The 52,842-nt window shown below is 43.0% G+C and overlaps 1 protein-coding gene across 1 annotated transcript; it reads left to right on the top strand.

Moving 5' to 3' along the window:
• The first annotated feature begins 21,392 nt into the window (after positions 1-21,392).
• On the top strand, positions 21,393-41,641 carry LOC139309915 (vomeronasal type-2 receptor 26-like). The gene is made up of 7 exons (XM_070934098.1): positions 21,393-21,680; positions 24,324-24,496; positions 26,854-27,145; positions 27,474-28,283; positions 37,190-37,417; positions 38,484-38,610; positions 40,746-41,641. The coding sequence occupies exons 1-7, from the start codon at positions 21,393-21,395 to the stop codon at positions 41,639-41,641; spliced, it is 2,814 nt and encodes a 937-aa protein (XP_070790199.1).
• The last annotated feature ends 11,201 nt before the right edge of the window (positions 41,642-52,842 follow it).

The following is a 52,842-nucleotide window of genomic DNA, read 5'->3' as shown; positions in this document are numbered from 1 at the left end:
AAGGTTGTAGAAAAAATGCTTTTAAAAGTAAAAAAAAAAAAAAGCCTCTGATGAGGTGGGTGGGGTAAGCGAGTGGCGACCGGGCCAGGGACTGGTTCGGGGGCGTGGCCAGCCAATGTTATTACCAGTTCTCCGAACTACTACAAATTTTTACTACCAGTTCTTGCGAACTGGTGTGAACCGAGAGCAACCCACCACTGCTTTGTTTCCTCAGATACTGAAAAATGCACCAAGTGCCCGGATGATCAATATCCAACCAAGAACCAAGTCCAGTGTATCCCCAAAAGAATAACCTTCCTGACATATGATGAACACCTGGGCATCATCCTGGTTTCCTTTGCCCTACTCTTGTTCCTAACCACGGGCTTTGTTTTAATAATATTTCTTCAATACCATGAAACTTCCATTGTCAAAGCCAACAACCGGGACCTCTCCTATATCCTCCTGGTCTCCCTCCTGCTTTGCTTTTTGTCCTCCTTTTTTTTCATTGGACAACCAAGCAAAGTCACCTGCCTTCTCCGACAAACAGTGTTCAGCATTGTCTTCTCAGTAGCCTTGTCTTCTGTGTTGGCCAAATCAGTCATGGTGGTGCTGGCCTTCCTGGTCACAAAACCAGGAAACCGAGTGAAGAGATGGTTGAGGAAGAGCCTGGCCAATTCCATCATCCTTTCTTGTTCTGGTGTCCAAATTTTTATCTGTGTCATGTGGCTGGGAGTTTCTCCCCCATTTCCTGACTCTGACTTCCACTCCCAGCCTGGAGAGATCATCCTTCAATGCAATGAAGGGTCTGTCACCATGTTTTATGTTGTCCTTGGCTACATGAGTTTCCTAGCTACCATCTGCTTGACAGTGGCTTTTCTGGCCAGGAATCTGCCTGGGGCCTTCAACGAAGCCAAACTGATCACCTTTAGCATGCTGGTCTTCTGCAGCGTCTGGGTCTCCTTTGTGCCAGCCTACCTGAGCACCAAAGGGAAGTACACAGTGGCTGTTCAGGTCTTTTCCATCTTTGCCTCCAGTGCTGGGCTTCTGGGCTGCATCTTCTTCCCTAAGTGCTATATTATCATCCTGAGGCCAGATCTAAACACTAAGGAACATCTCATGATAAAAGTAGGGAAGTGAAAGAAAAATTGTTTCTTAGGCGCCTTTCTAAATTATTCTTTGCATTTATTATTGGGTTTCCATTCTTCCTTTTAATCTGTTTGACAATTAGGGTTATTTGTAAGACTAATCAAATCAGAATCCAAAAGAAATTCGAATCCAAAAGAATAATATTATAGAACAGTAAAATAATAGATTTAATTATTAAATCTTTATCTATATATATATATAAATGGCTCTGTGTGTATGTGTGTGTGTGTGTGTGTGTGTGTGTATGTTCCAACATGACTCTGGAACTCCTCGAGCAATTTCAACCAAACTTGGTACACGGATGACTTACTCTCTGGAAAAAAAATACTGTGGGTGTAAGACACTCCTAACCCCCCTCGGGGTGTATATAGTGGCTGCGCTGCCCAGCTGATCAGTCCTGGTGGCATTCCACAGTGGCCACGCTCCACCCGCTGGGCCATTCCAGATGGCGAGGAGGACCATTGCTGCTAGATGGGTGTCGGCCCAGTCGGTTATTTATTTATTTATTTATTTATTTATTTATTTATTTATTTATTGCGATTTATATGCCGCCTTTCTCCCTAGGGACTCAAGGCGGCTTACAAAATGACAACATCAATACAAATCACAATACAATACCAAATTAAAATCAGTAACCCAATTAAAAAACGATTTAAAATTATACCAGTGTACCCCCAAACGGATCAGTTTAATTTGCGGAAGAGCCACGTCTTCAGCTCGCGACGGAAGGAAAGAAGGTCGGGGCTGTCCTGAGCTCAGTGGGCAATCCATTCCAGAGGGTCGGGGCTCCCACAGAGAACGCCCTCCCCCTGGGGGTCGTCAGCCGACATTGTTTGGTTACCATGGCGGCCAGTCATGTGCAACCCCAATGCTGCCGGGCGCCGGATGGTGGTTACCAGTGGGCGTGGGCAGCCTGATGGACAGGGGGTTGGGCCCAAAGACTTACAGTGATTTTATGTATGATTTTACTTTATCATGTGTATATTGTACATATACTTTTAAAAGCCTGAAAGGATTGGGATACATAAATACCTTGGCAACGCCAGGTTATCAGCTCATATTGAATAAAGCAGCTAAAGAGAAGAGACAAGACACACACACCCTCCCAAAGAGAGCGGGAATGAGTCTTGCCTAAGACCCTTTTGCCTCTTTAGGATTTTCTTTTATTCTGCAGCAGGATACTGTGCTAGTGAATGACTTAACCATTGCCATGCTAGTAAGTTAGATGCCAGACACAACACCATGAAGATTATAAGTGGTTGCATTAAAACCACTTCAACTTGCTGGCTTCCTGTTCCGAGCTATATATGCCAGCTTTATGACGGCAAGATGCACTACAGAAAGAATACAGAAAAAATATGAGCAACTCACTCCTACCGGTGCATTCTGAAATTCCTCATTTATCAGGAGGAAGATTTAAATCCAACAAGCCCCTTCCCACTGGCACTTGCCCAACATCTGCCCAATAACTGTAACCTCAATTCCCAATGGAAAACCAAGTGGGTCACTGAATGCCCAGATATAGGAAGACATATAAATGACTCCACAAACAAGGTGCCAGGCTTTGAACTACCACGTCAACAATGGACAATCCTGAATAGGATTTGCACCTCACAAGGCATCTGCTGGGACTCTCTGTGTAAATGGGGTATAATATCCTTCCCTCAGTGCAGGGGTGGGTTCTAAATTTTTTTACTACCGGTTCTGTGGGAATGGCTTATTTTGTGGGTGTGGCTTGGAGGTCATGTGACTAGGTGGGCGTGGCTAGCTGGTCAGAGTCATTTCTGGAAGGTCCTCACACTTACGAGCAGTCCTCGCACTTACGACCCAACTCATTTGTTTGCTTTTAACACTGATCAGCTGTAGGACGGCCCTTTGAAACCCCGCGGCAAGAGTTTAAACAGTTTTTTTCCCTCTAGTCATCAGCTGGGACTCAGGAGGCAGCAATAGATTGGGGGTGGGACCAAATAAAAGGTAAGAATAACGTGGGTCGGGAGGGGAAGAACCGGTTCGGTGACATCATATCGTCACCACTACCGGCTCGGCCGAACCGGACCGAACCGGGAGGAACCCACCACTGCCTCAGTGTGATTACAGGGTCCCACATCAAACTGTAGATCACATCATGACCGGCTGTAAACTGAGGGCAATACCGGTTCAATATCTGATGTTTTTTAACAGAAACAGTCCTGTGCTTCAATGATTAATTGGCTTAGACCAGTGATAGCTAACTTTTTTGTCGTTGCGTGCGCCATAATCCGATGCGCGTGCAAGCCCCACCCCTTGGGCCCTGCCCCCGTGCATTTGCACGTGACCCCCCCATGTGTACCCCACTCCCGTGTGTGCACACGTGACCCCCTGCATGCACCTCCATGCATGTGCATGTGACCCCCGTGCATGCACGCACATCTCCCGTACACACCCCGGCCCCCATACATGCGTGGCAGAGACCCAAAAAACCAGCTGGCTGGCGGGAGGCACACACGCATGAGTGGTGAAGCTGAGCTGGGGCGACGGCACGTGTCTGCAGATAGGGCCCTATGTGCCACCTGCGGCACGCGTGCCATAGGTTCACCATCATGGGCCTAGACACTGATATTTGAACAGAGATATTTTTAACATCTATATATTATTGGGTTCTACTAATCTAGATGAAATGTTCATATGTATTGCTAGTCCATGTATGATATGCCATAGGCTAAATAAATGGAAACCCGTAGAGCTCTACATTGTAACACTAATTTGGAGATGATTTTAAAATTGCCCATTTTCCAGGTTTGCTATTTGAAAGTGGTTCCATTCTATGGTCCTTGGCTTCTACTTTCAGTGCCTGGCAACCAGCTACTTGATTGGTTCCGGGTTCCAACCATTGCTTTTGGACACCCAGTTGATGCATAATAAGGCTGTTCTTGTCCATTATGTCATCTGCTGTCTTGCGCTGAAGCCTTGTTGTGTCCTCCTCTCCCCTGGGCTCCTGTTGTCAACTATGATTTGTTTCAGTCTTTCAGGAGGCTGCACCTAGACCTGGTTTTTTTTTTTTTTTGTTTTTTTTTTGTCTAAGGGTTGCTAGGAAAACATTTCCCTGACCTGTTGCAGTATATTGTGTGACTATGTTCCTTGCAGGAAGAAAAGCATCCCCAGCTTATTTCAGTTATACACTATTGTTCAACTTGTCCCCATTGAATCAAAGAACTTCTCAGTTCCCATAATTCACTAACTCATCAGCCAACAGGTTCAACCTCAGAAAGCAAACCATGATTAAATATTGAAGTGTGAATGCAGTCATTGGTGAAGTGACTGGGTTACATGGGTTATATAGATATCATCTGAGCCAGTTTGGTGTAGTGGTTAAGGCACTGTGTTAGGATATGGTTTGAGCCTAACAAGTTGTCCAGGCAATATATGTGTTCTGTGACTTTAATATGAATATGTATTGTTTTACTGCTGATTCAATGTAATGCTGAGTCATGCTGTAATTAGTTGTGAACGTATTTAAGAAAGGTACTGCAACGTATTCAGTTGATGATAAGCTACCATAGTGTGTGGAGTGCTAGCCATTGTGCTATCATCATTGGATGGATCTGCTACCATCGTGGTTTGTGAACCAGAGTGAGTTTGTTATTCTAACCAACTACTGTTTGTGTGGTAAGAAGAGTTTCTGTATTACTGGACTGATTTAACTGGCAAAGACTTGGATTGATTTAAAGACTATGAGATTGTTTTTTCACTATAAAGTAAACTTTTGATAAACCAGTTTGCACATCTCTTACTCATTGCTCTCAGCAATGTTTCCTTGTGCATTTACTCTGCTGGTTGGTAACACAACAACAATATCCTTAACACACTGGAAAACCATGAGTTCTAATCCTGCATTAGGCACAAAGCCAGCTTGGTGAACCTGGGCCAGTCACTCTTTCAGAGCCCTAGGAAATAAGCAATGGTTATCCACTTTTGAAAAGCCTTAGCAAGATCTCCGGGGCATCTCCATCTGTTGCTTTTCTGACAACCTTCATACAAAGAAGGGTGAGGCTCTGGGCTTTGATGCACCTGGCTTCCTAGGTTTGTGTCAGTTAGATGACATTGAAAGATTCCTATTATTGAGCGACACAGAATTCTGGTGGAAACAAGAAGGCAATCAGAATTTGCTGTAATGTGCTCTCAATCAGAAATTATAACATTTGGCTACTCTGTCACAAATCTTTGATTCTCCTGGATAAAATGTCTGCTCTCTTTACTGTGCCTCTCTGCCTTTGAAATGATGCGTTAAGGAAGGTCTTCTTGGTCCTGTCCACAGAAAACATTAGGTTCTTTTCCTGCAACATTTGAAAAGGTAGCTGTGTATTTCTAAGAAAAGCAGTGGACACTGCTGGATTCTGATCAGAAAGTCTTACTTGGGGAAGTCATGCTGGAGAACTCAAGGAATGTGGCCTATCCATGTAAGGGCCCTCCTTGGGGAAGGAAATTTGTACCAGAAATACCGTATTTTTCAGAGTATAAGATGCACCGGAGTATAAAACGCAGCTTAGTTTTTAGGGAGGAAAATAGGGGGAAAAAATCTGCCTACCAGGTATTCATCTGGCTAGCGTCCTTACTCTGGTCAGCTTCAGCACATTAGTTTGCTGGTTTTTTATCTCCTGCTTGGGGATAAAACAGCTTCTAAGACACAGCTGAGAGGAAGCAGCAATGAGAAAAGCAGGCAAAGCACAGAGGGAGATCGCTTCACTTGGCTGGCGCCTAGTTAGGGATGAAAAAAAATCTTCTAAAGAACAGCTGAGAGTCATAGCAAAGCATGGAGATCCCTTCACTCGCTAGCACCTCGTTAAAGCATAGTGGGGAGTAGAGGGAGCAGGCAAAGCTGGGAAGGTCACTCGCTAGTGCCTCATTAGTGCCTCGTTACGGCTGAAAAAAAGTTTCAAAAAAGCTATAAGACGCACCCAAATTTTCAGCCTCTTTTTTTGGGGGGGAAGGTGCATCTTATACTCCAAAAAATACAGATTAGATGGACTGGTTTCTTCCAGGAAATAGCCGAACTAGAATTCTTGGTGGAAGAAGTAGAAAGTCCCTTTATCTGGACTGGCTGATATCTAATGAGGCATGCCATTTGGCCCTTTTGCAGCTCGGAATTGAGGAAGCTCCTCCATGAAGTTTTCTGCCCAATCTCATCAAGAAGAGATTAACTCTGCAATTTTAGAGGATGACTCCATTGGCCTCTGTCCCTCTGATCGTCCTGGACCACCTGTCCATCTCTGACAGAGTAGTTCCTCTGAGTGGTAGGTTAGACAAGCCCTCCTTTCCACCCTTCTAAGGTTCCTGTGAAAATTTCTTACAATACACCAAAGCTATGTAACTCTGCCTAATATGACTTCTTTTATCAATGTTTTCCACAACTTGGGCATTCTTTAGATGTGGAAGTTTAACTCCCCGAATTCTTAGCAAGCTAGTTTATAGGGGTCTATGAAAATTTGCTGTGGCCCATGCCTCTTCCCATTCATTAAAATTTATGCCGTGTCCAATATTTTTCTCCCATGCACTCATTTGGTTTTTTGTTATATCCTCAGCTCTGTCCTCATTTAATAGATAATTGTATAATTTAGCCAAAATCTTTTTACCTGTTCCCATCAGGACTTTATCCAGCCCATTATATCCTAGTTCTAAGCCTCATTGTTCTTTGTCTTTCTGGTACCTGGATTTTATTTGTAGATAGGTCCACCTATCTACAAATAGATAATGGTGGATAGGTCCACCATTATTCCTTGCTCTCTTAGGGCATCGTTAGATTTGAGATTTCCTCCTTCATCTAAAATGTCTTTATACCTACACATTTTCTCCATTCCCCACCTATTGGTATAGATCAGGGCCTCCATCGTGGAGAGCCATCTTGGAACTTTTTTATAATATCTCTGCCTAATTACAGTCCATGTTTGTATCAATGAATCTCTAATTTTATGTTTATGAAAATATGTTTTCTTATTCTTTTCTGTGTCCCATAGGTATGCATGCCACCCTCTTTGTAAATCGTGGCCTTCCATAGTTAAAATCCTCTTATTTTCCAGAGTGGCCCAGTCCCTTATCTAGACTAGTTTAGCTGCCCTATAATATGTTTCCCAGTCAGGAAGTCCAAATCCTCTATATTTCTTTTTCCCTTTAAAATTTTAAGAGAGAACCTTGGCTTTTTCCCCTCCCATACAAATTCCCTAATGATTTTGTTTAATTCTGAAAAAAAAAAAAATATCTAGATTCACCAGAATATTTTGATATAAAAATAGTACTTTAGGGAGGATGTTCATCTTAATCGCAGCTATCTTTCCCAAAAGTGACAGTTTTATTTTCTTCCATCTATCCAGGTCTTGATTCATTTTCCTAATTAAATGGGTATAATTATCATCTTTTAATGTTTTCCACAACTTGGGCATTCTTTAGATGTGGAAGTTTAACTCCCCGAATTCTTAGCAAGCTAGTTCATAGGGGTCTATGAAAATTTGCTGTGGCCAACTCACTACAGCCAACTTGCTTTGGGGCAACTTGCCACAGCCAACTTGTTGTAGGACAAGAGTTACACTAATATCAAAGAAATTGTGGAATAGAATCATTTAAAAAAGGATACAGAAGGAGGGACAGAATGAAATGTGAATGGCAACAATTAAAATTTATTTATTTATTTATTGGTTTGATTTATATGCTGCCCTTTTCCGGACACTCAGGGCGGCTTACAATGCGTTAAGCAGTAGCCTTCATACTTTTGTATATACCTGCTTAGTAGGGCTTTCCCCCCCCCCCAGCGGAGTTCTTCTTTATACAAAGTCAACTTATTGCCCCCACAAACCGGGTCCTCATTTTACCTACCTCGGAAGGATGGAAGGCAGGTGAGATTTGAATTTGCAATAATTGCAGGCAGCTGATGTTACTTAACAGTGCTTTAGTCTGTTGCGCCACCAAGGCTCTAAAAAAAATAAATTAAAAAAAAAATTGTTATTTATTTTATTGAAAAAGTTTTCAAATACAAATTTCCCCCCCTTTTTTCCCCCTCTCCCTCCCCCTCCCTAACCCCCCCTCCCCACCGCACCCATCCCCCCGTGACTTCTTCATAACAAAAAAAAAAAACCTAATTCATAACAGATTACTTACTCCCTCCTCTAGATATTGACCTTTACTTACTAAAAATATTATTAATATTATAACATCCCCCTTTATCCATACATTTCAGAAAAGAGAAAAGAAAGGAAAAAAAGGAAGAAAAAAAAAAAAAGAAAGACATTATACTATGACATTATAAAATAACTTCTCCACTTTAAAACTATACAATAAGTCCTACTTTAACATTTAATCTTCTATGTATATTACTATAACATTTCAAAGCAGCCTTCCCCATAAAATCTAGCTTAACATTTATTCCACTCTATCCATTTCCTCCACTCCACTAAATATATCACTTAAAAAAATTGTTATTTATTTTAAATAATTAAATTGAATTGTTAAATTGCCCCACAGTGAGTTGGCTCATTTTCAGAGTTTCACCCTACTTGTGACTCTCTTCCCATTGGGCACCTGCCTGTTGACTCACTCAAAGTTTAGAGAGGTGATCCTTGTAACCATTATCCAAATCATAGTGATTTAGTTGTTGTTTTGATGCTAAATCTCTAAAGACATTTTGGATAGCTTTCAGGTGTCACACAAACAGCAATAATATGCTTTCACCTTGACATCACATCAAAGCCTTGTTGGCAAATGTCTTTGCGCTGGAAAATATTGGAGGCCGAAATGGAGAAAGAAAAAAGCTGGACTGGTGTTTTTTTATATAGGCAAAGGTTGTGTTTGCTCCTCTCCCTTTCAGACATGTAGCCTTGGCTGGACTCTGTCTGGATTAGGAATCTTCTGAAGCTTCTGTCTTGGAAGAGGGGTTTGGTTTCTTTAAAGCAGACCCCTGTCTGGAGACTCTATCAGGAACAAAAGTCATGTTGGTACTTCTCCTGTTTCTGCTACCCCAGGCAGTCTTGGGGAGTCTCAAAGCCAAATGCCTTCTGACTTTGAAGAAGGATGAGGTGCACCCACAGAACTATTACAGACCAGGAGAGTTTCTCATTGGGGGCATCGTCTCTGCAACAAAGGCTGATTTTCTATCACTACGCTTTAACAAATCTCCTTTGACTCAATTTGATTGGTAAGTCAAAGTTCCTGCACAGCATGAGAGCAACACCATTCCACCCTGATTTCTAACAAGTTCCAGTCTCATCTCTTCCAATGAAAGATCTGATCTGCAAGTTTTTTTCTCTCTCTCTTCTTACTTCATCCTTGAGGTTTCATTTCCACCCTGCAGCTGTTGAGCCTGATTTGAAATTTTTATTTATTTTTTATTTTATTTTTTTTTGTCAAGCATGTATAAGATAACAGATAAAAGTATAAACATGATTATGAATGCATGAAATGGATACAAATAAATGGGGATAGTAGGACAGAGATGGTAGGCACCCCGGTGCACTTCTGCACGCCTCCTTAATGGACCTCTTAGGAATGGGGTGAGGTCAACAGTAGACAGTCTAAGGTTAAAGTTTTGGGGGGTTGGGGAAGAAACCACAGAGTCAGGTAGTGCATTCCAGGCATTGACCACTCTGTTGCTGAAGTCATATTTTCTGCAATTGAGTTTGGAGAGGTTTATCTTAAGTTTGTATCTATTGTGTGTTTGTGTATTGTTGTGGTTGAAGCTGAAGTAGTCATTGACAGGTAGGACATTGTAGCAGATAATTTTATGTATTACACTTAGGTCAGACTGAAGGTGGGGTAGTTCTAAGTTGTCTAAGCCAAAAATTTCAAGCCTGGTGGCATAAAGTATTCTCTTGTGGGTAGAGGAGTGGAGGACTCTTCTCATGAAATATCTCTGGACTCTTTCAATTGTATTGATGTCCAATATGCAGTGTGGGTTCCAGGCAGATGAGCTGTGTTAAGTCTCCATTGTAGAAATATGGACAATGTAAACTTCTCCAGAAATTTAGTAATAAATAAGACTTCACATGATGTTAACAATCATGGTTGCTCATTTTGTTTGTGTGTCTGTGTACTTTAATGATCTTATATTTCATATGGAAGAATAGGTCACTGTCCAAATATTAAATATTTGGAATGTAACCTAAAAATTTGAAGAAACTAGAATTCCATTGATTGGGAGTTCTGCACACAAATTAGAAAAGAGTGATAGTAGAGGGATTTTGTATATGGTAAGTTCAGGAAGATTATTATATGCAGAATGATGGAAGAATAATGAAACTCCCACACTGGAGGACTGGATTGTGGAAATGTCAGAATTTGCAGAAATGACAAATTATCTGTTGAAAAGAAGGTTGGGATTCAGAGAAGAGCAACCAAGATGATTAGGGGACTGGAGGCTAACTGGGCATGTCTAGTCTAGTGAAGAGAACATCCAGGGGAGACATGATAGCAGTGTTCCAATATTTGAGGGGCTGCCACAGAGAGAGGGGGGGGTCAAGCTATTTTCCAAGGCACCTGAAGGCCAGACAAAGAATAATGGGTGGAAACTGAACAAGGAGAGAGTCAACCTGGAAATAAGGAGAAATTTTCTGACAGTGAGAACAATCAACCAATGGAACAGCTTGCCCCCAGAAGTTGTGGGAGCTTCATCACTGGAAGCTCTTAAGAAGAGACCGGACTGCCATCTGTCAAAAATGGTGTAGGGTATGTTTGGGTGGATGGTTGGACTAGATGACCTACAAACTTCTTTCCAACTCTGTTAATCTGTATCTGTAACTTTCTGTTTTTAATTTCTTCTACCTTTTCTTCTTCCTCTCTTCCCTTCCTTCCTTTCTTTGACTAATTTTTTAATTTATGTAACATTCTTAATAAATATAAATCTTAAAAAAAAGTATTAGACAAAGCTAATAATAATTAGATTATTTCAGACATGATGCATTCGGTATCTGACAATAAAATTGAAATACTCCAGAGTTACAACCAAATAGGTGAGATATTTTTGGAGATTTGGAAAAAAAAATATCCGTACACAATTTTTTAAAAAAATCAATACACAATTAAATGCTCCAAACTTCTCAGTCTTGGGTGGTTTAAAAATATTATTGTTCAAAGGGGTTAATTAAATGTTCTTTCCAGTGATTATGTTCCAATATATTCATATTTTCAGGATAACATCAGCAGAATACTGGAAATTGCTATCCTTCCTTTTTGCCATCTGGGAGATTAACAAGAATCCCAATATTTCATTCAATGTCACTCTGGGTTACAACATCTATGAAAATTATTTCAGTGCACAAATGACCTCAGAGGCTTTGCTGGACCTGCTTTCGGAGGGGGAGGCCAATGTTCCCAACTACAGCTGTGGAAGGCAAAGAAACACCATGGCTGTTCTTGAAGAGGCTGATACTGACATCTCCATCCAGATTTCAACCATATTAGCCACCCACAAAATCCCCCAGGTGTGTCTTTGCTGAGAAGATGAATTCTTAGTCATGCATGTTTCTTTTACACCTTCTGTTATCAATGAAAAGCAAAGTTCTAGTATAGGAATTGTATAAAAGATGAAGGACAAGAACCTGAGCAGACATACCTCCTGCATGGCATTCTTAATGCAGATTTTGCATGTCTACTGGCCATTGGGAAGAACAAAATGCTACACTGAAGGGAGAAGAGAAGCAATGTTAAAGTAAAATGACCAGAGACTCCCTACAAAAGTGGATAATTCCTCCATTAGGGCTAAATTTTTGGATTTATGGGTTTATAGAGTTTCCTTTCTCTCCTTTTCAGATCAGTCACAGTTTTATTTCCCAGATTCCGAGTGATAAAACTCAGCTTCCTTTCTTCTACCCAATGCTCCCACCTGAAGGAGTCCAGTATCCAGGGATGGTGAAGCTGGTCCTCCATTTCAGGTGGAACTTGGTGGGTCTCCTTGCTCCAGACACTGAGAATGGACAAAGGTTCACAAGGACATTGACTTCCATGCTGATAAAGAATGGCATTTGTCCAATTTTATCACAAACCTTTTCTCCGTCTTCTATGAAAGTCTTCAAAGACTGGAATTTATACCTCAATTGGAGAAAGGTGAATGTCTATATGTATGGTGCTGACATGAATAAATTCAATATGGGGATTTTCATTATGCACGATATATTTGGAACACTTACTGAACCTCTTAAAGGAAAAGTCCTGATCACCACCGTACGCTGGGACTTCACAATTTATTTGAAAGATAACTACTTTCCCACTCAATATATTCATAGTATTTTTTTCTTTCTTATGAAGAGAAATCAAATGGCAAAGTATGGTGGTTATCAGCAGTTTTATTCTTTCATGTTTCATCTTGTAAAGAACTCCTTGCTGTGTTCTTATACCAAAGATGCCTTTTCAGTAAAAGTCTGGAGAAGGTGCAGGGAGAGAGAAGAACTGGAGACTCTGAGAAAAGAGGAGATGGATCCGATCCTGGTTCTCGATAACCATTTCATTTACAACACAATCTGGGCTGTGGCACGGGCCATAAATGCTGCGTGTTTATCCAGACCCAGGAAGACATTTAAAGGTGTTAACAACATGAAAGCTCCAGTGCTGAAGGCATGGCAGGTATTTCTTTTCTATTGCACAGCTGCTCATTTTATGTTTATTGATGTATATTTTAATTAGTTGGCCTCCCATCTTATCACAGGATAACTCATTGCAGTTGAGTATCAATTTTACCATTATAAGCTGGGTTACTATTCTGATATATATAAAAATTACATTAATTCCAAATTTCTATTTCTCTTCCTTTTGCACTTGTTTCATCCTGCTCATTTATTTTATTTTTCTACTCCTTTTTAATAGCTACTTGGTAAATATATATATTTTGCCTCCAGCCTCTTTCTTCTTGGACTTTTTTCTTCATAAGCAGGAGCACTGCTGTGCCACCTAGAATAGAATAGAATAGAATAGAATAGAATAGAATAGAATAGAATAGAATAGAATAGAATAGAATAGAATAGAATAGAATAGAATAGAATTTTATTGGCCAAGTGTGATTGAACACACAAGGAATTTGTCTTGGTGCATACACTCTCAGGGTACATAAAAGAAAAGATACATTGGTCAAGAATCATAACATATAACACTTAATGATATTTATAGGGTACAAATAAGCAATCAAATGATATTAGGAAACAGTCAATATAAATCGTAAGGATACCAGTAACAAGGTTACAGTCATACAGTCAGAAGTGGGAGGAGATGGGTGATAGGAATGTTGAGAAGATTAATAGTAATAGTAATGCAGACTTAGTGAATAATTTGACAGTGTTGAGGGAATTATTTGTTTAGCAGAGTGATGATGTTCGGGAAAACGCTGTTCTGGAGTCTTGTTGTTCTGGTGTGCAATGCTCTATAGCATCGTTTTGAGGGTAGGAGTTGAAACAGTTTATGTCCAGGATGCAAGCTGGATATTTTCACAGCCCTCCTTTAGACTCGTGCAGGATACAGGTCCGCAATGGAAGGCAGGTTGGAAGTAATTGTTTTTTTTTCTGCAGTTCTAGTTATCCGCTGAAGTTTGAGTTGCAGAGGCAACCAGACAGTTGTAGAGGTGAAGACTCAATAATTCCTCTGTAGAACTATATCAGCAGCTCCTTGGGCAGTTTGAGCTTCCTGAGTTGGCTCAGAAAGAACATTCTTTGTTGTGCTTTTTAAATGACATTTTTAATGTTAGGTGTCCATCTACAGTTGAAAAAAAGTGTGCTGCAAATATTAGGCAGTCTAACACTTTTGACCAACTCACCTACTGGGTAGGCCCTCTGTTCCATGACAGCCTTGACTCATAATGGGTCTCATCTAGAGGTAGGCTGCTGCCGGTTCGGACCGGTTTGGGCAAACCGGTAGTTCTGGCCACTGGCTGGGCCTGTCCACCCGCCCCGATGCTATCCCATCCAATATATCTCACTCTCTCCAGAAGGTGCACGCACATTTTCAGTTCTGCACTAGGTGAACCGGTTGTTAAATTATGTAAAGCCCACCTCTGGTCTCATCCCTTGACTAAGAACCCCTTTGATTCCTCTCCCACTACTCAAAACTCTCAGTAGCATCAGAAACATCAAACAGTCTCATCAGGATATGGAGAAACAACTTTGGGCCAAGAAACTAAGCGTACTGAGGCCAGGTCAGAAGATGAAGGGTTGCACTGGGAAAAGTCTAGGATCATCAAGAGAGATGAACAGGTCTCTTCTCCATGCCAAGTGATCCATCTGTCAGATTCGGGTTAATGTCAGGGTTCCAAGTAACACCCTCAACGAAAGAAAACTCCAAAGCCTGAGTTTCCTCAAAATTACATTTGATTAGAGATAGCCTATTGGCACATCTGGAAAACCCAAATCTAAAAGCTTTCAAGGTTTCCCCTCCCAAAGGAACGTTCAAGTCCCTGCCCAGCACCCACATGTCCAACACATGGTCCAATCAAAACACCATCCCAACTGGAGATGCCTCCCAGTTCCAACCTCCAAGGTGCAGGGTGAGATGGCCTTGACTTTCTGAGAAAGGAATGTTATTATGACTAAGTATCACCCATACTCCATACAATCCCCCCTTCCAGTTCCCCTCACTAGGAAATGTGGCAGAGCTGAAGGCAAAATGACAGAAATGACTTCCATGCCTGACACCATCTTCATCTCAATGCAGAATTTCACAAACACAATGTACTTGTAGGGCAAAGCCTCCCCCCCCCCACCCATAGTTATCCTCAAGGTGAGCAGAGATTTTTTTTTTCTCTTAGTAATCTGCCCATTGATTTGCAAATCAGTTGTTTACAGCATTGTTTTTGTGTGGGGAATTTCTTTTCATTTTGGCTTCATTGGCAGAATTCCTTCAGTGGGCTTGAACACAGCATCCATTTCCTTTAGGGTTTTAAATTTGGCCCTCATTAGTGGGAGCTACCAGATTGCATTAATCTAAGCTCACTCTGGATGTTTTCTTTTGCTACACTTCCCATTGATTTTCTAACCTCTGCAGTGACAATTATGAATGGGAAGTGATAAAGGGCACCTCCCTTGTTTCCAAAGTCACTCTTGGTACTTCTATGGTATACTTTATGGTATACTAGCTGGATACCAAAGCTTCACTATGAAACTATGTGATGGGGCTTGATAAATTGACAATTAAGCTTGAACATTAATTAGTAGTTACGATTGGCCTCTCCTCTCCCCTTCTCTCCCTCAGCCTTGCCCCACAGAAGCTCCCATACCCTATCCGCTTCTCTCCCTCAGCCTTGCCCTACAGAATCCTTCCCTATCCTATCCCCTTCTCTCCCTCAGGCTTTCTAGCCCCTTCTCTCCCTCAGGCTTGCCCCACAGAATCTTGTCCTATGCTATCCCATTCTCACCAGAGTTATTTTCAAGTTGGGAAGGGGCGTAGAACATCTAACTAATTAGCATCAGAGTGTGTTATAATAATATAGGAAATACTAATGCTCTGATGGTCATTTTGAAAAGTCCTTTCTTAATGAGCACTCAGAAGCCAAGACAAACATATATGGCAAATTTCAAGTTTGTAGGCTTTACAGAACTGTTCTGGAGATTTTGTGATTACGGTGTGAGTGGTTTTTGCTTTTATATATATATATATATACAGATCCTTCAGTGCAGCCCAAGACTCTATGGAGTCTTTCCCTAGAGCTTTCTCTGTCCTGTATAACACCGTTCATTTTCTCTTCCATTTCAGCTTCATTCTTTCCTTCAGACTTCTCAGTTTTATAATAATTCCATCGATGGGGTATATTTGGATGAGAGAGGAGAGCTAGTAGCAGACCTGGACATTGTAAACACAGTGATTTTCTCCAATAAATATGTTAGCAAAGTGATAGTTGGGAGTCTAGAAAGACAGGGATCCTTGGATTTCAATGTCAACATCTACAAGAATGCTACTGCAAAGATGGAACTGCTGAACAAGGTGGGGAAAAGATTTTATTGTATCCTTCTGGTAGTCTTACCAAGAGAATTGCAGAGTTGGGGCAGGAAAAGTCATCCAAGTTATCCCAGAGAGGAAAGAGATTCTATGGTTAGATGTTCAGGTATCTCTGAGAAAAAAATATCCTTAACTATACCAGTTAAATGTTTATCAGTCTTCTGCAAGGGAGCTAGGTTTAAGTCATGGGAAAATTGACTTTGCCAAAGCAGAAAATTCATTCAATTTTGTCAGAGTGCTTGCCACATGATTGCTATTTTGAGACAACCCAGGAGCAAAATACCATACACAGAGGTTTGTCTTACAAACAGTGGTTTATATACAAAACTTAGATACACGTGGTAGGCGCATACCAGACAAGCGTTCAATCTTTTCAACTCTACACGGAGAACTACAATGCAAATACATGAGGGGGGAGAGAGAGAGACATCCTCTCATGGCCTCCCTTATATAGACAGCAGCAATAACTATGCTGACTCATCCTCATTGCATCATTCTGGTCCACAGCCTTACGTCAGCTGGTTAGGTTTAAATTGTCATTACCCTAACAAATTTTCCCATGATTATTTACATTAGGAATTTAAATTACTTTTTTTTTAGAATGGGAAAACTTAGAAGTAGGCAAATCCAAAGCAGCAAAATCAGTTCGATGAGCTCAAAGTTTTGGGGAGGCTTCAAATTTAGCAAGGCTGAACCTTGAGCTGGAGATCCCCAAACTTTGACATTTTGCTTCTTTTTGGAAATACAATAATTCATTTTGTGGATGTTATTTCTTTCCCTCTCTCTGCCCAGCCCCTGCCCACTTCCAGGTGTGTGGAAAGCTGCCCTCCTGGGTTCATGAAGGTGGCTCAGGAAGGGAAGCCCATCTGCTGCTACAATTGTCGTCCTTGCGCAGAAGGATCCATCTCCACCCTGGAAGGTGGGTGATGGCAAGAGAAAGGGGCAGACTTTGGAGATGACCACAGATCTTGGGATTTTCTATGAACAAAAAGAGCCTTGGTACTACAGTGGTTTAAAGCACTGTTATTAACACAGCTGTCTGCAATTTACTGCTGGTTCGAATCTCTCCAAGGCTCAAGGTTGACTCAGCCTTCCATCCTTTCTAAGGTAGGTTAAATGAGGACCCAGTTTGTGGGGGCAATAAGCTGACTTTGTATAAATATACAAAAGTATGAAGGCTATTGCTTAACGCACTGTAAGCCGCCCTGAGTCTCCGGAGAAGGGCGGCATATAAATCAAATTAAAAAAAAAAAAAAACATACATTTTGAAAGGCTTGACCAGAGTGTGTCCCACCTCTTTGAGTCTGGATCGAGGTATTGTAGGGAGTCATGCACCCGGCCTCGAAAACATGGCTAAATAGGAGAGTATTACATCTGAGAGGGCCCAGGCGGGCCCACCTGGAGTCGCTGCTATTGGTTCATCCAAATTGGTCTGAATCAGCTGAATGCCACCTCTGTGCTGGAGGCTCTTTTTTAAAGCCATTGTCTGAGTTCTGGCCCATGATCAGGAGAGGAGGGGAACCATGAGTTGGGACTGAGACAAACTTCCTCCTTGACCTTAAGATGGTCTTTCTGCTTATACAAAAGAGAGGGATGCATTCTGATGTCTTCATTCCCTATTTAACTCATCTTCAAGGGGAACTCTACCTGTCTTTCTCCATGGCAAAAATAAGGTTCATCCACTTCAGCTGGCATAAGCTATGCTAGGCGATCATTCACATGAACTTTTATTTATTTATTTATTTATTTATTTATTTATTTATTTATTTATTTATTTTTAATTTGATTTATATGCCGCCCTTCTCCGAAGACTCAGGGCGGCTTACAATGTGCTCAGCAATAGCCTTCATCCTTTTTGTATATATTTATACAAAGTCAGCTTATTGCCCCCACAACTGGGTCCTCATTTCACCTATCTTAGAAACGATGGAAGGCTGAGTCAACCTTGAGCCTTGGCGAGATTCGAACCCTGCAGTAATTGCAGGCAGCTGGTCTTAATAAGCTTAATAACAGGGTGCCTTAAACCCCTGTACTACCAAGGCTCTATTTATTTATTTATTTATTTATTTATTTATTTATTTATTTATTTATTTATCATTGAATTTTTATACTGCCGTTCTCCTGAAGGACTCAGAGCGGTGTACAGCCACAATAAAACAACATATAATACAAAATTTAAAAAAACAATTTAAAAACGTATTAAGTAATTTGGCCCCAGATTAAAACTCAAAGATTAAAACATCCATTACAAATCCTTATTAAGCCAGCCCAGCCTGTTGGAATAGTAAGGTCTTAAGGGCATGGCAAAAGGTACGTAGGTCAGGAATCATGCCTATCCCAGTGGGCAGTTCATTCCAGAGGGTGGGTGCCCCCACAGAGAAGGCTCTCCCCCTGGGGGTTGCCAGTCGACATTGTTTGACCGATGGCACCCTGAGGAGTCCCTCTCTGTGGGAGCGTGTTGGTTGGTGGGAGGTCATCGGTGGCAGAAGGTGATCTCATAAGTATCCTGGTCCTAAGCCATGGAGCACTTTGAAGATGGTAACCAGCACCTTGTATCGCACCCGGAAGACCCTGGGAGCCAGTGCAGCTCGCGCAGGAGAGGTGTTACATGGGTGTGACATGTCACTCCCATAATCACCCGCGCGGCCACATTCTGGACCAGTTGGAGCCTCCAAGTGCTCTTCAAGGGGAGCCCCATGTAGAGAGTATTACAGTAGTCGTGAGTGACTGTGCGCAGGGCATCCTGGTCCAGAAAGGGACGCAACTGATGAATCAGGCGAACCTGATAAAAAGCCCCCCTGGCCACAGCCATCATGTGATCTTCTAAAGACAGCCGTGCATCCAGGAGGACACCCAAATTGCAAGCCCTCTCTGGCGGGGGCTAGGGTCTCACCCCCAATAGCCATCGATGGAACCAGCTGGCTATATCGTGACACTGGGAGCCATAGCCACTCGGTCTTGGAGGGATTGAGTCTGAGTCTATTTCTCTCCATCCAGATCCGCATGGCCTCCAGGCATCGGGACATCACGACAAGGGCATCATTGGGGTGGTCCAGGGTGGAGCAACAATGGAACGTCATTCCATTGTAGACTGGATCTCATTGGTGCCTTAAAACACTAATGAAAGGCTGGGATCCAGTTTTCAACAGGTTCAGAAGTGGAATGGGAAAATTACTGGAACTCCCTTCTTTCCTTAAATCCTTTCTTCCTCCCTCCTTCTATTCTCTCTCAACAAATACATTGATAAAATCATGACATTAAAAAAATGGTATTAAGCTGTTCTAGACATCTACATACAATCATTCACACCAACAATTTTACCCAAACAATGCTTTTTGATTAAAGGGAGATCCTATTCTTGCTCTATTTCAGATGCAGACAAATGTACTAAATGTCCAGAAGATCAACATCCAAACACCAATCGAGTTCGCTGTATTCCTAAAATGAAAAGCTATCTTTCTTATGAGGAAAATCTGGGGATCATCCTGACTGCCATTGCCTTGTTCCTCTCTTTAATCACAGGCTTTGGTTTGAGGATCTTCATTAAATTCATGGAAACTCCCATTGTCAAAGCCAACAACCGGGGCCTCTCCTACATTCTCCTGGTCTCCCTCCTGCTTTCCATCTTGACCTCCTTCCTGTTCATTGGTCAGCCAAGGAGAATAACCTGCCTCCTCCGACAAACAGCCTTCAGCGTTATATTCTCACTTGCCATTTCTTCAATCTTGGCCAAAACCATCACAGTGGTGTTAGCCTTCTTGGCCACAAAACCAGGGAATAAAGTGCAGAAATGGTTGGGGAAAAGCTTGGCCAACTCCATTGTCCTTTCTTGTTCTGGCTTCCAAGTTGTCATCTGCAGCATCTGGTTGGGAACCTTTCCACCGTTCCCTGACTCTGACATGGACTCCCAACCTAGAGAGATCATCCTCCAATGCAATGAAGGTTCTGTCACCATGTTTTATATTGCCCTTGGGTACATGGGCTTCCTGTCTGCTGTCTGCTTCATGGTGGCTTTTCTGGCTAGGAATCTCCCTGGGGCCTTCAATGAAGCCAAGCTGATCTCCTTCAGCATGCTGGTCTTCTGCAGTGTCTGGGTGTCCTTTGTGCCAGCCTACCTGAGCACCAAGGGGAAGTACATGGTGGCTGTTCAGGTCTTCTCCATCTTGGCCTCCAGTGCTGGCTTGCTGGGCTGCATCTTCAGCCCCAAGTGTTACATTATCATTTTTAGGCCAGATCTGAATACCAAAGAACATCTGATGTCAAAATAAAGTAGAAAAATAAATTTTACAAATTGATTGTTTTCAGAAATGTCATTTCAAGAGCCTCCAACCCAATCCTACCTGGGCAGCCTAAGGTGTGGTTAGAAACCTCTCTTCTAAGGGAGGGGTGCTCCCTCACACGTTGAGCATTTCTGACCTCACAGTCAGCATTGCCAGTACAGAGGATGATGATGATGATGATGGTGATGATGATGATTTTATTTTTTATTTATTTATTTATTTATTTATTTATTTATTTATTTATTTATTTGATTGATTGATTAATTTCTATACCGCCCTTCTTCCGAAGGACTCAGGGCAGTGCCAGCCAACAGTAAAGCAAATCCGAAGACAAAATTTAAAAACATTTTAAAAACATATTAAACAATTGGCCTTAATCATTAAGAATAAACCCCAGTTAAAAATCATGTCTAGGACAGCCCACCTTGTTGGAATAATAGCGTCTTGAGGGCACGGTGAAAGGTGCGTAGGTCAGGGATCCTCCGTATCTCTGGGGGCAATTCGTTCCAGAGGGCATGTGCCCCCACAGAGAAGGCTCTCCCCCTGGGGGCCGCCAGTCGACACTGTTTGACCGACAGCACCCAGAGGAATCCCTTTCTGTGGAAGTGTATTGGCTGGTGGGAGGCTATCGGCATCAGAAGGCGGTCTCATAAGTACCCGGGTCCTAAGCCATGGAGTGCTTTAAAGATGGTCACCAGCACCTTGAATCGCACCCGGAAGACCACTAGGAGCCAGTGCAGCTCGCGCAGGAAGGATGTTACATGGGTGCGCCAAGTCGCTCCCATAATCATCCGCGCGGCCGCATTCTGGACCAGTTGGAGCCTCCGAGTGCGTTTCAAGGGGAGCCCCATGTAGAGAGCATTACAGTAGTCCAGACGGGAACTGACGAGGGCATGAGTGACCGTGAGCAAGGAGTCCCGGTCCAGAAAGGGGCGCAACTGGTGAATCAGACAAGCCTGATGAAACCCCCTCCCCGGCCACAGCTGTCACATGCTCTTGTAGGAGATCATCCTACAATGTAATGAAGGAATGTTTTATATTGCCCTTGGGTACATGGGCTTCCTATCTGCTGTCTGCTTCATGGTGGCTTTTCTGGCTAGGAATCTCCCTGGGGCCTTCAACAAAGCCAAGCTGATCTCCTTCAGCATGCTGGTCTTCTGCAGCGTCTGGGTGTCCTTTGTGCCCGCCTACCTGAGCACCAAAGCGAAATACACGGTCGCTGTTCAGGTCTTCTCCATCTTGGCCTCCAGTGCTGGACTGCTGGGCTGCATCTTCTTCCCTAAGTGCTATTTTATCATCCTGACGCCAGAGCTAAACACTAAGGAACATCTCATGATAAAAGTAGGGAAGCGAGAGAAAAATTGTTTCTTAGGTGCCTTTTTAAATGATTCATTGCATTGATTATTGGCTTCTGTCTGTCACAAATCTTTGATTCTCCTGGATAAAATGTCTGTTCTCTTTACTGTGCCTCTCTGCCTTTGAAATGATGCATTAAGGAAGGTCTTTTTGGTCCTGTCCAGAGAAAACATTGGGTTATTTTCCAGTTCTTTTCCTGCAAAATTTGAAAAGGTAGCTGTGCATTTGTAAGAAAAGCAGTGGATACTGCTGGATTCTGATCAGAAAGTCTTACTTGGGGAATTTAATGCTGGAGAACTCAAAGAATGTGGCCTATCCATGTAAGGGGATGGAAATTTGGGGAATTTTGTACCAGAAATTTGGGGAAGGAAATTTGTACCAGAAATACCGTATTTTTTGGAGTATAAGATGCACGGGAATATAAGACACAGCTTTTTAGGGAGGAAAATGGGGGGGGGTGGATCTGCCTACGAGGTATTCATCTGGCTAGCATCCTTACTCTGGTCAGCTTCAGCACATTAGTTTGCTGGGTTTTTATCTCCTGCTTGGGGATAAAAAACAGCTTCTAAGGCACAGCTGAGAGGAAGCAGCAATGAGAAAAGCAGGCAAAGCACAGGGGGAGATCGCTTCACTCTGCTAGCACCTAGTCAGGGCTGAAAAAAAGCTTCTAAAGAACAGCTGAGAGTCGGAGCGCCTCGTTAAAGCACAGTGGAGAGTAGAGGGAGCAGGCAAAACTGGGAAGATCACTCACTCGTGCCTCATTAGTGCCTCGTTAGGGCTGGAAAAAAGCTTCAAAAAAGCTATAAGTATAAGACACACCCAAATTTTCAGCCTCTTTTTTTTTGGGGGGGGGGAATACTCCAAAAAATACGGATTAGATGGGCTGGTTTCTTCCAGGAAATAGCCGAACTAGAATTCTTGGTGGAAGAAGTAGAAAGTCCCTTTATCTGGAATGGCTGATATCTAATGAGGCATGCCATTTGGCCCTTTTGCAGCTCGGAATTGAGGAAGCTCCTCCATGAAGTTTTCTGCCCAATCTCATCAAGAAGAGATTAACTCTGCAATTTTAGAGGATGACTCCATTGGCCTCTGTCCCTCTGATCGTCCTGGACCACCTGTCCATCTCTGACAGAGTAGTTCCTCTGAGTGGCAGGTTAGACAAGCCCTCCTTTCCGCCCTTCTAAGGTTCCTGTGAAAATTTCTTACAATAAACCAAAGCTATGTAACTCTGTCTAATATGATTTCTTTTATCAATGTCTTCCACAACTTGGGCATCCTTTAGATGTGGAAGTTTAACTCCCCAAATTCTTAGCAAGCTAGTTTATAGGGGTCTAAGACAATTTGCTGTGGCCAACTCGCTACAGCCAACTTGCTGTGGGGCAACTCACTGCAGGACAACTCCCTGTGGGGCAACTCGCCACAGCCAACTTGCTGTAGGACAAGAGTATACTAATATCAAAGAAATGGTGGAATAGAATCATTTAAAAAAGGATACAGAAGGAGGGACAAAATGAAATGTGAATGGCAACAATTAAAATAATTTTATTTATTTTAAATAATAAAATTGAATTGTTAAATTGTCCCACAGTGAGTTGGCTCATTTTCAGAGTTTTACCCTATTCATGATTCTCTTCCCATTGGGCACCTACCTGTTGACTCTGTAGGAGGTTAGCACACACCCCTTTCCTAGAAGAATGAAATATTTTGTGAAATATTAAAAAGGCAGAATATTATGTTTCCCTGGATGGGAAATGGAGAAGTACATTTTAAAGACAAAGCAGCTCCTACCTTCCTGCCCCCCACCCTTAATTAATGGGCCAGAGGTAGAAACTCAATCTTTGACAATAGGACCCATCTGCAACACAATAGCAACAGAAACTAACACAATGGGACCCATCTAGGACAGAAACCCACCACATGGCACCTGGGAAGATTACACCAGCCAGTAAGGTTAGCTAAGACTCCCACCCCCTGGGAGTCTGACAACCAATCAGGATACTCTTTCTGGGCCCCAGGAAGTTCAAAGCCAGAGAGAGCATAAAACCCGGGGACTCGCTGTATCTCACCCTCTTTTTGTGTTCAGGAACTCAAACCATGTGCTCCTGTCCACCATTAAACCATCTTTCCAAGCAGTCTCCATGTTTCAAGTGTCTTTTTCCCCACTTGGAGCTGAACCCAGAAGGATATTTCTTCCTACAACTCACTCAGAGTTTAGAGAGGTGATCCTTACAGCCATTATCCAAATCATAGTGATTTAGTTGTTGTTTTGATGCTAAATCTCTAAAGTCATTTTGGGTAGCTTTCAGGTGTCACACAAACAGCAATAATATGCTTTCACCTTGACATTACATCAAAACTTTGTTGGCAAATGTCTTTGCACTGGAAAATATTGATGGCCGAAATGGAGAAAGAAAAAAGCTGGACAGGTGCTTTTTTATATAGGCAACAGTTGTGTTTGCTCCCCTCTCCTTCAGACATGTGGCCTCGGCTGGACTCTGTCTGGATTAGGAATCTTCTGAAGCTTCTGTCTTGGAGGAGGGGTTTGGTTTCTTTAAAGCAGACCCCTGTCTGGAGACTCTATCAGGAACAAAAGTCATGTTGGTATTTCTCCTGTTTCTGCTACCCCAGGCAGTCTTGGGGAGTCTCAAAGCCAAATGCCTTCTGACTTTGAAGAAGGATGAGGTGCACCCACAGAACTATTACAGACCAGGAGAGTTTCACATTGGGGGCATCGTCTCTGCAACAAAGGCTGATTTTCTATCACTACGCTTTAACAAATCTCCTTTGACTCAATTTGATGGGTAAGTCAAAGTTCCTGCACAGCATGAGAGCCACACCATTCCACCCTGATTTCTAACAAGTTCCAGTCTCATCTCTTCCAATGAAAGGTCTGATCTGCAAGTTTTTTTCTCTCTCTCTTCTTACTTCATCCTTGAGGATTCATTTCCACTCTGCAGCTGTTGAGCCTGATTTGAAATTTTTATTTATTTTTTATTTTTATTTTATTTTTTATTTATTTTTGTCAAGCATGTATAAGATAACAGATAAAAGTATAAACATGATTATGAATGCATGAAATGGATACAAATAAATGGGGATAGTAGGACAGAGATGGTAGGCACCCCGGTGCACTTCTGCACGCCCTCTTAATGGATCTCTTAGGAATGGGGTGAGGTCAACAGTAGACAGTCTAAGGTTAAAGTTTTGGGGGGGTTGGGGAAGAAACCACAGAGTCAGGTAGTGCATTCCAGGCATTGACCACTCTGTTGCTGAAGTCATATTTTCTGCAATTGAGTTTGGAGAGGTTTACCTTAAGTTTGTATCTATTGTGTGTTTGTGTATTGTTGTGGTTGAATCTGAAGTAGTCATTGACAGGTAGGACATTGTAGCAGATAATTTTATGTATTACACTTAGGTCAGACCGAAGGTGGTGTAGTTCTAAGTTGTCTAAGCCAAAAATTTCAAGCCTGGTGGCATAAAGTATTCTCTTGTGGGTAGAGGAGTGGAGGACTCTTAGCATGAAATATCTCTGGACTCTTTCAATTGTATTGATGTCCAATATGCAGTGCGGGTTCCAGGCAGATGAGCTGTGTTTGAGATAGCAAATTCTCAAATAAATCTATAAGATCTTCTATTTTTCTTGATTTTGAAGAACAAGCATCCACTTTTCTTGACATCCTATGAGCAGAGCAGGACTGTGGATGGAGAAGACAGAGTGGTCCTTCCCTTCCAGCCCTCCCTTATCCAACAAAGCAGTCAACATGGCTACAAAAACGGGGGAATGTTGCATTTTCCCCTGCAATAAAAATGAGTTAACCACCACAATTTTTGTTCCATCCCCAAAATCACTAATTAAATAAATGAATCCCAGATCAGAATTGGCTTGCCATACATGTGTGTATCCCATTTGAGTGAATGCCAGGCATTCTAGCTGGACGATCACTTAAATTAAGTCTCCATTGTAGAAATATGGACAATGTAAACTTCTCCAGAAATTTAGTAATAAATAAGACTTCACATGATGTTAACAATCATGGTTGCTCATTTTGTTTGTGTGTCTGTGTACTTTAATGATCTTATATTTCATATGGAAGAATAGGTCACTGTCCAAATATTAAATATTTGGAATGTAACCTAAAAATTTGAAGAAACTAGAATTCCATTGATTGGGAGTTCTGCACACAAATTAGAAAAGAGTGATAGTAGAGGGATTTTGTATATGGTAAGTTCAGGAAGATTATTATATGCAGAATGATGGAAGAATAATGAAACTCCCACACTGGAGGACTGGATTGTGGAAATGTCAGAATTTGCAGAAATGACAAATTATCTGTTGAAAAGAAGGTTGGGATTCAGAGAAGAGCAACCAAGATGATTAGGGGACTGGAGGCTAACTGGGCATGTCTAGTCTAGTGAAGAGAACATCCAGGGGAGACATGATAGCAGTGTTCCAATATTTGAGGGGCTGCCACAGAGAAGAGGGGGGTCAAGCTATTTTCCAAGGCACCTGAAGGCCAGACAAGGAATAATGGATGGAAACTGAACAAGGAGAGAGTCAACCTGGAAATAAGGAGAAATTTTCTGACAGTGAGAACAATCAACCAATGGAACAGCTTGCCCCCAGAAGTTGTGGGAGCTTCATCACTGGAAGCTCTTAAGAAGAGACTGGACTGCCATCTGTCAAAAATGGTGTAGGGTATGCTTGAGTGGATGGTTGGACTAGATGACCTACAAAGTTCTTTCCAACTCTGTTAATCTGTATCTGTAACTTTCTGTTTTTAATTTCTTCTACCTTTTCTTCTTCCTCTCTTCCCTTCCTTCCTTTCTTTGACTAATTTTTTAATTTATGTAACATTCTTAATAAATATAAATCTTAAAAAAAGAATTAGACAAAGCTAATAATAATTAGATTATTTCAGACATGATGTATTCGGTATCTGACAATAAAATTGAAATACTCCAGAGTTACAACCAAATAGGTGAGATATTTTTGGAGATTTGGAAAAAAAAATATCCGTACACAATTTTTTTAAAAAATCAATACACAATTAAATTCTCCAAACTTCTCAGTCTTGGATGGATTAAAAATATCATTGTTCAAAGGGGTTAATTAAATGTTCTTTCCACTGATTATGTTCCAATATATTCATATTTTCAGGATTGCATCAACAGAGTACTGGAAATTGCTATCCTTCCTTTTTGCCATCTGGGAGATTAACAAGAATCCCAATATTTCATTCAATGTCACTCTGGGTTACAACATCTATGAAAATTATTTCAGTGCACAAATGACCTCAGAGGCTTTGCTGGACCTGCTTTCGGAGGGGGAGGTCAATGTTCCCAACTACAGCTGTAGAAGGCAAAGAAACACCGTGGCTGTTCTTGAAGAGGCTGATACTGACATCTCCATCCAGATTTCAACCATATTAGCCACCCACAAAATCCCTCAGGTGTGTCTTTGCCTGAGAAGATGAATTTTTAGTCATGCATGTTTCTTTTACACCTTCTGTTATCAATGAAAAGCAAAGTTCTAGTATAGGAATTGTATAAAGGATGAAGGACAAGAACCTGAGCAGACATACCTCCTGCATGGCATTCTTAATGCAGATTTTGCATGTCTACTGGCCATTGGGAAGAACAAAATGCTAACTGAAGGGAGAAGAGAAGCAATGTTAAAGTAAAATGACCAGAGACTCCCTACAAAAGTGGACAATTCCTCCATTAGGGCTAAATTTTTGGATTTATGGGTTTATAGAGTTTCCTTTGTTTCCTTTTCAGATCAGTCACAGTTTTATTTCCCAGATTCCAAGTGATAAAACTCAGCTTCCTTTCTTCTACCCAATGCTCCCACCTGAAGAACTTCAGTACACGGGGATGGTGAAGCTGGTCCTCCATTTCAGGTGGAACTTGGTGGGTCTCCTTGCTCCAGACACTGAGAATGGACAAAGGTTCACGAGGACATTGATTTCCATGCTGATAAAGAATGGCATTTGTCCAATTTTATCACAAACCTTTTCTCCGTCTTCTAGGAAAGTCTTCAAAGACTGGAATTTATACCTCAATTGGAGAAAGGCGAATGTCTACATGTATGGTGCTGACATGAATACATTCAATATAGGGGTTTTCATTATGCACGATATATTTGGAACACTTACTGAACCTCTTAAAGGAAAAGTCCTGATCACCACCGTACGCTGGGACTTCACAATTTATTTGAAAGATAACTACCTTCCCACTCAATATATTCATAGTATTTTTTTCTTTCTTATGAAGAGAAATCAAATGGCAAAGTATGGTGGTTATCAGCAGTTTTATTCTTTCATGTTTCATCTTGTAAAGAACTCCTTGCTGTGTTCTTATACCAAAGATGCCTTTTCGGTGAAAGTCTGGAGAAGGTGCAGGGAGAGAGAAGAACTGGAGACTCTGAGAAAAGAGGAGATGGACCCGATCCTGGTTCTCGATAGCCATTTCATTTACAACACAATCTGGGCTGTGACACGGGCCATAAATGCTGCATGTTTATCCAGACCCAGAAGGACATTTAAAGGTGTTAACAACATGAAAGCTCCAATGCTGAAGGCATGGCAGGTATTTCTTTTCTATTGCACAGCTGCCCATTTTATGTTTATTGATGTATATTTTAATTAGTTGGCCTCCCATCTTATCACAGGATAACTCATTGCAGTTGAGAATCCATTTTATTATTATTATTATTATTATTATTATTATTATTATTATTATTAATTTATTAATTTATTAATTTATTTATTTATTTATTTTGTTATACTGCCCTTCTCCCGAAGGACTCGGGGTGGTGAACAGCCAGCAGATAAAATGCAGAAAATACAAAAATTAAAAAAATATTAAAAATCAATTAAATTAATTTGGCCCATAGTTAAAACACCCCCATATTAAAAAAAACCCATAGTTTAGCAATTTAAAATTAAAGCAACTTAAAAAATATGGTCAGGTCAGCCCAGCTTGATGAAACAAAAACGTCTTTAAAGCACGGCGGAAAGTGTGCAGATCTGGGATCCGCCATATCTCCAGGGGCAACTCGTTCCAGAGGGTCAGTGCCCCCACAGAGAAGGCTCTTCCCCTGGGGGCTGCCAGCCGACATTGTTTGGCCCATGGAACCCTGAGGAGCCCCTCTCTGTGGGAGCGTACTGGTCGGTGGGAGGCTACTGGCGGCAGAAGGCAGTCTCGTAAATACCCTGGACCTAAGCCATGGAGTGCTCTAAAGGTGTTAACCAATACCTTGAAGCGCACCTGGACAACCACTGGGAGCCAGTGCAGCTCACGTAGGAGAGGTGTTACATGGGAGCACCAAGTCGCCCCCCATCACCACCCACACAGCCGCATTCTGGACCAGTTGGAGCCTCCGGGTGTTCCTCAATGGAAGCCCCATGTAGAGAGCATTACAGTAGTCCAAGCGGGACGTGACGAGGGCATGAGTGACCGTGCATAAGGCATCCCAATCCAGAAAGGGACGCAACTGGTGTATCAGGTGAATCTGATAAAAAGCCCCCCTGGCCACAGCCGTCATATGCTCTTCCAAAAACAGCCGTGTATCCAGGAGGACACCCAAGTTGCGAGCCCTCTCTGTGTGGGCCAACGACTCACCCCCAAAAGTCAGCGATGGTACCAACTGATTATATCGGGATGCCGGAAGCCACAGCCACTCGGTCTTGGATTGGTTGAGCCTGAGCATGTTTCTCCCATCTAGATCCCATGGCCTTCAGGCACCGAGACATCACATCAAGCACATCGTTGGGGTGGTCCGGGGTGGAGATCTACAGCTGAGTATCATCAGCATACAGATGACACTTCACCCCGAAACCACAGATGATCTCACCCAGCGGCTTCACATAAATGTTGAACAGAAGGGGCGAGAGAACCGATCCTTGTGGCACCCCACACACAAGGCGCTTCAAGGTCGATCTCTGCTCCCCTGTCAACACGAACTGCGACTGGTCGGAGAGGAAGTAGGAGAACCACTGCAACACGGTGCCCCCTATCCCCAACCCCTCCAGTTGGCACAGCATGATAACATGGTCGATGGTATCAAAAGCTGCTGAGAGATCTAACAGGACCAGGACAGAGGAACAACCCCTGTCCCGAGCCCTCCAGAGATCATCCACCAACGCGACCAATGCCATTTCTGTGCTGTGCCCAGGACTGAAACCTGACTGGAATGGATCTAGATAAACCGTTTCCTCCAGGAACCGGGGAAACTGTCATGCCACCACACTCTCAACAACCTTCGCCACAAAGCGAAGGTTGAAGACAGGACGATAATTTGCTAATACAGCTGGGTCCAGGGAAGGCTTCTTAAGGAGGGGCCTCACCACTGCCTCCTTCAAGGTGGTGGGGAAGTTACCCTCGCTCAGAGAAGCATTGATAATCCCCTGGAGCCAGCCTTGTGTAACCTCCCGGGAAGCCAGTACCAACCAGGAGGGACATGGGTCCAGTAAACATGTGGCCATGCTAAGCCTGCCCAGAATCCTGTCCACATCCTCGGGAGCCACAGGGTCAAACTCCTCTCAAATGACATTCTCAAGGCCCGCCTTCATCACCCCACCTGAAACTACCCAGTCAGAGTCCAATCCTTCCTGAATCTGAGCGATTTTGTCATACAGATATTGCACAAAGTCCTCAGCTCTTCCGTGTAAGGGATTGTCCCTCACTCCCTGATTTTACCATTATAAACTGGGTTACTATTCTGATATATATAAAAATTAAATTAATCCCAACTTTCTATTTCTCTTCCTTTTGTACTTGTTTCATCCTGCTCATTTATTTTATTTTTATACTCCTTTTAATAGCTACTTGGTAAATATATATATATATTGCCTCCAGCCTCTTTCTTCTTGGACTTTTTTCTTCATAAGCAGGAGCACAGACTGGAATTCATCAAGAATCATAACATACAGTATAACACTTAATGATATTTATAGGGTACAAATAAGCAATCAAATGATATTAGGAAACAGTCAATATAAATCGTAAGGATACCAGTAACAAGGTTACAGTCATACAGTCAAGTGGGAGGAGATGGATGATAGGAATGCTGAGAAGATTAATAGTAATAGTAATGCAGACTTAGTGAATAATTTGACAGTGTTGAGGGAATTATTTGTTTAGCAGAGTGATGGTATTCGGGAAAAAACTGTTCTGGTGTCTTCTTGTTCTGGTGTGCAATGCTCTATAGTGTCGTTTTGAGGGTAGTATACAGGTCCTCAATGGAAGGCAGGTTGGAAGTAATTATTTTTTCTGCAGTTCTAGTTATTCGCTGAAGTCTGTATTGCAGAGCCAAACCAGACAGTTGTAGAGGTGCAGACTCAATAATTCCTCTGTAGAACTGGATCAGCAGCTCCTTGGGCAGTTTGAGCTTCCTGAGTTGGCTCAGAAAGAACATTCTTTGTTGTGCTTTTTTGATGACATTTTTGATGTTAGGTGTCCATCTACAGTTTTAAAAAAGTGTTCTGCAAATATTAGGCAGTCTAACACTTTTGACCAACTCACCTACTGGGTAGGCCCTCTGTTCCATGACAGCCTTGACTCAGAATGGGTCTCATCTAGAGGTAGGCTGCTGCCGGTTCGGACCGGTTTGGGCAAACCAGTAGTTCTGGCCACTGGCTGGGTCTGTCCACCCACCCCGATGCTATCCTATCCGATATATCTCACTCTTTCCAGAAGGTGCACGCACATTTTCAGTTCCGCACTAGGCGAACCGGTTGTTAAATTATGTAAAGCTCACCTCTGGTCTCATCCCTTGACTAAGAACCCCTTTGATTCCTCTCCCCCTATTCAAAACTCTCAGTAGCATCAGAAACATCAAACAGTCTCATCAGGATATGGAGAAACAATTTCCGATCCCTGAGCCCATCTTATCGGAGGAAGAAGGCTCCGAACATGAAGGAGAGGAGCTGGCCAGGCCTCCCTCTCCAGGCCCCTCCTCTCTGGCAATGCCTCAGGTGTCTGCCGAGGGAGAGGAGATTGACCAGGAGCCAGGTGTCTCCGATGACAGCGATGAGGGGGATAAGTCGTTCCTGGATCCACGCCAACGAAGGCGAGATAAATGTTTGCAGCAGATGAGGAGGCATGCCAGGGATTAAGCTGAGTTACTGGACCACACCCCACAGGCTATATAAGAGAGTGTGGTGGCCATTTAGACTCTGTGACGGACAAAGCTAACTTCTAGCTAGTCACTTTGTACAACGCCTGATCTGCTGAAGGTTTCATGTTTGAGCTGGACTGTTTTGAAAACTGTGTGTATTAGTTGGTGTTATCTGGTGGAGGAACATCCCTCTTCTTGTAGTAAAGCACTTGGCAGATGGTTATCGTATTGTTGCCAAGTTCCTGATAACGAATAATATCAATAATGATATTGTGTGTGCCCAGTACTTCTTTAACCCCCGGCTGGCTGTTTGTGTGTGTGTGGGGACGGGGACAGAACAGGTCTCTTCTCCATGCCAAGTGATCCATCTGTCAGATTCGGGTTAATGTCAGGGTTCCAAGTAACACCCTCAATGAAAGAAAACTCCAAAGCCTGAGTTTCCTCAAAGTTACATTTTATTAGAGATATCATATTGGCACATCTGGGAAACCTGAATCTGAAAGCTTTCAAGGTTTCCCCACCCAAAGGAAAGTTCAAGTCCCTGCCCAGCACCCACATGTCCATCACATGGTCCAATCAAAACACCATCCCAACTGGAGATGCCTCCCAGTTCCAACCTCCCAGGTGCAGGGTGAGATGGCCTTGACTTTCTGAGAAAGGAATTGTCGAGCCCTGCCGGAGCTCACCATTGCTGGGGGGGTCTGTGTGGCTGCAAAAACGTCACCCATATGGAATGGGGAGCTGAGCAGCGGATGGAAATTTCGAAGCGTGAGATGGCACGGTACACACAGCGATCCCTGAACCCATCAACCTCCCACTCGGTTCCTGGTCACCAACGTTTGATGACATCAGAACTTACGCGATCACTAAACAGCTGATCAGGGGGGAGTGGTTGGGATACTAAGTGCCGGATGCTGGTTTCGAAGTTAAGTTTGGGATAAATAGCACTGTGCAGCATTTGCGCACAGCGCTGACATTGAACCAACCATCCGACTTGTGCTTTGCTTTTGGTTGTGAATCTACAATACCATTAGTAAAATTTGCAATCTCATCCCTGCTTGTGGTGATTTGTTATGTTCACGGCTCGAGACGAAAGACTAGCCAAGAGAAAGTCGGCGCTCCCTTCTTATTTCTACCCCAGACGTCAGTTGGCTTCCTCAACTCAATGGCTGATTGAAGGTTTGGAGAATGGCAGAGGGGACGGTTCTGGAGGGACTGGAGATGGAGAAGGAGTTTGAAGTGGAGGCAGAGGAGCGACTACTTGAGGAAGAGGCTAAAGGAAGCGCTGAGCAATCGGTGGTGAAACCGAAGGTCAGGCAGCCCAAGAGCGAGGTTCGCCCAAAGGAAGAGGGTCTCCTGGGACAGAAAACGCGAGCTGGACAGCGGTCCACAGGGGAGTGGTGGCACAGCTCTGCTCTCCTCGGCCCACGGATGCCAACACCCCCTCGTTTAGGAACCTCTTTCCAGGGATGGAGGGAGAGGCGTTGGATGGACGATGATGAAGGAGAATGAGGATATGCAATAGGTCCTGTTCCTAGTACTATGGACATATTATGGGAGCATTTCGGGGAGGCAGGCTTTCACGACGCCCTGTTGTGGCAACCATGGGTTACTGTCTTGGAACTTCCAGGGCCCTCTTAGCAAGACATGGGGGTGACCAGTTTGGAGACCCAGTTCCATCTCACTAGTCCTAAATTGCAAGCGGACTGGGCAACTAGTCGAACAGTGGACCAACACCCGGCATCCTGGGACCAGGGGTCGTCGTTGGGGGAACATGCCATTGGACATGGCTCTGAACCCCAGCCATCACAATTAGTGGTTCAACCTCCTGTCGGGGGTCAAGGTGTTTCGAGAGGGCGACACAGGCAGGATAGGAGGGGTCCCAGTGCGGTGCAGTCCCTGGGTCCATTGTCATGGCCTCCAGGTCCTCCTCCAGGGGTGTGGACTCCTCAGGTTGTCTGCGGCCCACCTGCTCTACAGGCCTTTCCCCATTTCAAGTAGTATATGGCAGAGACTTTTCAGCTATTCCAGAACTGGATCCACCATCAACAGATGGTGACACCCCAAGTGGGTGGGTGGAGAAAATCCACCACGTATGGCCAAGTGTAAAGATAGCTTTACAAAAAGCGGCAGACGAGTACAAAACATATGCCGATAGGAAAAGAGCGGATCCAAAATCATTTCAAGTGGGAGATAAAGTCTATCTGTCGACTAAATATCTCAAACTTAGGTTGCCTAGTAGGAAGTTAGGACCAAAGTATTTAGGGCCTTTTCCAATAACCCGGATAATCAACCCCATTACTGTAATTCTTAAACTACCCCCTCTTTTAAGCAGAATATACCCTGTTTTTCATAGTAGCCTGTTGAAGCCCGTGACGGTAGAGACACCCAGTACCTCTTCTAATCCACCGGGTCCGGTACATACGGATCAGTATGAAATAGATTGGATATTGGACTCCAGGATTCGTAGGGGGGTTCTTCAATATCTAGTGCGATGGAAGGGATATCCTGTCACACAGGCGACATGGGTGGCAGCACCTGATGTCCACGCTGCCAGATTAATAAGGCGGTTCCATCGCAAATATCCAGACAAACCAGATGCAAGGACTTAACAGTTTATTACCATTAACATCTGCACTCTCCATTTATAGGTGGGCTCCTGGTAGGGGGGAGCCGCCTGTCGAGCCCTGCCGGAGCTCGCCATTGCTGGGGGGGGTCTGGGAGGCTGCAAAGACATCACCCATATGGAATGGGGAGCCAAGCAGTGGATGGCAGTTTCGAAGCGCGAGATGGCACAGCATACACAGCGATCCCTGAACCCATCAACCTCCCACTTTGTTCCTGGTCACCAATGTTTGATGACGTCGGGACTTACACAACCGCTAAACAGCTGATCAGGGGGGAGTGGTTGGGATACTAAATGCCAGATGCTGGTTTCAAAGTTAAGTTTGGGATAAATAGCGCTGTGCAGCATTTGCGCACAGCGCTGACTTTGAACCAACCATCCGACTTGTGCTTTGCTTTTGGCTGTGAATCTACAATACCATTAGTAAAATTTGCAATCTCATCCCTGCTTGTAGTGATTTGTTACATTCGCGGCTTGAGACGAAAGACAAGCCGAGAGAAATTTTATTATGACTAAGTATTACCCATGCTCCATACTATCCCCCCTTCCAGTTCCCCTCACTAGGAAATGTGGCAGGCCTGAAGGCAAAATGACAGAAATGACTTCCACGCCTGACACCATCTTCATCTCAATGCAGAGTTTCACAAACACAATGTACTAGTAGAGCAACGGCCCCCCATAGTCATCCTCAAGGTCATCAGAGATTTTTCTCTTAATGATCTGCCCATTGACCTGCAAATCAGTTGTTTAGAGCATTGTTTCTGTGTGGGGAATTTCTTTTCACTTTGGCTTCATTGGCAGAATTCCTTCAGTGGGCTTGAGCACAGCATCCATTTCCTTTAGGGTTTTAAATTTGGCCCTCATTAGTGGGAGCTACCGGATTGCATCAAACTAAGGACACTCTGGATGTTTTCTTTTTGCTACACTTCCCATTGGTTTTCTATCCTCTGCAGTGACAATTATGAATGGGAAGAGATAAAGGGCACTTCCCTTGTTTTCTTTTTTTAAAAAAATATTTTTATTATACATTTTCTTTATTATATATCACACCACATTTTCAGTTTTGCAATGCCAGTGTACTGGCTGTATCAAGTCCTTTTTAAATACAACTAGTATTATACACCCTGAGTATAACCATTATTCTTGTAGTCATACAATATAGTCTCTTTTAAATATTCCTGGCTGGTCCCCCCCTTCTCTCCCCTCCCAGGAGTCCCCACACAGCCCGTTTTGGATGCAGGTAAGTGCAGGGTGTGCACAGAGGTTTGGGGAGGGTGAAAAATGGGCCTATCAGAAGTTCAGGAGGGCCTCCAGAGCCTAGGGAGGCAGTTTTTGCCATTTCAGAGGCTCGAGAAAAACTTCCGGAGCCCGGGCAGGGCAAAAACGCCACCACCATCACCCCGCCATGGTGCAGGACACCGACTAGGCTACGCCCACCATGGCCATGCTCACCCAGCAACTGAGCAGAGAACCCCTTGCTAAAATTTTTAAAGCCCACCCCTGTACATAATGTTCTACCAGGGGTGAAATCCAGCAGGTTCTGACAGGTTCTGGAGAACCAGTAGCGGAAATTTTGAACAGTTTGGAGAATCATCAAATATCACCTCTGGCTGGTCCCAAAGTGGGGAGGGAATGGAGATTTTACAGCATCCTTCCCCTGTCACGCCCACCAAGCTATGCCTACAGAACCGGTAGTAAAAAAATTTGGATTTCACCACTTTGTATGTCATAGTTATAACCATTATTTTCATAATTGTACCATAACACACTATACCTTTATCATTCTATATGTTTTAATCTATAATCCCGTACAATCCGATATTACTGTTACTTACTATATCTACTCTTATATATATATCTATATAACTGTGTCTATTTCTATTTTGTTGATCTTCTTTCGTTATTAAGTTACTAATCTCTGCACCTGTTATCTAACTATTTTTTTTAAAAAAATGATTTATATGCCGCCCTTCTCCAGAGACTCAGGGCGGCTTACAATGCGTTAAGCAATAGCCTTCATACTTTTGTATATTTATACAAAGTCAGCTTATTGCCCCCACAAACTGGGTCCTCAATTTACCTACCTTAGAAAGGATGGAAGGCTGAGTCAACCTTGAGCCTGGTGAGATTCGAACTTACAGTAATTGCAGACAGCTGGTGTTAATCACAATGCTATCAGTCTGCTGAGCCACCAGGCCCAGTTTGTACAGTAAGTGCCCATGTTGCATAATTATCAGATTTCTCTCCATCTTTAAGTTCCATTGTTAACCTGTCCAATTTGGCTACCTTTTCGTCTATAGGTATAGACGATATACTTTTTTCTATATTTTTTCTATATTTTTCCAAAATTGGAAAAATGACTATACTTTTGTTTTTCCAATTTTGTGCATATGTGATTCTAGCTGCTGTTACTACATGTAACATTAAGTATGTGATTCTTTTATTGTATTTTCCGAGTAGTATACCCAATAAGAATAGTTCTGGTTTTAGATCTATTTGTTGTGCTGCCATGTCTTCTAACCACCTTTCAGTCTTTGACCAATATTTTTTTGCCGTTGGACAGATCCACCACATATGATAGTAGGATCCTGGTACCTGATTTCAGAGTCATTCTTGGTTCTTCTAATGGGATGTTTATGGTATATTCCATAGGACACAGGCCTTCAGTGCAGCCCAAGACTCTATGGAGTCTTGCGCTAGAGCTTTCTCTGTCCTGTGTAACGCTGTTCATTTTCTCTTCCATTCCAGCTTCATTCTTTCCTTCAGACTTCTCAGTTTCATAATAATTCCATCGATGGGGTATATTTGGATGAGAGAGGAGAGCTAGTAGCAGACCTGGACATTGTAAACACAGTGATTTTCTCCAATAAATCTGTTAGCAAAGTGATAGTTGGGAGTCTAGAAAGACAGGGATCCTTGGATTTCAACGTCAACATCTACAAGAATGCTACTGCAAAGATGGAACTGCTGAACAAGGTGGGGAAAAGATTTTTTTTTTTAATTTGATTTATATGCCGCCCTTCTCCGAAGACTCAGGGCGGCTTACAATGTGTTAAGCAATAGCCTTCATACTTTTGTATATTTATACAAAGTCAGCTTATTGCCCCCACAACTGGGTCTCAATTTACCTACCTTAGAACGGATGGAACGCTGAGTCAACCTTGAGCCTGGTGAGATTTGAACTGATGTAATTGCAGACAGCTGGATGTTAATAACGGTGCTTAGTCTGCAGAGCTATCCAGGCTCTTTATTGTATCCTTTATTGTATCCTTCTGGTAGTCTTACCAAGAGGATTGCAGAGTTGAGGCAGGAAAAGTCATCCAAGTTATCCCAGAGAGGAAAGAGATTCTATGGTTAGATGTTCAGGTATCTCTGAGAAAAAATATTCTTAACTATACCAGTTAAATGTTTATCAGTCTTCTGCAAGGGAGCTAGGTTTAAGTCATGGGACAATTGACTTTGCCAAAGAAGAAAATTCATTCAATTTTGTCAGAGTGCTTGTAGCATGAGACAACCCAGGAGCAAAATACAGTACACAGAGGTTTGTATTACAAACAGTAGCTTATATACAAGACTTACATACACGTGGTAGGCACATACCAGACAAACATTCAGTCTTCTTCAACTCTACACGGAGAACTACAATGCAAATACATGAGGAGACAGAGAGAGAGAGACACCTTCTCATGGCCTCCCTTATATAGACAGCAGCAATAACCATGCTGAATCATCCTCATTTCATCATTCTGGTCCACAGCCTTACGTCAGCTGGTCAGCTTTAAATTGTCATTACCCTGACAAATTTTCCCATGATTATTTACATTAGGAATTTAAATTACTCTTTTTTTAGAATGGGAAAACTTAGAAGTAGGCAAAACCAAAGCAGCAAAATCAGTTCGATGAGCTCAAAGTTTTGGGGAGGCTTCAAATTTAGCAAGGCTAAACCTTGAACTGGAGATCTCCAAACTTTGACATTTTGCTTCTTTTTGGAAATACAATAATTCATTTTGTGGATGTTATCTCTTTCCCTCTCTCTGCCCAGCCCCTGCCCCCTTCCAGATGTGTGGAAAGCTGCCCTCCTGGGTTCATGAAGGTGGCTCAGGAAGGGAAGCCCATCTGCTGCTACAATTGTCGTCCTTGCGCAGAAGGATCCATCTCCACCCTGGAAGGTGGGTGATAGCAAGAGAAAGGGGGCAGACTTTGGAGATGACCACAGATCTTGGGATTTTCTACGAACATACATTTTGAAAGGCTTGACCAGAGTGTGTCCCACCTCTTTGAGTCTGGATCGAGGTATTGTAGGGAGTCATGCACCCGGCCTCGAAAACATGGCTAAATAGGAGAGTTTTACATCTGAGAGGGCCCAGGCGGGCCCACCTGGAGTCGCTGCTATTGGTTCATCCAAATTGGTCTCAATCAGCTGAATGCCACCTCTGTGCTGGAGGCGTTTTTTTAAAAGTCATTGTCTGAGTTATGGCCCATGATCAGGACAGGAGAGGAACCATGAGTTGGGACTGAGACAAACTTCCTTCTTTTTTTTTTTTTTAATTTATTTATTTTTTTAATTTGATTTATATGTCGCCCTTCTCCGGAGACTCAGGGCGGCTTACAATGTGCTAAGCAATAGCCTTCATCCTTTTGTATATTTATACAAAGTCAGCTTATTGCCCCCACAACTGGGTCCTCAAGTTACCTACCTTAGAAAGGATGGAAGGCTGAGTCAACCTTGAGTCTTGGCGAGATTCGAACCTGCAGTAATTGCAGGCATCTGGTCTTAATAACCAGCTTAATAACAGAGTGCCTTAGACCACTGTACTACCAAGGCTCTTCTTGACTTTAAGATGGTCTTTCTGCTTATACAAAAGAGAGGGATGCATTTTGATGTCCTCACTCCCTATTTAACTCATCTTCAAGGGGAACTCCACCTGTCTTTCTCCATGGCAAAAATAGGGTTCATCCACTTCAGCTGGCATAAGCTATGCTAGGCGATCATTCACATGAACTTTTATTTATTTATTTATTTATTATTGAATTTTTATACTGCCGTTCTCCTGAAGGACTCAGAGCGGTGTACAGCCACAATAAAACAACATATAATACAAAATTTAAAAAACAATTTAAAAACGTATTAAATAATTTGGCCCCAAATTAAAACTCAACGATTAAAACACCCATTACAAATCCTTATTAAGCCAGCCCAGCCTGTTGGAATAGAAAGGTCTTAAGGGCATGGCAAAACGTACATAGGTCGGGAATCATGTCTATCCCGGGGGGCAGTTCATTCCAGAGGGCGGGTGCCCCCACAGAGAAGGCTCTCCCCCTGGGGGTTCCAGTCGACATTGTTTGACTGACGGCACCCTGAGGAGTCCCTCTCTGTGGGAGCGTGTTGGTCGGTGGGAGGCCATCGGTGGCAGAAGATGATCTCATAAGTATCCCGGTCCTAAGCCATGGAGCGCTTTGAAGATGGTAACCAGCACCTTGAATCGCATCTGGAAGACCACTGGGAGCCAGTGCAGCTCACGCAGGAGAGGTGTTACATGGGTGTGCCATGTCACTCCCATAATCACCCGCGCGGCCACATTCTGGACCAGTTGGAGCCTCCAAGTGCTCTTCAAGGGGAGCCCCATGTAGAGAGCATTACAGTAGTCCAGACGGGAAGTGACGAGGGCATGAGTGACAGTGCGCAGGGCATCCTGGTCAGAAAGGGACGCAACTGGTGAATCAGGCGAACCTGATAAAAAGCCCCCCTGGCCACAGCCGTCATGTGATCTTCTAAAGACAGCCGTGCATCCAGGAGGACACCCAAATTGCAAGCCCTCTCTGGGGGGGGTTAGGGTCTCACCCCCAATAGCCATCGATGGAACCAGCTGGCTATATTGTGACGCCGGGAGCCATAGCCACTCGGTCTTGGAGGGGTTCAGTCTGAGTCTATTTCTCCCCATCCAGATCCACACGGCCTCCAGGCATCGGGACATCACGTCAAGGGCATCATTGGAGTGGTCCAGGGTGGAGCAACAATGGAACGTCATTCCATTGTAGACTGGATCTCATTGGTGCCTTAAAGCACTAATGAAAGGCTGGGATCCAGTTTTCAACAGGTTGATAAGTGGAATGGGAAAATTACTGGAACTGCCTTCTTTCCTTAAATCTTTTCTTCCTCCCTCCTTCTATTCTCTCTCAACAAGACATTAAAAAAATGGTATTAAGCTGTTCTAGACATCTACATACAATCATTCACACCAACAATTTTACCCAAACAATGCTTTTTGATTAAAGGGAGATCCTATTCTTGCTCTTTTTTCAGATGCAGACAAATGTACTAAATGTCCAGAAGATCAACATCCAAACACCAATCGAGTTCACTGTATTCCTAAAATGAAAAGCTATCTTTCTTATGAGGAAAATCTGGGGATCATCCTGACTGCCATTGCCTTGTTCCTCTCTTTAATCACAGGCTTTGGTTTGAGGATCTTCATTAAATTCATGGAAACTCCCATTGTCAAAGCCAACAACCGGGGCCTCTCCTACATTCTCCTGGTCTCCCTCCTGCTTTCCATCTTGACCTCCTTCCTATTCATTGGCCAGCCAAGGAAAATAACCTGCCTCCTCCGACAAACAGCCTTCAGCATTATATTCTCACTTGCCATTTCTTCAATCTTGGCCAAAACAATCACAGTGGTGTTAGCCTTCTTGGCCACAAAACCAGGGAATAAAGTGCAGAAATGGTTGGGGAAGAGCTTGGCCAACTCCATTGTCTTTTCTTGTTCTGGCTTCCAAGTTGTCATCTGCAGCATCTGGTTGGGAACCTGTCCACCGTTCCCTGACTCTGACATGGACTCCCAACCTAGAGAGATCATCCTCCAATGCAATGAAGGTTCTGTCACCATGTTTTATATTGCCCTTGGGTACATGGGCTTCCTGTCTGCTGTCTGCTTCATGGTGGCTTTTCTGGCTAGGAATCTCCCTGGGGCCTTCAACGAAGCCAAGCTGATCTCCTTCAGCATGCTGGTCTTCTGCAGTGTCTGGGTGTCCTTTGTGCCAGCCTACCTGAGCACCAAGGGGAAGTACATGGTGGCTGTTCAGGTCTTCTCCATCTTGGCCTCCAGTGCTGGCTTGCTGGGCTGCATCTTCAGCCCCAAGTGTTACATTATCATTTTTAGGCCAGATCTGAATACCAAAGAACATCTGATGTCAAAATAAAGTAGAAAAATAAATTTTACAAATTGATTGTTTTCAGAAATGTCATTTCAAGAGCCTCCAACCCAATCCTACCTGGGCAGCCTAAGGTGTGGTTAGAAACCTCTCTTCTAAGGGAGGGGTGCTCCCTCACACGTTGAGCATTTCTGACCTCACAGTCAGCATTGCCAGTACAGAGGATGATGATGATGATGATGGTGATGATGATGATTTTATTTTTTATTTATTTATTTATTTATTTATTTATTTATTTATTTATTTATTTGATTGATTGATTAATTTCTATACCGCCCTTCTTCCGAAGGACTCAGGGCAGTGCCAGCCAACAGTAAAGCAAATCCGAAGACAAAATTTAAAAACATTTTAAAAACATATTAAACAATTGGCCTTAATCATTAAGAATAAACCCCAGTTAAAAATCATGTCTAGGACAGCCCACCTTGTTGGAATAATAGCGTCTTGAGGGCACGGTGAAAGGTGCGTAGGTCAGGGATCCTCCGTATCTCTGGGGGCAATTCGTTCCAGAGGGCATGTGCCCCCACAGAGAAGGCTCTCCCCCTGGGGGCCGCCAGTCGACACTGTTTGACTGACAGCACCCAGAGGAATCCCTCTCTGTGGAAGTGTATTGGCTGGTGGGAGGCTATCGGCATCAGAAGGCGGTCTCATAAGTACCCGGGTCCTAAGCCATGGAGTGCTTTAAAGATGGTCACCAGCACCTTGAATCGCACCCGGAAGACCACTAGGAGCCAGTGCAGCTCGCGCAGGAAGGGTGTTACATGGGTGCGCCAAGTCGCTCCCATAATCATCCGCGCAGCCGCATTCTGGACCAGTTGGAGCCTCCGAGTGCTCTTCAAGGGGAGCCCCATGTAGAGAGCATTACAGTAGTCTAGACGGGAACTGACGAGGGCATGAGTGACCGTGTGCAAGGAGTCCCAGTCCAGAAAGGGGCGCAACTGGTGAATCAGGCAAACCTGATGAAACCCCCTCCCCGGCCACAGCCGTTACATGCTCTTGTAGGAGATCATCCTACAATGTAATGAAGGAATGTTTTATATTGTCCTTGGGTACATGGGCTTCCTATCTGCTGTCTGCTTCATGGTGGCTTTTCTGGCTAGGAATCTCCCTGGGGCCTTCAACGAAGCCAAGCTGATCTCCTTCAGCATGCTGGTCTTCTGCAGCGTCTGGGTGTCCTTTGTGCCCGCCTACCTGAGCACCAAAGGGAAATACACAGTGGCTGTTCAGGTCTTCTCCATCTTGGCCTCCAGTGCTGGACTGCTGGGCTGCATCTTCTTCCCTAAGTGCTATATTATCCTGACGCCAGAGCTAAATACTAAGGAACATCTCATGATAAAAGTAGTTAAGTGAGAGAAAAATTGTTTCTTAGGTGCCTTTTTAAATGATTCATTGCATTGATTATTGGCTACTGTCTGTCACAAATCTTTGATTCTCCTGGATAAAATGTCTGTTCTCTTTACTGTGCCTCTCTGCCTTTGAAATGATGCATTAAGGAAGGTCTTTTTGGTCCTGTCCAGAGAAAACATTGGGTTATTTTCCAGTTCTTTTCCTGCAAAATTTGAAAAGGTAGCTGTGCATTTGTAAGAAAAGCAGTGGATACTGCTGGATTCTGATCAGAAAGTCTTACTTGGGGAAGTCATGCTGGAGAACTCAAAGAATGTGGCCTATCCATGTAAGGGGATGGAAATTTGGGGAATTTTGTACCAGAAATTTGGGGAAGGAAATTTGTACCAGAAATACCGTATTTTTTGGAGTATAAGATGCACGGGAGTATAAGACACAGCTTTTTAGGGAGGAAAATGGGGGGGTGGATCTGCCTACGAGGTATTCATCTGGCTAGCATCCTTACTCTGGTCAGCTTCAGCACATTAGTTTGCTGGGTTTTTATCTCCTGCTTGGGGATAAAAAACAGCTTCTAAGGCACAGCTGAGAGGAAGCAGCAATGAGAAAAGCAGGCAAAGCACAGGGGGAGATCGCTTCACTCTGCTAGCACCTAGTCAGGGCTGAAAAAAAGCTTCTAAAGAACAGCTGAGAGTCGGAGCGCCTCGTTAAAGCACAGTGGAGAGTACAGGGAGCAGGCAAAACTGGGAAGATCACTCACTAGTGCCTCATTAGTGCCTCGTTAGGGCTGGAAAAAAGCTTCAAAAAAGCTATAAGTATAAGACACACCCAAATTTTCAGCCTCTTTTTTTTGGGGGGGGGGAATACTCCAAAAAATACGGATTAGATGGGCTGGTTTCTTCCAGGAAATAGCTAAACTAGAATTCTTGGTGGAAGAAGTAGAAAGTCCCTTTATCTGGAATGGCTGATATCTAATGAGGCATGCCATTTGGCCCTTTTGCAGCTCGGAATTGAGGAAGCTCCTCCATGAAGTTTTCTGCCCAATCTCATCAAGAAGAGATTAACTCTGCAATTTTAGAGGATGACTCCATTGGCGTCTGTCCCTCTGATCGTCCTGGACCACCTTTCCATCTCTGACAGAGTAGTTCCTCTGAGTGGCAGGTTAGACAAGCCCTCCTTTCCGCCCTTCTAAGGTTCCTGTGAAAATTTCTTACAATAAACCAAAGCTATGTAACTCTGTCTAATATGATTTCTTTTATCAATGTCTTCCACAACTTGGGCATCCTTTAGATGTGGAAATTTAACTCCCCAAATTCTTAGCAAGCTAGTTTATAGGGGTCTAAGACAATTTGCTGTGGCCAACTCGCTACAGCCAACTTGCTGTGGGGCAACTCACTGCAGGACAACTCCCTGTGGGGCAACTCGCCACAGCCAACTTGCTGTAGGACAAGAGTATACTAATATCAAATAAATGGTGGAATAGAATCATTAAAAAAAAATACAGAAGAAGGGACAGAATGAAATGTGAATGGCAACAATTAAAATAATTTTATTTATTTAAAATAAAAAAATTGAATTGTTAAATTGTCCCACAGTGAGTTGGCTCATTTTCAGAGTTTTACCCTATTCATGATTCTCTTCCCATTGGGCACCTACCTGTTGACTCTGTAGGAGGTTAGCACACACCCCTTTCCTAGAAGAATGAAATATTTTGTGAAATATTAAAAAGGCAGAATATTATGTTTCCCTGGATGAGAAATGGAGAAGTACATTTTAAAGACAAAGCAGCTCCCACCTTCCTGCCCCCCACCCTTAATTAATGGGCCAGAGGTAGAAACTCAATCTTTGACAATAGGACCCATCTGCAACACAATAGCAACAGAAACTAACACAATGGGACCCATCTAGGACAGAAACTCACCACATGGCACCTGGGAAGATTACACCAGCCAGTAAGGTTAGCTAAGACTCCCACCCGCTGGGAGTCTGACAACCAATCAGGATACTCTTTCTGGGCCCCAGGAAGTTCAAAGCCAGAGAGAGCATAAAACCCGGGGACTCGCTGTATCTCACCCTCTTTTTTGTTCAGGAACTCAAACCATGTGCTCCTGTCCACCATTAAACCATCTTTCCAAGCAGTCTCCATGTTTCAAGTGTCTTTTTCCCCACTTGGAGCTGAACCCAGAAGGATATTTCTTCCTACAACTCACTCAGAGTTTAGAGAGGTGATCCTTACAGCCATTATCCAAATCATAGTGATTTAGTTGTTGTTTTGATGCTAAATCTCTAAAGTCATTTTGGGTAGCTTTCAGGTGTCACACAAACAGCAATAATATGCTTTCACCTTGACATTACATCAAAACTTTGTTGGCAAATGTCTTTGCACTGGAAAATATTGATGGCCGAAATGGAGAAAGAAAAAAGCTGGACAGGTGCTTTTTTATATAGGCAACAGTTGTGTTTGCTCCCCTCTCCTTCAGACATGTAGCCTCGGCTGGACTCTGTCTGGATTAGGAATCTTCTGAAGCTTCTGTCTTGGAGGAGGGGTTTGGTTTCTTTAAAGCAGACCCCTGTCTGGAGACTCTATCAGGAACAAAAGTCATGTTTGTATTTCTCCTGTTTCTGCTACCCCAGGCAGTCTTGGGGAGTCTCAAAGCCAAATGCCTTCTGACTTTGAAGAAGGATGAGGTGCACCCACAGAACTATTACAGACCAGGAGAGTTTCACATTGGGGGCATCGTCTCTGCAACAAAGGCTGATTTTCTATCACTACGCTTTAACAAATCTCCTTTGACTCAATTTGATGGGTAAGTCAAAGTTCCTGCACAGCATGAGAGCCACACCATTCCACCCTGATTTCTAACAAGTTCCAGTCTCATCTCTTCCAATGAAAGGTCTGATCTGCAAGTTTTTTTCTCTCTCTCTTCTTACTTCATCCTTGAGGATTCATTTCCACTCTGCAGCTGTTGAGCCTGATTTGAAATTTTTATTTATTTTTTATTTTTATTTTATTTTTTATTTATTTTTGTCAAGCATGTATAAGATAACAGATAAAAGTATAAACATGATTATGAATGCATGAAATGGATACAAATAAATGAGGATAGTAGGACAGGGATGGTAGGCACGCCAGTGCACTTCTGCACGCCCCCTTAATGGACCTCTTAGGAATGGGGAGAGGTCAACAGTAGACAGTCTAAGGTTAAAGTTTTTGGGGGTTGGGGAAGAAACCACAGAGTCAGGTAGTGCATTCCAGGCATTGACCACTCTGTTGCTGAAGTCATATTTTCTGCAATTGAGTTTGGAGAGGTTTACCTTAAGTTTGTATCTATTGTGTGTTTGTGTATTGTTGTGGTTGAAGCTGAAGTAGTCATTGACAGGTAGGACATTGTAGCAGATAATTTTATGTATTACACTTAGGTCAGACCGAAGGTGGCGTAGTTCTAAGTTGTCTAAGCCAAAAATTTCAAGCCTGGTGGCATAAAGTATTCTCTTGTGAGTAGAGGAGTGGAGGACTCTTAGCATGAAATATCTCTGGACTCTTTCAATTGTATTGATGTCCAATATGCAGTATGGGTTCCAGGCAGATGAGCTGTGTTTGAGATAGCAAATTCTCAAATAAATCTATAAGATCTTCTATTTTTCGTGATTTTGAAGAACAAGCATCCACTTTTCTTGACATCCTATGAGCAGAGCAGGACTGTTGATGAAGAAGACAGAGTGGTCCTTCCCTTCCAGCCCTCCCTTATCCAACAAAGCAGTCAACGTGGCTACAAAAACAGGGGAATGTTGCATTTTCCCCTGCAATAAAAATGAGTTAACCACCACAATTTTTGTTCCATCCCCAAAATCACTAATTAAATAAATGAATCCCAGATAAGAATTGGCTTGCCATACATGTGTGTATCCCATTTGAGTGAATGCCAGGCATTCTAGCTGGACGATCACTTAAATTAAGTCTCCATCGTAGAAATATGGACAATGTAAACTTCTCCAGAAATTTAGTAATAAATAAGACTTCACATGATGTTAACAATCATGGTTGCTCATTTTGTTTGTGTGTCTGTGTACTTTAATGATCTTATATTTCATATGGAAGAATAGGTCACTGTCCAAATATTAAATATTTGGAATGTAACCTAAAAATTTGAAGAAACTAGAATTCCATTGATTGGGAGTTCTGCACACAAATTAGAAAAGAGTGATAGTAGAGGGATTTTGTATATGGTAAATTCAGGAAGATTATTATATGCACAATGATGGAAGAATAATGAAACTCCCACACTGGAGGACTGGATTGTGGAAATGTCAGAATTTGCAGAAATGACAAATTATCTGTTGAAAAGAAGGTTGGGATTCAGAGAAGAGCAACCAAGATGATTAGGGGACTGGAGGCTAACTGGGCATGTCTAGTCTAGTGAAGAGAACATCCAGGGGAGACATGATAGCAGTGTTCCAATATTTGAGGGGCTGCCACAGAGAAGAGGGGGGTCAAGCTATTTTCCAAGGCACCTGAAGGCCAGACAAGGAATAATGGATGGAAACTGAACAAGGAGAGAGTCAACCTGGAAATAAGGAGAAATTTTCTGACAGTGAGAACAATCAACCAATGGAACAGCTTGCCCCCAGAAGTTGTGGGAGCTTCATCACTGGAAGCTCTTAAGAAGAGACTGGACTGCCATCTGTCAAAAATGGTGTAGGGTATGCTTGAGTGGATGGTTGGACTAGATGACCTACAAAGTTCTTTCCAACTCTGTTAATCTGTATCTGTAACTTTCTGTTTTTAATTTCTTCTACCTTTTCTTCTTCCTCTCTTCCCTTCTTTCCTTTCTTTGACTAATTTTTTAATTTATGTAACATTCTTAATAAATATAAATCTTAAAAAAAGAATTAGACAAAGCTAATAATAATTAGATTATTTCAGACATGATGCATTCGGTATCTGACAATAAAATTGAAATACTCCAGAGTTAGAACCAAATAGGTGAGATATTTTTGGAGATTTGGAAAAAAAAAATATCCGTACACAGTTTTTTAAAAAATCAATACACAATTAAATGCTCCAAACTTCTCAGTCTTGGATGGATTAAAAATATTATTGTTCAAAGGGGTTAATTAAATGTTCTTTCCACTGATTACGTTCCAATATATTCATATTTTCAGGATTGCATCAACAGAGTACTGGAAATTGCTATCCTTCCTTTTTGCCATCTGGGAGATCAACAAGAATCCCAATATTTCATTGAATGTCACTCTGGGTTACAACATCTATGAAAATTATTTCAGTGCACAAATGACCTCAGAGGCTTTGCTGGACCTGCTTTCGGAGGGGGAGGTCAATGTTCCCAACTACAGCTGTGGAAGGCAAAGAAACACCGTGGCTGTTCTTGAAAAGGCTGATACTGACATCTCCATCCAGATTTCAACCATATTAGCCACCCACAAAATCCCTCGGGTGTGTCTTTGTCTGAGAAGATGAATTCTTAGTCATGCACGTTTCTTTTACACCTTCTGTTATCAATGAAAAGCAAAGTTCTAGTATAGGAATTGTATAAAGGATGAAGGACAAGAACCTGAGCAGACATACCTCCTGCATGGCATTCTTAATGCAGATTTTGCATGTCTACTGGCCATTGGGAAGAACAAAATGCTACACTGAAGGGAGAAGAGAAGCAATGTTAAAATAAAATGGCCAGAGACTCCCTACAAAAGTGGACAATTCCTCCATTAGGGCTAAATTTTTGGATTTATGGGTTTATAGAGTTTCCTTTGTTTCCTTTTCAGATCAGTCACAGTTTTAATTCCCAGATTCCAAGTGATAAAACTCAGCTTCCTTTCTTCTACCCAATGCTCCCACCTGAAGAACTTCAGTACCCGGGGATGGTGAAGCTGGTCCTCCATTTCAGGTGGAATTTGGTGGGTCTCCTTGCTCCAGACACTGAGAATGGACAAAGGTTCACGAGGACATTGACTTCCATGCTGATAAAGAATGGCATTTGTCCAATTTTATCACAAACCTTTTCCCCATCTTCTAGGAAAGTCTTCAAAGACTGGAATTTATACCTCAATTGGAGAAAGGCGAATGTCTACATGTATGGTGCTGACATGAATACATTCAATATAGGGGTTTTCATTATGCACAATATATTTGGAACACTTACTGAACCTCTTAAAGGAAAAGTCCTGATCACCACCGTACGCTGGGACTTCACAATTTATTTGAAAGAGAACTACCTTCCCACTCAATATATTCATAGTATTTTTTTCTTTCTTATGAAGAGAAATCAAATGGCAAAGTATGGTGGTTACCTGCAGTTTGATTCTTTCATGTTTCATCTTGTAAAGAACTCCTGGCTGTGTTCTTATACCAAAGATGCCTTTTCGGTGAAAGTCTGGAGAAGGTGCAGGGAGAGAGAAGAACTGGAGACTCTGAGAAAAGAGGAGATGGATCCGATTCTGGTTCACGATAACCATTTCATTTACAACACAATCTGGGCTGTGGCACAGGCCATAAATGTCGCTTATTTATCCAGACCCAGGAGGACATTTAAAGGTGTTAACAACATGAAAGCTCCAATGCTGAAGGCATGGCAGGTATTTCTTTTCTATTGCACAGCTGCTCATTTTATGATTATTGATGTATATTTTAATTAGTTGGCCTCCCATCTTATCACAGGATAACTCATTGCAGTTGAGAATCCATTTTATTATTATTATTATTATTATTATTATTATTATTATTATTATTATTATTATTATTATTATTTATTTATTTATTTATTTATTTATTTATTTATTTATTTATTTATTTTGTATACCGCCCTTCTCCGGAGACTCAGGGCAGCTTACAATGTGCTAAGCAATAGCCTTCATCCTTTTGTATATTTATACAAAGTCAGCTTATTGCCCCCACAACTGGGTCCTTAATTTACCTACCTTAGAAAGGATGGAAGGCTGTGTCAACCTTGAGCCTTGGCGAGATTCGAACCTGCAGTAATTGCAGGCATCTGGTCTTAATAACCAGCTTAATAACAGGGTGCCTTAGACCACTGTACTACCAAGGCTCTTCTTGACTTTAAGATGGTCTTTCTGCTTATACAAAAGAGAGGGATGCATTTTGATGTCCTCACTCCCTATTTAACTCATCTTCAAGGGGAACTCCACCTGTCTTTCTCCATGGCAAAAATAGGGTTCATCCACTTCAGCTGGCATAATCTATGCTAGGCGATCATTCACATGAACTTTTATTTATTTATTTATTTATTTATTTATTTATTTATTTATTTATTTATTTATTTATTTATTTATCATTGAATTTTTATACTGCCGTTCTCCCGAAGGACTCAGAGCGGTGTACAGCCACAATAAAACAACATATAATACAAAATTTAAAAAAACAATTTAAAAACGTATTAAGTAATTTGGCCCCAGATTAAAACTCAAAGATTAAAACATCCATTACAAATCCTTATTAAGCCAGCCCAGCCTGTTGGAATAGTAAGGTCTTAAGGGCATGGCAAAACGTACATAGGTCGGGAATCATGTCTATTCCAGTGGGCAGTTCATTCCAGAGGGTGGGTGCCCCCACAGAGAAGGCTCTCCCCCTGGGGGTTGCCAGTCGACATTGTTTGACCGATGGCACCCTGAGGAGTCCCTCTCTGTGGGAGCGTGTTGGTCGGTGGGAGGTCATCGGTGGCAGAAGGTGATCTCATAAGTATCCTGGTCCTAAGCCATGGAGCACTTTGAAGATGGTAACCAGCACCTTGTATCGCACCCGGAAGACCCTGGGAGCCAGTGCAGCTCGCGCAGGAGAGGTGTTACATGGGTGTGCCATGTCACTCCCATAATCACCCGCGCAGCCACATTCTGGACCAGTTGGAGCCTCCAAGTGCTCTTCAAGGGGAGCCCCATGTAGAGAGTATTACAGTAGTCGTGAGTGACTGTGCGCAGGGCATCCTGGTCCAGAAAGGGACGCAACTGATGAATCAGGCGAACCTGATAAAAAGCCCCCCTGGCCACAGCCATCATGTGATCTTCTAAAGACAGCCGTGCATCCAGGAGGACACCCAAATTGCAAGCCCTCTCTGGCGGGGGCTAGGGTCTCACCCCCAATAGCCATCGATGGAACCAGCTGGCTATATCGTGACACTGGGAGCCATAGCCACTCGGTCTTGGAGGGGTTGAGTCTGAGTCTATTTCTCTCCATCCAGATCCGCATGGCCTCCAGGCATCGGGACATCACGACAAGGGCATCATTGGGGTGGTCCAGGGTGGAGCAACAATGGAACATCATTCCATTGTAGACTGGATCTCATTGGTGCCTTAAAACACTAATGAAAGGCTGGGATCCAGTTTTCAACAGGTTCAGAAGTGGAATGGGAAAACTACTGGAACTGCCTTCTTTCCTTAAATCCTTTCTTCCTCCCTCCTTCTATTCTCTCTCAACAAATACATTGATAAAATCATGACATTAAAAAAATGGTATTAAGCTGTTCTAGACATCTACATACAATCATTAACACCAACAATTTTACCCAAACAATGCTTTTTGATTAAAGGGAAATCCTATTCTTGCTCTTTTTCAGATGCAGACAAATGTACTAAATGTCCAGAAGATCAACATCCAAACACCAATCGAGTTCGCTGTATTCCTAAAATGAAAAGCTATCTTTCGTATAAGGAAAATCTGGGGATCATCCTGACTGCCATTGCCTTGTTCCTCTCTTTAACCACAGGCTTTGGTTTGGGGATCTTCATTAAATTCATGGAAACTCCCATTGTCAAAGCCAACAATCGGGGCCTCTCCTACATTCTCCTGGTCTCCCTCCTGCTTTCCATCTTGACCTCCTTCCTATTCATTGGCCAGCCAAGGAAAATAACCTGCCTCCTCCGACAAACAGCCTTCAGCGTTATATTCTCACTTGCCATTTCTTCAATCTTGGCCAAAACCATCACAGTGGTGTTAGCCTTCTTGGCCACAAAACTAGGAAATAAAGTGCAGAGATGGTTGGGGAAGAGCTTGGCCAACTCCATTGTCTTTTCTTGTTCTGGCTTCCAAGTTGTCATCTGCAGCATCTGGTTGGGAACCTTTCCACCGTTCCCTGACTCTGACATGCACTCCCAACCTAGAGAGATCATCCTCCAATGCAATGAAGGTTCTGTCACCATGTTTTATATTGCCCTTGGGTACATGGGCTTCCTGTCTGCTGTCTGCTTCATGGTGGCTTTTCTGGCTAGGAATCTCCCTGGGGCCTTCAATGAAGCCAAGCTTGTTATGTCCTTATAAGGACATCCGCCCTGATTGGCTGCCAGCCATCGGGCGGGAGATTTGAATCCCTGTCTAGGGGCGGTGCGGCTGCCGGGAGCGAATATAAGGAGAGCTCCGGCAGCGCGCCTGCAGTCTTCTTTTACTTGTTACTTTGTAAATAAAGTGATTACATGTATCGAGCTGGTCACGTCTTCTGTTCCTGCGCCTGATCCAACACTGGCGACGAAGGACTAGAGAAGAGAACCTGAGAAAGACTCACGGCACGATCGCCCAAAGAGCTGAAGTCACTTCACCACAGCGACTTCCAGAATGGCCACCCCGCAAGCCCCGATGACCGCGCTGAACCCGTTCGACCCATCCCGGAAGAAGTGGAGGTCATACATGGTCCGATTCCGGCAGTTCCTGCGAGGCAATGGATACCAGAACCTCGATGATGAGAGGAAAAGAGCCCTCTTCCTGGCTCATTGCGGATCGGACGTCCTGGAGATGGCGATGGACCTCGTGGCACCCAGGGACATCGAGGAGATGTCCTGGAACGACCTGCAGGACGTCTTACAGGAGCACTATGCACCTACAGGCA

Source organism: Pituophis catenifer, unplaced genomic scaffold, assembly GCF_029215685.1.
Source record: "Pituophis catenifer annectens isolate HBS135680 unplaced genomic scaffold, rPitCat1.0.hap2 SCAF_2, whole genome shotgun sequence".
NCBI classification, from domain to species: Eukaryota; Metazoa; Chordata; class Lepidosauria; order Squamata; family Colubridae; genus Pituophis; species Pituophis catenifer.
The sequence above is the reverse complement of the archived record's forward strand: the minus strand, read 5'-3'. Positions and strand labels throughout refer to the sequence as shown.

Bases quoted from the DNA above. Each gene is read 5' to 3' on its own strand.
- LOC139309915 (XM_070934098.1), top strand. From the start codon at position 21,393: ATGGGCTTCCTATCTGCTGTCTGCTTCATGGTGGCTTTTCTGGCTAGG. The intron at 28,284-37,189 runs GTATTTCTTTTC...CTTCCATTCCAG, and splicing joins CAATGCTGAAGGCATGGCAG to CTTCATTCTTTCCTTCAGAC. The intron at 37,418-38,483 runs GTGGGGAAAAGA...CTCTCTGCCCAG, and splicing joins AGATGGAACTGCTGAACAAG to CCCCTGCCCCCTTCCAGATG.